The 56,735-nt window shown below is 39.6% G+C and overlaps 1 protein-coding gene across 1 annotated transcript; it reads left to right on the top strand.

Moving 5' to 3' along the window:
* Positions 1–13,736: 13,736 nt before the first annotated feature.
* LOC118119214 (rab11 family-interacting protein 2) lies at positions 13,737–32,768 on the top strand. Its single transcript, XM_035172961.2, has 6 exons — positions 13,737–13,912; positions 15,203–15,788; positions 19,642–20,048; positions 22,530–22,875; positions 24,890–24,965; positions 27,889–32,768. The coding sequence occupies exons 2-6, from the start codon at positions 15,436–15,438 to the stop codon at positions 28,111–28,113; spliced, it is 1,407 nt and encodes a 468-aa protein (XP_035028852.1). The 5' UTR covers positions 13,737–13,912; positions 15,203–15,435; the 3' UTR covers positions 28,114–32,768.
* The last annotated feature ends 23,967 nt before the right edge of the window (positions 32,769–56,735 follow it).

The following is a 56,735-nucleotide window of genomic DNA, read 5'->3' as shown; positions in this document are numbered from 1 at the left end:
AAACCTAGAATGACAACTGCACTAATATGACTGCAGCGCGTACTGTACACCGGTCGAATTTACCAAACTCTCAATGACACAAAAATAACGCTTCAGAAAGTTGTCATGAGTAGCACATTCAGGGCCCGCGGAGACTCGTATAAAAGTCCCACTTGTTCCGAGTCGATAGTGTGTGTGAGTGTGTGTGTGAGAGTGTGTGTGCAGTGCAGGTTTGCAGCCCTCGTCTCATTCAAAAACGGCGCACAGCTGCTGACGAGGAATGTGAGAGCAAAAAGAAGACATTGTGGGAGAGCGCTCTCCTGTCAATCAAAAGAAGTCTTATTAAATTTGTTTAAGCTGTGAAAGCATTTTGGAGAAAAGAAACAATGTTCCTCACGACCACCACTTTTCCTCCGACAAGGTTTCCAATCAGACAATTTTTCTTCATGCCTAAGATGGAAGGAGTATTAGATTTATATTTTCCAGTTAGAGAAAATAGTGCGTTACTGGGTGAACTCCTGAATCCACATGAATAGATTCTTTCTCTTTCCAACCTAAACTGATAAATAGATATCACCGTGCAGGGAAGCTTTGGACAACGTCATACCAGCCCTGTCGGTAATGCATCTCAGCAGCAAGTGTTTGTATGTGCGAGGAACAGGAAAACACCTAAAACATCTACTTTAAGATCAGCTCTCGGTGTCTTCAGGGGATGAATCTTGCTCGCTCGTTCTTCCCGTCCATAAACCACATTAAGCCTGTCCCTGTTTAGAAAATATGCAACTCTGTAATCTTCGGAAATCTGCTTTGAGAAAGGAGTGAAGTTCTTAAACATTTTTCAGTGACTAAAAGCAGAGAGAGCTCATCAGGCTCTGCTGATTTATGGGATTTCATATGTTTCACATCTGGATCCTATATATTAGAAAAACATATTTAAGACACCTCTTTGCTACGCTCTGCATACTTTATTGACAATTGGGCCGCATCGCCACAAATTTCCTCCTCTTTACGATTCAGGAGGCAGTGAGTGAGCGAGGCTGTTCACTCCGTCCATGTGGAGATTGCGTGTCCGGGCGCTACTGAGAGGCAACTATCACCAACATGAAGTAATAACTCCACTCTAATTCAGCCCAGACACTTTGGAAGCGGCTCTCAGGCTCTTCGGGGCAATTTCAGACGATCTATATAAGCAAATGAAAAATATTTATATTCAATATTAGAAAGACACTTTTATCCAGAAGCTATATAACCCTCCTCGCTCCAAATGATACTTCAAATAAACTTTTGCTGATTTCTTGTTATTCCTAAAGTTAGTTAAGACATTATTAATAAAAAGAAAATTTCAATTTTAATTGAGCAACAGCGCACTCGAGAGCCAGTTGATGTTAATTTCGTCTCCAGTTAAGGATGTTTGAGGAAATTAGCCTGTGTCAGCACAAGAGTTATCAACTGCAGTAACAGCAGGCTGGGAGATACTGCACATGTGGGTCCATGTTCCTCAGCTCCCAACTTCCACAGCTCAAGTTGGAAACATCACAAAAAGAAACACGTCATTACTGGAGTGAATTCACAGCATCGGCAAATGACGGAGTGTAAATTAATAATTAGTTCGTCTGAGTGAATTTTCTTTTTAAAGAACCATAAACTTAAAAATGTATCAAACAATTTACACTATGTCACTCTGGCCTAGTTCTCTTGCTGACTTTGTCAAACTTGAATTATTCTCGCCGCTTGACGAGCTTCTGCATTTTGTACCTGAGAGATACTGATGCAATGAACTGCAATGAACAAATTTGTACCTTTTAATAGACAAAATAGGGAAAGATAATGATATTAATTTGGAATAAGTGTAAAACATAGCGTTAGAAACTTTTTCCCACAAGATCTTTTTTTAACAGAAACAAGAAAGAAATAACAAGAGCATGTATAATCAGTAAATATGAACACACATTATATAAATGCAAGAAATATTTTGTGTCGTTAAAGGTGCTGTAGCTAAGAATAAAGCAATCTTTGATATTTGCATCATTATATTCTACTATTAAACTGGTTTTAACACATTTTCCAACAGTGTCAGAACCTTAGGTGAGAGCTTGTGATTTTTTGAAAAAAGTATTAGACATTGATCTTGCTCTAATTGAGGAGTTTACGTTGTAAGCAACCACTAATAAGAGCCCTTTGCTTCCAAAATAATCCCTCCTGAGCCACCATTTAATAACATTTCTCCAAGTCTTTCATTAACTAAACAAAGGACGGACTTCCGCAGTCTACATGATGATGCTGATATATTTCTGTGAGAACCACTCACTTTACTGCTGTGGACTGTATTTGCAGTTGGCTCTAAAAGGAGAATAAGCCCCACACATCTCAAATCCCCTCCGCCGGGTCTCGGTGGGCTTTTTGCTCCTTCAAGGAGCAGAAGTCTTTGATAGCGACTACATGGTTTAGACTGGTACCCCCCCCTCCCCTTCTCCTCCAGCTTCTAATAAATAGCTTCAAACGTAAAGGATGCTGATCAGCGCTTTGAGCAGAGGAAGCATTGCAAGAGCATGAGATCAACCCCTGGATTATTCTGCCCTGCGCTGAAAGGCAGCCCTCTCCAGCTCTTGGCCCTGGTATAATACCCATTGGTTGCCACAAGGAACACTATTCGGATTAAGTGGTGCCCCTTTCACATAAGCAACAAGTGACAAAGGAGGAGATTGGGCAACTAACCTGCTGTTTAGATAAATAAAGGTACTCTATCAGCTCTAATAATTGCTCGCCCCCTCTCCTCTCGCCCCATTGTCCACTGACAAGTGCTTCTTGGCCTCCGTCTAATTGCTGACAGATTTGATTTTTCAGCGACAGCAGGAGCTCTGTTTGTGGCCTTTGCACGGAGTAATTACTCTCTCCCTCTCTCCCCCGCTGCCACCTATTTTGTCCTCTGCTTTCCCTAAATCCTCCTCTCGCTTCAACTCTCTTTGAAGCTTTAGTTTCCCGCTCTCTCAAAGACCTTTAATAGTTAAATTTTCATCAATAGCAATATAACAAAAGTCCAATATAATGCGTATGCATTGTGTAAGCACAGTGAGGAAGTTTAACACATGATTGATCTATACCTCAGATTGGTAAAAGTGATTTGTCATTCTCTGCTCATAAATCTACAACTTTCACTATGTAGCAAAAACAAATATTTTTTTAAAGGAATAATAACGTAACATTAAATTTGATAAATGATGATAATAATAATATTAATAATAACAATAATAATAATAGCAATAATAATAATAATAATGATAATAATCTATATTGATGGGGGAAAAAGTTAATACAAATTTTATCTTGATATAATTTTTGGCTATATCGTCCAGTCCTAGTTTTCAGTTGTATTGACAGAAATTACCCTCAGAGTTCAAACTTAATGGAAGAGTACTTCAACTTGATCACAAGTAATGCCATATAGGTTGTTTGTGGTTTTGCAGTATTAATGAGTAAAAGGTCTGATAGACAATGAAGATGAAGAGTTTTCAATGAGGATTTACTACTTCTTGCGACTTGTTTTCTGCATTTTCTAAACCCCATTTTAAAATGAACATCCTCTCTTTCAAGACTTTAAAAGTGACCGTTGTTGAACAGCAGGTCCTCAATTCATGTATCCCTTTTCTTCAGAAGAAAAAAAGAAGTCAAATAAGCTGCTGAAAAGTACCTGAATAACAGTGTATAAAAAGGAGGAAAGACTTTGAATGGTTCTGTAATGTATCTTCAGCCAAAACAACACCCTTGACTGCAGCAGTAGGAGCTGTTATAGTGCACATGCCGGTCTCTTTAACAAGCCTCTCCTCTGGACCGCGGGCTGCACGTAACAGGCGCTGCTACCCCATGGGAGAGCTAGAGGGCTCACTCCATAAGCGACGGAGCCCAGGAGAGCCTTCACATTCACCCTGGCAACATTAAAAAGCTAATTATCCCAGGAACAAAAGTGCACTTTATTTTCACTTAACACAATTAGTCATAAACTGCGTTTCCGAGTTGGAAATCTGCACGAGCCTCCCATTCTTCTGCCAATTATTCATAGTTTCATGTTCGTATCACATTCAGAGTTTCAAAGCAAACATATTTTCAGTGCTGGTGTCTGTTTTAATCATCCCGCCCACACATTTCATGGATTAGTCGTTCACATTGCATGAAATATGAACTGGGGTGCTGCTCTGCCAACTATATACATATGTATTATGCAGGATATTTCTATTGGGGAGTTTGAAAGGGTTAGGTAGACACTATATATACACTGAGAGACAGGGAAAATCAATGATTCCTAATCCACTCAACGAACGGCTGAGATAATTATGCATTCCGTAAATGATTAGCAAAATACAGGAATATTTAATCCCTCTTTGCATTGATGTTCTTTAAACAGCTAGGTTCACCAGGGCACATGATGAGCATCAAATTGGCCTTTCTACTGGAAAATAGCATATTTGTGGCAAAAGCCATGTTTGAATGTGACTCTCTTCTCTTTTGCAGGCATTAGAATGAGAGCTTTTTAACATATTCATAATTGGAAATGGATAACTATTTACAAACGGATGGAAAGGCTTAGAGAGCACAGTTTTGTTTTCAGAATCAATTCAAATTGAAGGGATTAGCTGTCAGGTGCGACACCACCATGTGTGGATTCTCATGTTATTGATGGTCCCACTGGAGACAAACTGCAACTTTTGATGAAGACTCTGGCACTGTTCAATACATTGATTATCTATTTTGACAGGTTTGTGTGTGTGAGAAGAGCAGCAGGGATTTGTCATGAGGGATGTAGAGGCGGATCTTGGATTTTTCTAAATCGAGGGCCATAAAGGGGCCAGAATTTACACAGATGGGCCAATTATATGTCCAACATCTGCACAATTCCTGATTCAGTAAGGTGCATATTTATCCATTCATTTCCTGTCAGCTCTATAGCTTTGAGAAAAGCCACACGTTATTGAATATATTTGGAAAATTGTTCCTTCCCAAAAAAAGCTAATTGTCATATTCATTCTTAGTATTTTTAGTAGTTGTAGGTATATTATTAGAACAGGGGCACTTCAGGGTCCAATCACATTTGAGCTGGTGCCAGTGCCCTTCTGGATACACCCCTGGATCTGCCCCGGAGCTTTTGTGAATCACACACCCTCAGCTGACTTGAATAGAAATGCTGTCCACACCTTAACGATCTAATAATTCAAGAAATATCGGTCTGTGTGTGGCTTGCATTTCTGGAGAACCAGTCACCTTCCTGGCCCCACGCTTGGCTTGTGTGTTGTAAAGAGCCAAAGTAAGTGCAGCGTGCAGCATGCAATTTGTTCAATATTAATAAACTTTGAATAAAGAGGAGATGAGCAGCAGTGGCTGACACTCATAAACATAAGTGATGTCATGACAACGGCAACAACAACTGATTCTCCAGTTCAGGGTTGTGGATACTGAGTCGAACTTCATCGAACTTTGAATAACCAGGTGAGCAGCTCTTTGTGCAGCAGCGGTGGTGCAGCTCCAGGGTTCTGTGGACTGTGGCCGTCTTTACTCGAGTTTTACTGCAGTTTCAGAAAGAAAGCTGCAAACAGCATCACCACAGGCCAAACAAACAGCTCATTCCAAACAGACAGGTTTAGAACGAACACTGAACTAGTACTTAAAAAAGTCATAATAAACACTGAAAGCATTCATTGCAATATCACTGAATCGAAGTACAGTACGGGCTGTGTACATCACAAAAGGTCATGAGCCTCAAATTGCCAATCAGCAGTGTCAGCTCTGCTTAATGTCATCTGTGTAACCTTTTGTTACTAAAAGAAATTAGACAATACTTCAGCATTTCTCCATCATAGACCTTGACCTTTGTTGTCACAGCGACAACGTAAAAACGATTTCCTCTTTATCAATATGCCATCACCTCAGAGAAGTATGAGGGCCAATATCAATTATAATACGCTTTGCTTCTGACTGTTAAAGAAATATATGAACTTGGGCTTAAAAACAAACAGCAGATGAATTACGCAGGTGAATGCGCGGACATCTGGAGGACACGTTGACCCACGTGAGGATGTGTGAGTGGAGATTAGAAAGTGTCAGTGATGTGTCCTGGAGAAGAGGAAGAGGAAAAGAAGAGGGATGATGACAGAACAGCAGTGTGTCTGACCCGAGCAAGGAACCACTCCAGGGAGCGATGACCAGATACTTTCAGCAGACAGAGTTACCGTTTACTGGTGTCACGGTTCTGCTGCAAAAAAGAAAAGGGTTAAGAGAAATCTTGTGTCTGTTCCTGTAGGAAGACTGTGCACTTACTCGATGTGTTTTTTACTCTGCACCACCAATGCTTTGGGGTTACTGACATCCATGATGGCAGATCAGCTGTGATCAGCTATTATCTGACCTGACAAGTCATCCATAGAGTAATCTGTCAAACATTGTCATTCAGGGTTGTGGGAGCTCACACTTTCTTGGCCTTTAGCAGAGAGAATACAAAAGGTCATCTGTTTGGGCGTTTGTTACCCGCAGATGGAGCGACATTATCTTTTCACTCATGACCTTCCTGACATTATACTGCCAAGGAAAAAAAATTAAAGGCAACGCTGCAGCTTCTTGGTACTATTTGTTATTCTCGATCTCCATCTGACTGCGTACACGCCACACATACTGTAATGCAAGGTTTAATAAAACCGGCTCTGGTTGAAAAGATACACACCAAAATAATCTATTACCTCCGCCAAAGGAGGTTCTGTTTTCATCGGCGTTTGTTTGTTAACAGGATTACGCAAAAACTAATGACGTTACTAGACATGATTTATGATTGCATGGTGATGTCTTGCCAGAGGGTAACACATCGCTTCATTGCTGTTTGTTTATTGGCTGGATTTAATAAAGCATCAAGGCCTCATTTGCTGAAAATAGACATACTCTGCTAGGGTGCTGCTGTGTATGTTGCTGGTCAGGACACAGAGAAAGTTTACTATTATAGTTTTACAATGAAAGAAATGACTGTAGCCAGCTTCAACTCCACTACAGGAGATGCTACTAAGTAGGAGTAATGTAATCAATATATACGAGACAGATGTGGCACAGAAAGTAAACATTTACATTTGTAGCTGTACAATCTCAGTCTGTCCACATTTTATTAGTTTTGTATTGGATTTCATATAAATTACACAAGTTTTATACAGTTTAGTTGAGCTGTTAAGTCTTAATATTCACCCGCTCTGTGTTATCCACATCTGTAAAGGTGGTAGGTGGTTTTACATTGCAGCTTTTAATAAAAACATGTAACACACTTTCAGTCCTGTCACCTTCCAACAAATGTTGTCCAACATTTAAAACATTTATTTGTTACATAGAATTTTTGAATGAGCACCCCCGTATATTTATACGCTATGCTTTTTCATTTGTCATACTATAATATTCTCATTGTGCTTGTGTAATAAAGGATTATCTTGTTTTATCTTAATCAGTGCCAACATATTTTGCCGATTTAACATAAACTACTGCATCAAAATATGGTGAGTTAGTGACCATGAGCCTTTGTCCTTATAATGTTTAATATAATTGAACACCTCAAAACCTTGTAATTCCTGGAATTACAGCAAAAATCAACAAGATATTTGACGACTTTGAGGTACAAACACATTTTCCATGATTAAAATAACATACTTTCTCTAAATACACTTATTTATCAGTTTATTTATTTTTATCAGCTATTCACTCTAATCATAAATTATTTTCTACTATCACTTCAACCCAATTTCATTGATTCTGTATTTTTTTCCAGCTGCTCTGGCCCAGTGTCTTTACAGGAATCACTGAAGTTTCATCTCATCTCCACGCAGGCCTGACTTTGCAGCGTTGTGTTGAACGCGTTCGAGTGTGCAGGAGAAAATGTTAATTTGATAGGTAATATAGGCAAATTGCTATAAAACTGTGCAGACTGAGTAGCTGTGTGGGATGTTCATCCTTGTAGAAACTGGTAATAAGCTGATTCCATTCTGCTGCTCGCTTTGAAGACTGGTAAACATAATGATACAGCCCACTCATTTTCTCTGTAGGGCTAAGGTAATACTACTTCCGATTTTTGTGTTCCTAATGCGCGGTCTATCCAAATGCAATATTTGTTTTACATTTAAATGTTTCAATGTTTCACTGCTTGTTACAGTTAAGACTTGTATTCATACTGTATATCCTATTGGCAATGCAAATGCCTGTGCAGTATACATTCCACCTTCCCAGGAAAATGATAATCTGGAGAGACTCATTTAGAGCATGTTTTACATTCATTACTTTAAATGACTTAAATCCAGTTGCATTTTTGTTTTGGCTATGAAGAATTCTGTCTTCAGCAGCAGGGTTTTATAAAGTCGTCCATATGTTAAATTTTCAGTTGATGGAATAGCAATTGACAGGGGTTTTAAATGGGCAACATACTTTCTGCAGTGTTATATCCAACGGGCTGCAGTGTAGCAGAAGTGGACTGAGGAAATCCGCACACAAGCCAAGAGAGCAACAACATAATGCATGCACCATGTGCTACAAAACCACCAATTTCTTTTGGACATTTGCAAACCCTCTGCATGCGTTACACAAAAAAAAAAACAGTATAAGGAGTTTGAAATGGCCTAACCTCTGTTCTGCCGTTCCCAATTCATTCAGGGCTGACAGTTTTCCCTTTTCTCTGCATACATGCTCTTGTCATTAGCATGCCTCTGAACTTTGCCTCGCAATGTCTCTCCTGAACAGTTCAGATGAATTATTTCATCCTGTACAGGGCTGACTGCGGGGCATACACATGTGGGTGCTTCCTCTGGCCTGGGTAGAGTCTTTTCATACTGATACAGGACAAACACCTGTTCCCCTGCCCCTCCAAACATGACCTCGGAGTGTGCTGCTGACATTAAACTGTGCATGTAAGAATGCACTCATTTGAAGGCCTGCAGGGACACGGTGAGGCTGATATCTGTGTTTCTTTCTTTTCTTTGCATTTACAGAACATTCTCCACTAAACATTGATCTATGAAGTCATCTAACACTGCACCAACACAGTCTAAAAGGTTTGTTACTGCACTTTATTGCCACAAGCGTAACAAGTGCAATGATAGTAAATATAAAGGAAATACAATCTAATTTGTATGGAAACAAAGACAAAATAAAATAAATCAGGTGTGACAGGTTTATTAATAATTTAAAACCTGCATTTTAATCATAAAATGTATTTTCTATTTAAAAATGATGGTGTTAGGCGCTTGTGAGAGATGGACATACTGTTTGCAAGTGACAAAAGTGACATTAAAAGCTACTGCGGTTGTAAAATTATGTCAATTGGTTTATACGCAATGACATCAGCAACTCCACACATCATGTACCAAAATGTTCTCCGACTTTGTTCTTCTGTCTTGAGTCGGTGTTCATGTCAGTTTTTCTAGTTGAGAACAAATTTTTCTGATTATTCCGACACCACGTGAACGAACAATGTGAACAAAAATCAACTTAAACTTCTCAAGGTCTTATTTAAAAGCTCACTGTTAAAAAAAGATATAACTTGATGGGATACTCTATTTCACTTGGGGTATCAACTTTTTGCGAACGGGAAGCAAGTTTTCAGTTTAGTCCATAGTCTTATACCATTGCTCCAATCTTTTCAAACTGCAGATGCTGAAATTTTGCTGTAAAAGAACAAAAAAATCAACATCACCAGCAAAAGAAACCAAAATACAGCCTGGAGATCACCAAACTGGAGACTGTCCACTCTTCAGCTCACTCTGGCCAAGAAAATCACACAAACACAGAACTGGGGACAAGGTGTCATCTTTTCTGAAAATGCGAATTTGTTTTGATAATACACGGATTGGATGACTTGGAGTAGCGGCGGGCAGCCCAGGTTCTACTGAGTGGCTCAGTCAAATATATTAAACCAAGCAAAGGGGCATCTTGAGTGATTACTGGTTACAGAGTAGAGAGCTGTGCACATAACATGATTGACATGCAGGGAGAAACACCTCCTGGACAAACAAAGCTCTGCTAATTGGATGGTTGGACTCAGAATAATGATTTTTCAATGATATTTACTTATGCTATTATTCCTCATGTTACCAAAATGCTGGTTGAAGCCATAGGTTTAGATCTCCCTATTGATTTTCCAATTTTTACCTTTTTTATTAATTTTTTTACTTGAGTCAATGGACAACAAGCAGACATATACCTCTTTATACTAAAATTAGAGGTTAAATGCAGGATTTTTAAACATGGGTAAGCCCACAAAAAAAAAGGCCTTTCTGGGGTTTTTTCCCGATGCGTTTTTTGACAAATGCAGCAAAAACTGAGGCATTCTCTCACCTCGCTGTCTTGCCAAATCAGCAGGCTCCACCCGGGCGTCATGTTTCCATCAGTGCTGATCAGAGCCGGAGCCGATAAAAACCCATGTCAACTGCTGAGTCACTTGACCTGGGAGTGAATTCCAATGTATCCATTCGCATTGCAGACAAAAGCCTGATGTTAGTGGGTGTTAGTGAGTTGTTTCACAAGTGGAAAAGGGGCTACACAGTGGAGCTCACAGTGAGTTGTGGATGTTGTAGTTCTTCTGTTGTTACTTTCACTCACTCGTTTTGAGGTTACGAGGTAGAAATCACCGCCTTTAGGGAGTCACCGGCCTGACATGTTGCCCCAGCTTAGCAGCCCCTTTTAGCTGCGCTCGTCACGCTGCAGTCGCACATCTGCACCTATATATCAAAGCCGTGCACGGAAAACATTCCTGAGAGCAAAGCAGTGGTGATTTGTGTTCCTTTCTCCGTCTTTTTTTATTAAAATTCATCTGTGATCTAACTGTTCGCTCGGCTAAAAGCTATACCTTTTAAATCAGTCATCTGTCCTGAGGTTCGACCTGCACCACATTAAGAGCAGCACTGACATCACAACGGTTTCCCCCTCTCCCCGCCGAGCCTCTTTCATATATTTTCTCTTGTCCCCAACAGATGGACATTCTTGAAGAGATTTTTTAAAGTGTTTAATAAATGTAATACAACCTTTATAGTGTTGAAGAAAGGGGACTAAACCAGAACCATGTGCACGGAGTGGATGGCGGCCGTTAGGGGCCACAGCTAATATGGTCCAACATGTGGACCAGGGCCATGCAGGCAGGTTCACTTACATGTTGGACAGTTTATGACCTTCAGCATGGTTCCCTCAGAAAGCAGAGCGGGTGCTTACATTACTACTACTCTAATTTATAATGTGATGCTTTGTTTTTAAATCCTTCTAAGTAATAAAAGGATACAGCTGATATTGGAATGCGGCGTCTTTCATGTTTTATCTCACAAAGGAGTAGTTCAGTGGTATTATGTTCCGAGAGGGGCAAATTATGAACGTGTTTGACTTATTGTCAAATTAAGGAAGAGTGTCGTGACCCTGGCGGAGAAAATGCATGCCTCTGGTCATTATTTCATTCAGCTCAACCTGCCACTGCTAACCACAACAGATAATAAAATACTACTGAAGAGGAATGCAAGCGGTGATGGGACCGGATAAATCACATAAAACACTTTAAAGTCAAGCAGGAGCTGTGTAGTGTGGATTCTTGTATTTTATATACTAATATGCAGTTTGGGCATATTCCAATGTTTGGAAACCTTATCACATCTTGTCATTAACTGGAATCAAAACTCACCGGACTTTTACAGTGTTTGCCTATCTTCAAACTTTGTCCCTGTTAGTTACCGTACACTCAAGAGCACAAGATAATCAAAACATCAAGATGCCTGCTTGTAACTTTATTTTGACACTTTAGGGCTTGGCAATAATATAACATCAATAATTATCACAATATTATTTACATTTGGTAAAATGTTTTGCTGTTTGTGATTCTCTGCTCAGAAAGACGTTTAAAACCACAACATTCATTCAGGAGCAAAAATCTGTCTTTAAAGTTCACACAAATACTAACTTGACATTGATAGTGATAATTATCGATATTGACCAATATGAACATTTTTATCTTGGTAAAGCTTTTGGCCATGTCGTCCAGCCCTAGTCAGTCATCACAAACTCATCCTCACTAAACGTAACTTTAAATTCCCGTGAGAGTGGAAAATGTCACAGCAGATGTAATTTAATTTTACTTTATCATAGACTGAATTTATTGAAAAAGTAAAGGTGAAAAACTGTTTACAGATATAATTATGTCTGTTTTTGTTAAACCAGGTGATTTTAATATTTTGTTTAAATCCCGTTCAATTACTTGATCACATTGAAGTCATAACATGGTCATAAAACTGCCCTGCTCACTAATTCACAAAACTGCACACAGCGGATTTATGGCCTACACCCAGAGGGAAAGAGAAAGATAACATTATCTTTATGTTGTTGATTGTATGGTTGACAAATTGGTATCACATACACATATATCCTCATGTTGCAGAACTTTAAATTCTAGTGAAGATCCCAAACACTTATAAAATATATTGGGCTGAAATTTGCGTAAATGTGTGTAAAATAGAATATTTACAGTTAGTTATATGGATCAGCTGTAAAAACATAAAGTGTTGGATCTGACATAAATGCAAAATTTATGGATTTTATATAGTATCCTAAATATGTATTGATGCATTTTAATACATGAGCATTTGAGCCATTTTCAAACCCTAATTGTGAAGTATATAAGCTACACTTATACTTATTATGTGGCAGTATTATACTTATACTGCCACATCTACATCCTTTTTACAGTTTCGTGTGACATTACACCGTAATATTCGCCTTGTGTTTACACTCTACTGTAAATACAAAACATGAGGGTGAGATCCCCAAATGCATTAAATGCTATCTGACTCGCATTTTTGTACAGCCTAATATTTCACTAAGCCTTAGCATTTCATTCAGAGATGTGTTCTAGATAAGTGCAATAATCTCAGTTTGATGGATGGCCCAGCCGGAGCCTCGGGCCACTGGTGTGTACATACTGCAATGGTTGCTGCAGAACGATAAAAACCAGCATGGGCAGGTGTGTTTGGTTAAGATGCACTTGTCAAGTGGGGTGACAAGCATGTCTGTGTTCATTCAAGTGAACCCCTTATCTGCACCTCCATGTCCCACTCATGAGACAAAAGCACTTCCCATGTTTGTATGATTTACCTCTCAAGTAAAGTGCACCCCCGAGCACACAAGCACACAAGCACACCCACACACATACAAAAACACACGCACACATATATGACCGTCTCTCACAGAGGAGAATGTGTTGGCTAAAATCATTTATATCGCCTCTCATTACTGCTCGGTCCACAACTCCAAACCTTTCTTTATATTGTTCTAAACCAACAGCTGAATTTCTATTTTTTTCTAATGTTACTTCTTTTTGTTTAAACTTGACATTGCCATTTTGTGTTTTCAAGGTTTTGATACTTTCTCGGGACGTGGGGTTTGAATTCACCTTCAGCTTGTTATTTCTATTTTTTATTTACTAATCTTGCCGACACTTTGAATGATTTATAAGGTTTTCCTTCATTTGTGTTTTTACTCATATGTAACATTCTTATTGTTACATTTGTGCCCTCATGTTGCAATTGCTTTTCATTGTTTCCATTTTTCAGTTTGAACTTGTAAAGCACCATATAACTCCGTTTTGAAATGTATCATATCTATTATTATGACTTTATTAATGTTATTATTTTTACATACCTTTGCAGCCGCGCTGTCTGTGGCGGCGGAGCTCTTGAAACCACCTTTAGAGTTTTTCGCTGACGCTTGAACTTTCACCTGCGTGCGGAGGAAGTGACGTCGCACCAGGAAGTACAGCTCGCCGCTGGCCGACAGCAGTGAACACACAACAGCAACAGAAAGAACCTTAGCAACAGCACTGGCCGGCGTTTTGTGTGGACGCCACCGCATGGACGTGTGAGGAGCTGGATGTCCTACAGCCGCTGAACATGACACCGAGGTGAGCCGCTGTGTGAGAGAGTGTGTGTGTGTGTGTAGCTGTTAGCTCACCAGCTAGCCGCACAGGGCTAACGTCAACCTGATGTGTGAGCTACTGTAACAACAGCAGCGAAGCTAAATGTAAACCTCACGAATATAAGTCGCTTTACTGCATCAAAAAGACCGTGGCAGTCAGCTGACAGGAAATAACACGTGGAAGGACGCAGAGTTACAGGAGTACTACACATTTATATATAAGTCATGTAGCTGCATCACTTGTTAATATACAGTCTTCAGTTAAATTAGTGAATTGAATCCAGTTATCTTCAAGGTGAAAAGCAGAGATGGACTGAAAACATGGGGCATTTAGAGATAAAACCTGGAGCAGTGAAGACAGACACTGACAGCACTCATGATCATCTGAGTGCAACACCAGAATATAATCTTAATCTAAATCAGAATGATCAAAGGTAAGGTCAAATGTAGTTTGGTTTTAGTTAGAATATTTAGAATCTTAAACAAAAATCAAATCACCCCACTGAGTACGTCACTAATTCATTGGACCAACCCTGGCACTAAATGTGTCACTGGATGAGATCCACCCTCTCTGAGTTGATACTACAGCTCAGAGAGACAAAGACCTTTGTATTGAAACGGTCACCTAGCAATATCTTTGTTTGCTTTTTAATTAAACAATATTTTTATTATAATATTTACTTACTTTTAATCCACATGTTGTTGCAGCAGGGTTTCTGCAGGGTCTTAGAAAGTCTAACATTCAATAATCTGAATTTTAGGCATTACAAAGTCTAAAATATTAAGTCCTAGGTTTCAAATTAAATACCTAGGTAGATCGTAATCATGCCAATGGTTATTCTGCTTTATATTAAGTTTTTCTTAAATGTATTGGCAGCATGCATAATTTGCAATGTCTCTATGTGTTGTATTTCTTTCTAAACGATGCAGATATAAGCACGTTGTAATAAAAACTACATCGGCCAACTCGGAACTGATTACTAATACCTGACAAACACCCAGGTCAGAGTAATAGTTTGCAAGAAAACGTGGCATGTCACCTTATTAAGGGGAAGTTTGAGTAATTCTGGGACTCAAATATTCTTTTATACCTGTTGACTTAAGTTTCATTCATTATGGTCTTAAATTGCCTTAAATTGAACCTGTTGAAACCTGCAGAAACCCTGTTCAAGTGACTGCCATCTATTGTCTGATCTCATTAGCTGAGTCCATGAGTCATGTCATGGTTCTCAGAAAGATTCTGATGCGTTTCTGTTTCTCTCTCTCTCTTTTTTAGATGACTCACCGGTGGCTTGGACATCTGAGACTCCATAAAAGATGAGGCTTGCTCAATTTGTCAGATTTGTCATCGCTTGTAATGATTGTTACTGTAGAAACAAGCCACACTGACATGGACAACAAACTATAGCGAATCATGACACTCTTTGCATCACACTCACTAAATAACTGAACGGCATAAAATCATTTAGTTAGTTTTGAATGGCTCTCAGTTAATAACCAGTGCTGACAATGTCACTGGGTGAGCAGTCTCAGAAGTGGTTTCCAACCCATGTCCAAGCCACTGTTCTTCAAGCAAAAGGTTTACAGCCTAAGGGCAAACATGGCACCAACGATGGCTACACCATCATTCAGCTGGGCAAGGAAAAGTACTCGACGTCAGTGGCAGAGAAGACACTCAGTCCAGTCTGGAAAGAAGAAGCCTCCTTTGAGTTACCTGGTCTGCTTATGGAGGGCAACCCCGAAGTGTATGAACTCTGCTTCATAGTGATGCATCGCTCCCTGGTTGGGATGGACAAGTTTCTGGGTCAGAGGTCCATCAACCTTAATGAAATCTTTGATAACAAGGAGAGAAAGAAAACTGAGTAAGTATCATATACTGTAGCAGTTAAGTCCAAGATTTCATCTTGGCTTTCACATATGAAGAACGCAGCAAGATATTGTTCACGTCAGATTGTCACAGTGTTTTTGTTTCTCCATTATTTATCAAAAACTCAAATTGTGTCGTCTTTCAAAGTTGATATCTTCATCGACGTCTACTACATGTATGGCTCATCTTTTTCATCCTGTGATATTTGTATTCTTCCAGTTTTGCAGCTGTCACATGTTATACACATCGTCAACATAGCCACTCGCTCTCAGTGAATTTTCCTGCTGTGTTCTCACATGGGCTCACTGGGACATTCTGCGGACATTATACCAAGGATCTGACCGACACTTTTCTGGAGAATGTCTGAAACAACTGAACAAACATTTTCGTTCTCACATACAGCTCCTCCGTATAATTTCAGGAAAATGTCCGGAGTTCAGTTCGTGTCTGAACGCAGCATATAAGGCACATAATTGCACAACAAACCATACATCTGAACCATCAAAATTAGAAGATAAACAAATGTATTCTCACCATAAATGTTCTGTTACTGTGAGTAAACAAAAAGTGAATTACCATTAATGATCTGTTATCTCTACAGTCATTGTAATGCTATTATTCTTACTATATATCCACAGCTACTGATCTGAATAGTGGTTGTTTTTATCTTGAATTTTGATAGAGTACATATCATACTGGGCCCACAGTATTTAGTATTTTAGTTATTTTCTATGTTACTTTTACAGCCTAAATGTGAAGTTCCAGCTCATGCTTAAGTTTCAGTGGACTGTTGTCAAAGGAATAGACTTTTGAGAGGAAGTGGAAAATATTTGCAGAACTCTTCCAGTCATAAGTGGATCACAGCTTGGGATATATTAGTTGTTACACACTGTCACATTCACGCATGTTGCATGTGTTATAATCTATATTAGGCGACATATGAGCCCTAATGGCCGTGCGTGTTATATTCTGTACTCTTGTTGTCAATTAGGTTTGATGACCTAGCTTTTTTTATTACTGTGTGGTTTAAATGCCATTGCATTGTCCTTTATTCTCTTTTTATAATTGTTTTAGAAATATATTTAATTGGAGAGCCTAGTAGGTGAACTGGTCCAACATAAACTCCAGATTTCTTTCTTCTTTAACTTTAAACTGTTTAACAGAAATTTCCAACACGATGAAGTACATTCATACACATTTATTAACCACATACTGGTCGAGCATTATTTTTCTTCTATTGTTGGAGGCTGTGTAATGCATTTCCCTACATTGTTGGGAAATTCTTTTCAACTTAATCACTGACTTGGTCTGTACCAGTTGGCCTAATTGAAACTAGTGGAGCTGGCTAAACATGTCTTGTAAGTCACTCCTGTGCTGTTGGTGTCATGCTTTACTTTTGTCTGAATGCTCCGAGCTCCTTCCTGAGTCCATAAAGAACAAAAGTCAGATGAAGTGGAAACACTTTATGTTTCCCATTGGAGGGATTTTGGTGGCAAATTGTGGGTGTCTTTCTAACTGAGGCTTCATCCATACTGCTACGTTTTTGTCTGAAAATGCACCAACTCAGCTACTGATATGCCGGCATCCACACTACTACAGAGTTTTAGAGCCACTAAAAAAACGCTGCTCGTGCTTGCCCTGTTTTAGTTTGAAAACTCCAGGGCTTCATTTTAATCTCTTGACGGGCAGAAACTGAGATTTCTGGACACAATGACGTAAACACTCACAACAGCTTGCTGATTGGGTCTTTTCAGTTACGACGCAGCCTTCGCTGATTCTTCAGGGTCCTATCATATGACTCCTTCTGGAAGAAACTGGCATTAGTCTCGGCTACCAGTGTAGAAGGAAACTTGGATAACCAGTTGTAAGCATTGCTGACCCTATTGTTTATATGTGTAGGATTATTATTCAAGCAATCTGCCACAATTCTGCACCCAAATGCTTCCTTTCGACACCTGCACACATGCCTTTTCTGTTTTCATTAGAAAACGACATTTTCAAATGAAAACTAAGTAGAATGGATGTAGCCAGAGTCAGACTAACCCTAACCATAACCCATAAACAGGTGCCTTGTCTGTGCGGTCTACCTGCCTTATGTCCAGGGTTGTTGCAATAAGGTTTGCCCCCTTGTGAAATTACTGTATAAAATGAATAAATGTAGAGTAAATCAATACAACATACTGTACATACCATCACATCCTGAAGAGGCAGTATTATACTTGGCCAAAGGTGAGGGTGTTGACCCTTACAAGTCCAGCACACACATGTTTCTTAACCCTACATTAAGCAAACAGGAACAGAATAACCAAACTGGATCTGGTGCTAATTAGGTCTCTGCAAATTTCAACATGGAAAGACGTTACCACACTTCCTCTCTGCCCATCAGATGGGAGAATCACAATATTTTATAATCAGGGTGGATGGGTTTTATTTGTTTTAGGTGCCTGAGCCGATGCAGCTTGAGGCCGTGCACTTTTTCAGCAGAGGTTCTGTAATGGATACGCTCGCATTGCTTGTTGGCCTAATCCCACATGCAGGCATACTTGACAATGATGCCGGGACCCTCGATACTATATCCACACTCCACAGTGGGTCTGTGTTCACCGTGGACCCGTCCGCAGTGTTTTTGAACTGACATATTGGGGAGGAAAGCCTGTCTTGATATCTGAGTAGGCAGCCCATAATTATCGCACACCTGTGTTTGTTGATTGTGAGGAGTTTCCCAGCGGTCCGGGGCCGAGTGGGAGGATTGTGGTTCCAAGCACACTGAGGTTTATCTTGGCCTTGAGACACACGTGAGGTGCAGCCCCGGCCCCACGGCAGCGGCATGCTGTGGCCGCTGATCATACTGAGCGTGGCGCGCAGCCTGGGAATTAGACCCAGCAAGGCCTTTCATGACTGGCCTCCTGCGCCACGAGACAGTTTAGAATAGCCCTCAACAGCTGCGGTTTTTAAAAAGCCAATACCAACACTTTTTTTGGATCAGACCGATAACTGATATTTCATGCTGGAATTCAAGGGATACTGAAAATCTGCAGAATGTAATATTAGCAGTCGTATTAAAACAAATACAATTATGCAAATATGTTTTCAGTTCAAGGGTTGTCTATTATATTGAACATTTTATTATATTAATTAAACTGCACCACAATGGAGCCCACACACACACACACACACACACACATTCTTAGATTTACATTGACTGCTTTCCTATAGGACATTGTCACAAGCCCTAGAACATAGAGGCTGCATCTCATTAGCATGTGTGGACTCCTTGGTTGCCCTGCAACATGGCTTTGCAATTTCCCAATTGCTTGTTGTTGCATTTCTGAACAAAGGCCAGATTTGTGCAAATGCCACTTCATTTTGCTCAGAGTGAAGGCATAAATCCCATTACTTCCAGTTGAAGAAGCAGAGAGGTTAAACAAATAGAAGCTTCGCAGCAGCCTGAAATGCTCTATATTATTCAGCAGCAGCCCGTCTCTTGCGTTCAGTTTGCAGAGAATAATGTTTATCCTCTGAATGATAAATTGCATTCTCACTTGTGTCAGGAAAAAGTTCAAATGATTTAAGCCCCTGCATTTGTGTGTAGCCTTTGGATTAGTCTGCTCAAATTAGCCTTTTCACTGGTGTCCACAAAGAAGTAGGTAGAGCACATTAGAGAGGATGTGGGCAATTTTTTTCCATTTGTCGTATTGTTTGATAGTGTAAGGACTTTTACTGCTTCCTGACTTTGTACACCCATCTTCCTGAATTATGTGTAATCAATTCACAATTTTTCACACTTGTTATATAAATTGTCTCGTCGAATTTGGCTCAGCCTAAGCTCTCCTCCACTCTCACTACAGCTGGTATTCCCTGCAGTCCAAGCCGGGAAAGAAGAGGAAAGAACGAGGCCGCATCCAAGTCAGCATCCAGTTCATGAGGAACAACATGACGGCCAGCATGTTTGACCTCTCCATGAAGGAAAAGCCACGCTCGCCTTTCTCTAAGCTTAAAGACAAAATGAAAGGTCGTAAACATGACAGTGGCTTCGGTGACACGTCTTCAGCCATCGTGCCTCGCTCTGCCGCATGTGACTTGGAGCCCAGCCATCAGTCGTCTGGTCCAGACCCACAAACCAAGCCTGAAACAAAGGTCAAGAGACCACTACTCGCTGGGGGCCATAAACTCTCTGCGGCCCATTCCATGTCAGATCTCATTGGAGGACACTCCCGACCCAAACAGGACTCCATAAGCTCAATAGAAGAAAGTGGTGAGGACCAAAGCTTTAATATTTTTTATCTTGTTAAACCAGTTTGTTTCACTATAGCCATTTTCAGACATGACCTGCAGGTAAAATCCGAAGAATTGACTCCGGAGTTTACCCAGAGTTTTCCTTTCACACATGCACAACACAGCGGGAGGTTTTCTGCACAGACACATTCACAACAGCAACAAATCCTCCACATTATTCAGGAGAGAGGTGGAGCAGCCGGGTGCAGCAGGCAGAGGCAGCAAGTGACGTATTAAATCTGCTATGATTTTCACACAGACACCGTTGTTCAGGTCTTATCACCTCGAAGTCAATTGACATGTTCATCGGTGTCTTCTACCTGTTTGTGACCGCAAGATACATGTTTTTTTTTCTTTTCATTTTTGCGTCTGTCGCATGTTAAAAGCATCATCAACCCCCACTCGCTAGCGGTGAATCCAGCGGGGATCCCCTGCTGTGTTGACACATCCACTTCTCCTGGATTTCTACAGACATTATACTAGGACGCAAGGCGAATAAATTGCGGAACGTCTCACTCAGACATTTGCATTCACACATGCTCCTCCTCCGGAGAAAATACGGAGTAACTGCAGAGTTCAGTGCATGTCTGAAAGCAGCTTATATGTTACGTTTTCCAGACATACCTAATGGGTACACCTTCATCAATGCTTGGTGCATGCTTGCAGGGCTTTTGAAATAAAACGTGATTAGTGACGACAGTGATACGAGCAAATAAATTGTGTCTAAACATTTTTTGATATAAAAGTTAGGTATAAAAGTAAATATAAAACTCATTCTCAAGCACTAAAATGAAACAACGTTGTTATATTGGTAGTATGTTTTCATTGTGTTGTCTCAGAACACATTTTTTTAGTAATGTACCTTTTCTAAATGAAGTATCTTTAGTCTTCTTAACTTGTGACTGCATCCTCTTAACGTAGGATATCGTGCAGTTTTTATTGGCCATCAGTAGGGGTCGTGGAGCTATAGATACGTTGATTAACAGTAAGGGATATAAACATATTTATAAATATGTAGTAATGTGGGTCATTAATAGATACCTCTGCCAAGGAGGTCATGTTTTCACCCCTGTCCATTTGTTTGTTGGTTTGTATGTTTGTTTGTAAGCAAGATTACGCACAAAACTTGGAAGGATGCACTATGAGTTAGGGAAAATGAGGTAGGGTTAAAACTTGGCACTGATCTGTAACACGGGCTGGATTCACCTTTTATCACTTTCTTTAACTTTGTGAGAATAGGGTTGGTTGTTTTTACATTTTCACTGATTTCCCAGGGAATCATTTGTTGATCGTGATGAAAAAAAAAATCAGGCATGTTAAGGGGAGTGATATCTACGAGTGTGTGAAATTTGGTGCAGCTTAATTGAATTCAAGGGAACTGTTTGGCCTCGGCGGATGTATGCACTCTACTGCTCTATGTTGCTAAACATTAGAAAACTGAACTTTCAAACTCCACCAGCTCCCATGTGCAACCACTGTCTCTGTGTCAGTGTCCCTGACACTAATGCGAACAATCATCAAGATTTTCACAATTAAAACACTACAGAGATCCAACAGATTTGGCCAGTTAAAAAATAACACATCATGCAAAACACAATGACAATAATGCAAAATGCTATTCTGCTCTAATTTAGAAGCTTAATCTTTTTGCTACCGTCCTGCATTGAAAATCAAATTAAAAATCACAAAAAATCTTTAGCTGGTGATATCTGGTGGTCAGTGTTGTTGTCAAGCGTTTTTTTGCAATCCTGCCAGACCCTACAGGTACGTTGTGGTCATTTTAAAGTATTACAAATTCAATTTATAGTTTCACCAATAAATGTCATAAGAAATCAGGCAACAATCAGAATTGTCTGATATTCATTGCCATCAACCCAATTTTTGCTCACTAAATGTGCACATAATCACAAAGGCAAAAGGATAAGCCTGACTCAGCTCACTGTGCTCTCTGTCATGTCTCCCTTCACATCTCCACCCCTCAGACATACAGTACATCTGAGGCAGTTACAGTAGTACGTAGTATATATGGTGATATTGAATTTATCTTACCAGCTACTAGGGGAACATTCAGATCGCCGTGCAGGAGAGGGGAAACTATGAAAAGTTCTGAAGTAGGAGACACACATTGCAGATTTGGAGGCTTTAAATAATACAACAAGCCACGCTAAATTAAATTAGTGCTTGTTGTATTTGTGTTATCCCATTCGTTTGAAGTCACAAGGCCAACTTGGAAAAACTGCAAAAAAGAATAGATTGACATTATATCAGTGATTGTTTTTGCCTTACACAAGAACGATCAGATCTTCAGGTTCTGTCACAAAGATCCCATGAATTAAACAGAATAGTTGAATTTTTTGCATTTTAAGAGTGTGATCAGTTCTCTCCATAGAAATGTTTTTTTTTTATCACAACTTCATCCTAAGTTGATGTCATGCTTTTGATTTCTAATCACGGAGTACAGGTGGACCTCACAGGCGTTCCCAGAGCGAGGTGCCAGGCTATCAGGACGATGAGGCACACAGTGACCCTTTTACTGATATCAGTGACACCCTGCCACAGAAGTATGCCACGCTCCCACGCAACCGCAACCCATTTGAGGGGGAGCAAGGGCAGCTGTGGGACCGTGGAGAGCGGAAGGAGAAAAAAGAGAAGGTCAGCTTACTGGAACGCGTGACGGGAAAGAAGGAAGGCCGCAAGACCAGCAACGAGGGCCGATCAGGCAGCTCTGGAGACCTGCGTTCCCCCAACCCCTTTAGCGGTGACCCACAAGCAGAAACTAACCCCTTCACCTCCAACTACAAAGCCCGGTAGTTACCTTTTTTTTGTTTACTCTGTTCCAATACTGATACCAAGAAAATACTCAGATATTAACGAAAATGCTAGGTCGGGGATCGACGGGTATGTTTATCAATGTACCGATCTGATACCACAAAAAAGTATATTAGTTTCACCCAGATAAAACTGCAATTTTCCTTCCCCAGCAGTTGCGTTGTACTTTTTTTAGACCTGCGAAGAAGAAGGGATTTCCAGTAGTGTAGCGTTAGCCCGAGGTAGTACAAATGTCAGCAGTTAGTTAATATTTCACACTGGATAGTCTCACAAATAAAACTAGAACTTGTACAGTGTGCAAGACGTAAGTTTCAGGTTTCCCTTCAACAAAGGGTTAGCACCATACAGCTGTTAAAATACATTAAATATGTTGTTATTTAAAAAAATGCAGTGTTATCGGAATTGTATCGGGAAGGGGAAATTGTTTTGGAGCATCTTTGATAGATACTCCCACAAAACAACCGATATTACAGCAACCTTTTCAGAATACACTATAATTTAAACAATACAACTTTAACCCATCAATGTGATAAAACATTGAATATCTGTTTGTAAACACAAGTTGTGCTCTTTCAAACTCAATTTTCAAAACACAGCATAACCAAATATGTCTGCTCAATGAGAAAAATTATAACCCCGAGACACAAAAATGTCCAGTTCCTCATATGGAGCATACTTCCCCTTGAAGGAGTGACTGAAATGTTCCTCTGTCTGGTCAAAAGGAATGTACAGAAAATGCTCATGTGTATTTAAAGTTTCCTTTTTCTACATCTTCCATTCATTAACATTTACAAACCCTTGAAACTTGTAGATGACTAAGAAACTAACTTCCTTTTATGTTCCACTGAAATATCCTATTTTTCCATGTCTTTATTTTTGGCCTCTATCTGCATGGTTAACATCTGTACAGCAGTGGATCTTATACATTTGCAGCCTCTCACTACTGTTTGTTCTTTATCCTTTTCCATATATATCTCAAACTCCAAAAAAGGGATCCTGCTGCCACATGAGACAACCACTGCACTGCAGGATATTGGTTACTGCATTCTTGTAAAGTTTGAGATACCTTGTTGATTGAAATCTATCTGGTACACTCCCCCTTCCCCCTCCTTATTCTGTTTTCAAGTATTGTTGTTTAAACATCTCCACAGAGCCGGCTCCATCTATTTCCTATGTTACATAAAGAGTTGGCGAGCGCTGTGGCTAAGTTCTGGTTTATCAGAGTGGAAGGTGTCATTAGTGGCTCTTTAGAGAGCCTGGGCTTGATAACAGAGCCCTCTGAGCTATAGTAATGAGATCCTCTGCAGAGATAGACCACCCAATTAACCACTTATCTCTGGAGGCACTAGTCCATCATCTTTACTGCTGCCTTTGTCATGCAGTAGCTCAGTGGTCATTTATAATGTGGTGCAGGAACATAAAAAGGTGGTTCAAAGCACAGTTTTTATTGATGAGCTTATTCACAGCTGCAGCGAAAATAAACCATAATACAGATTAGGGGTGACATTGATTGTGCAATACCTTCATCACTGTAATTAATCAACAGCCTAATTATATTAAAAAGTGAAACATAATTACAATATCAACCAATCCCGACCTAAATATTAGGCTTTTCCCCTTTTTTTTCCGAACCTGACTCGAGCCCAGTGCAGTTAATATAGAGTTTGCGTCTCTCTGTCCCTGACACGCGTGGCTATTGCTTGTTTTCACTGATTAAAGACATGTGCAGTGTAAAAGTAGGTAGCACGATGTGACAGAACCCCAAAATATGAAGAGGCAATCCGCACCCAATACCAGTGTGCGCCAACCAGCACCAGTGGAGCACATTCCAAAACTACACGGGTTGTCACTCCAAGCATTGTTTACTGCTTCACCATATTCTCTTAAATATCCATATTTCCCTCAGAGCCGCTGTATTAGTATAGTATTTATCAATCCCCAAATATAAACTGTATCTTTTCAATACTGATTTTCTGTTTGATTGCTTTGCAGTTATGGAAAGTCCACAGGAAAGGAAGACTTCACCTTTGGCCAGAAGAAGAAGAAGGACATGCACGGCAAGAAAAAAGTAAGTTAGGCATCACAACCTTTTCTGAGTTTGTCAGGTGATGTTGTCACACGTTGTCAGAGACAGCGACTGAGATGGAGGAGAAAAAAAACAGGATAAATGACCTCAACAGTTGCAACTCTGTCATTACTCCTCGTGCGGTGTCGAGCATATTTTTAGTTTGAGAACACAAAGTTTAATTTAATTTGTCAAAGCAGCTGGTGACACTGATCTCTGCGACCTCTGAAAATTCAGATGTGCCACTCAACTAATTAGCAGCTGCACACATCGGTCATCATGTCTGATCCGATCATAATTTGAAGTGGTGTGAAATTTCAGTCTGTAAGGTCAGGCACAGTTGTGTGCTGCACCGGTTCTGTAATTGGAGCATTTTTTGTTGTTGTGGAGAAGAGTTAAAGAAGTGTAGTTTGTTTTTAATGATTATTACATCATTTGTTCATGACATTTTACCACTAGTTGTATTTTCTTTAAATTCTTTTTGCATTTCCAATTTACAAAGAACTAAAAACTTTGCAGACTATTACGCGGCACAATCGGTATATTACGAGGGAGCAGTGGGAGCAGTAGCCTAAGTGACGCCTAAATGAGAAAGAGAATGCTGATAATGGCTTTCCTCACCTTTCACTGTGGGTGTTGAGGGCTGTCGGTACCACACGTGCCCCTGTGCATGCCGCGGTGCCTTGCCGAAATGGCAGCTCCCGTTTCCTCCGCTTCAAGGCCCTAATTAACCACATGCAGCGGAGGGGGAGGGAGGGCAGTGAGAGATTTCAAAGCACCGAGCATTTAGATTCTCAAAGCTGAGCTCATTAGAAACTGTAATGACACAACTGGAGAATGCCAAGTGGGCGCCTTATCTTCTCCTCAGTACTGATGGTGGAAAAATGGTCATCATTACTTTGCCAGTTCATGGTCATTTCCAGGCCTTTGTCACCAGCCACTAAAGCTCCTGATTATTATGCTGTATGTGAGAGAGGGAGAAAGAGAGCGAGCGTGTGCCCGTACACATGCTTGTACGTGAGACCAACATTCACTTCCGTGTGGCCGTCAGCTCTCTTACTCCCGCTATGATTTAAGTGCAGTATCTTTGAGTGCGATGCCTTTTTGTGTGTGTGAGGAATAGTTTACCAAGCCCTCGTCTTGAAACCCTCCTTACATTGGACATTTAATCTCTATAGCAAATATTCCATTTTGGTTTGTGTCGCCCCACAGTAGCCTCTGTGCTGTTAGGAGCGATAAGATTCCTGGTAAGCAGTCCCGCTCCAGGTCTCTCCCTGCATTGTCTTTAGCCAGCAGTAGAAGCTTGAATGGTGCATGGGAGTGGAGCCTGATAAGTGTGGTATTTTAAACAGGGTGAAGGCTTTGCTGCTCTAGCCGTTCGGGGGAGGATGACCAGCACTGAAGCGATAAAGTGGTCCCTCATTAAAAACGATTACAGCTCCTCTCGTACCCGCGCAATATGATCTGCACATACTGTACCACGCTGCTCCGTCCAAATGGATTGTCCTCAAAGAGCGAAACTGGGCTTGGGTTGCATCCTTGTTTTGGTATTTATTAGCCTGACCTTTAATTTGCAAAAATATGCCGTCTGGTATTTCCCCCCTCAAAACAAAGATTACATTTTTTGGGAACACCTTTTATGTTAACTACCACCAGGGTTGTAGTATTTTTTTCCTAAACACCCTCGGCTTGGAAAGGTCATGGTTTGTGATACATAAAACTAAAGCTGAGTTCACACTTCAGCTGATCCCTTCGCAGTTCACACTACACAACTTTCAAAGTCAGCTGATCCCTTAGCTGTTCACACTACACAACTTCCTGACGTGTGATCTTGCAGTCATTGTGAGTTCATACTACATGACTGACTGGTGACGGAGGGTCGCACGCAACATGATCTTTCACCAGTAGAAACACCCAACCGGTCTTCAAACTACATTAAATCACGAAAACAAACACATGAAAAGACAGTGAATCAGGCAATCTTCCTGCTGTCCAGTGACATCCTGCTCAGAATGACACATCAAGCTGAAGCAGTTGAAACACTTCAGTGGGCATCACAGCTGTAGAGAATAGCGAGGTGCTCGGGACAGATTTTTTGTCCAAACTAATCCGAGCCCGACCCAAACCCAACAAGCATTCTGTTTTTGTACTGTCCCAACCGACACGTGTCCACTGCAGTTAATATAAGCCACAATGAGTTTGTGCTCCTGTCCCTGACACATTTTGTTATTGCTTGATTTCTTTTTTTACAGACATGTTTAAAATCAGGTGGCACCTTGCTACATGTACCTTCACCTCTCTCACCCCGTCCTGCGCTCTGTCACCCACTCCGACTAAATTTCCAGCAGCCTGGAAATCAGATGGGAGTCTGTGACATGCCGGCAAGCCTCTCTGATCGCTTCTTTGAAGAGTTCACACATAAATATAGGTGCAGTCGTGTGAACTAGGCTTTAAGAAACAACCTTCTCAAGATGTTAGCTGCTCGCTGTAGAGTCAAAGTCAAGTCCCATTAGAGAAACTAAAGTGCTGATTTGTTACAAACACTGTTCGACAGTTTTAGATCATAACATCTGCCACATAAATCAGTGAGATGACAGTGTGATCTCCCTGGAGAACAGTCTCATCGTAACAACTCTCGTTTAGCCTTTATTAGCAACAGAGTACAAGAGATAAACACATGACAGTTTGTCACATTAGGTTTTCACGGCTAATTAGTTTATTTTCTCCGTCGCATTGTGAGTGCACTCAAACTGTAGCTTTACTTCTGCCTCTGTTATCAGATGCTGACATTTCAGAGAAGATCCTGCAACTATTTTAATCTACTTTTACAAAACATTTCTACACATAATATGGTGATTATGGAGTTCGTAACCTCAAAATCTGGGGGGTTAAACTGAGCCTTTACTTTTTTCCTTTTTTTTTTCAGGAGCTGACAAAGGAAAGCATGGCGGCCTATAGCAACTTGTCCTTTGAGGAAGTTGTGCAAGATCTAATCAAGCAGAAAGAAGTGGTGAAAAAGAAAGACGCCCACATCAGGGAGCTGGAAGACTACATCGACAACCTCCTAGTACGCGTCATGGAGGAGACGCCAAGCATACTGCGGACACCCTATGAGCCAAAAAAGAAGGCTGGTAAACTTAATAAAAAGTAGTAAGAAGCAAAGGAACATGAGGATAAAAAGCTACAAATGAAGTTGAAGTGGTAGCTCATGTATCAGTATCATATGATAAAATAAGTGGGAATAAATGGTATTGATCAAGGCCAAAATTTATGATTGAGCTATGTTGTAACATTTTTACTGGTTGGAGGTGGTTCTTAAAGACTTTTTCAAAAGGTTCTGGTTATTTTAGTTCTTTTAGTTCCCCCCCTCTTTGTTGGACATTCCTATACATCAATGTTTAAAATAACTCTGGATCCTTGCAGTTTATTTTTAGGTACTTAAACAGGATATCTGGTATTCATCATCTAATTCAAATCAACTCAAACCCATATTTTGTGACAAAGATGAAGTTTAGCTGTATTGAATGCACTTGTGAACCTACAGAGGTCTGTTGCACACACAGCTGCCATCATCTGTCCAGAGGCTCTTAAGGTGCAGCCAAATTCCTGTTTACCAGATGTAGTTGTGTGCTGTTTGCTGACAGACGGTCGAGTGGTTAAGATGAAGCTTGGGGTGCTGTGTTTACACTCGAGCACAAGTCTTAAACACGATGCCTAAATTGCTACGCACATTTAGCAGAGGCAGTGTTGATTTTGTTGCGAGTCTCTTATTCTGAGGCCGTTCGCAGCAGATGTGCATGAACTCTGCTCTCCTGAGTGATTTATAGGGATTCTTAGAAAGAGAGTTATGATAAGAAGTTTCTGGACAGTATCTGGTTTCTCTCTAGCTTTCTGACGCTTTTTTCTTTAATGAACAAACGTACATCCCTTTTATTGTTTTCTGATTTTACATTCTTTATTTTATCTGTGACGACTATCAAATAACTTTCTTGGACAGAGGATCTCGTATTCACTCGTTGAGCGTAATCGTTTTACTTAAGCTTTAAGTGCAATAATCATGACCTAAGCATTTTGTGTTATATATTCTGCTGGTAATGCTCTTGTTTACATTTTAATCACATCTCTTAATATTGATTTGATTCTTTAGAAATGCTTGGGATTTCTTTGTTACTGCCTACATTGATTTACATGCCTTTATTTCTTCCAAATACAGTTTTAGCTGAAAATTGTACTTAAGGCACTGAGATGCACATGTGCATATTTTCTGAACAAGCTTTATTTATATAAGTAGCTCATAGCACATTTACATATGAATCTTTTTTTAATGTATTTGTAATGTACGCTACAGTATCCCAATCCCACCTGTCTCACAACCTGTTCTACTGTAACAACACTTTATAGTTAGTATAAATCTAAAAAGAAACACTTTCATATGTTATGGACTTACAGATACACTTTTTTATGTGTAATTCACATTAGCATTAATATGTTTAGCATTAATGAAAATCTTATAACAGCTTCATAGTGTTCTGCTATTTGTTTTTCCATTACCAAAACAGTCCAAATTCATATACAATAAAACGGTCTTTAAGTTTACAGAGTAATTCATTTATAATCGTTTTTTAAGGTAAACAGCCAATCACCCAAGGCACTGACAGTCTATATTATGTTGCCTGTCCTCATTTCACAGTTTGGTGTCATCTCATACATCGCCTCAGTCTATGATACTAATGCCATAACAACACATGTTGTTTCCATGTTAAACAGCGCTCTGTCATTTTGTTGATTTCTCAGTTCCTACTGAACTAATGTTATGCTGACCTATGGAGCAGCTGTGGAATCACACTACTGGTACTAAAATGAACTGCACGACTACCTTTTTAGGTTTCAGTCTCACAAAGAGACCGTTCCTTGTCGATGTTCAACAATAGAATAGTCATTTAATGATGTTTGGGTTTACATTTTTAATTTGTTTATTTTTCCTTCCTGGAAAGCAGCTTCATGAACAGTGTTAAATATGCTTTGTATTATCGCAGTTACTGGACTTTACTGAAAGTTGCACACCATTTGTAATGATTTATTTACAATCTCTATTAGATGATGATCTTCCTTGTCCTGTTGCTGGTATTAATTCTGCTTTTTTATATCTGTTTAGTAATTACTTTCCAATCTAAAGTCTTCTGACCTTTACACTGTACGATACCAAATCACAGGTGAGACAAAGTGCTACACTTTCTCTACGGAATGTCAGAAACAACTCGGTTTTTAATTTTTTATGAATGTTGCACCAATGAGAAACACATATTGTCTTGTGCTGATTATTATAATTTCCTGCTGCTTTGATAGAAGTTATTTCCTCTGAAGGTACGTCATCTCTTTTCTGGACTTGAAGCCTAAATCTCGTCACTGAATGTATTCTGGTAGGGTTTGAAACGCATCATCCTGAAATGTGTAATGTACAGAACAATAATCAGGCCAATTGAACCTTGCTTGCCTTTGAAGTATTTGGTGTATCCAAAGAGATCATTTCATGGGTGATTTTCTTTTTCTTTCTTAGTTCTTCATTTAAGCGGACAAAACTTTATTCTGGACATGAAGTTACTGTACATACATTTCGTGTGATGATGTGTCATAAATGTTGGGGAAATTCCTTTGTACTGGAAAAAGGTAATTAGATCTACACTTATTTTTTGTAAAGCCTAAAAAGTTTGAATCAGTTTGTAAAACCCTGAGTATTATGATACTAATTAAGAAGATATGTGGACAAGAATCTGTTTCCCATTGTGGAAAGACTTCTCACTGAATGCCTTCCTCCATGTGTTGAAGTGTAAACTGTCTACTCATGTTACAGGCTTTAACAACCGCTTTAACTAGTCTGTTTTTTTATTGTTAACCAGTTGTTCATGGACCTTGCTGAGCTCTTCATACTTTTGAGCGTAGTTACCTCACCTACCTTGACTTCTTGCACACTGTTAAACGTTTGAAAATGTGCTTCCTGGGGATATTCTGATTATTCAAATGTCATTTAATTGAAATTTCAAAAGTTGGAATTAAAGTATTTGCTTGGTTAAATTGACATTTACAAACTTTGATTTAATTGCCGTACTCAGGCTTTTTTAGTAGATTTTATTTCTTTTGTCACTATGGGTAATTTCACTTGCTAAAAGAACATATATTTCTGGAAGTGCCATTTTAGTTGTGGTGATATTGTGCATCATAAGAGAAAACGGAGCAGGTGATTTACACCCATGTCTCCAATGTTCTCCCTTCGCTTTGCTTGAATGATGAAATTACAAAAGATAAGGCCTGAGAACATTTGACGTTGAATACATTTGGACCCTGAGGTTATTTAGTTCAAATGAAAAATGAGGGGTGAGTACTTCGAATTAATTAATTTTCCCTGCCATTTTTATTCTTTTAGCTTGATTGCTACATTTGCTTTATGCTTTAATATAATTTGGTTCTTTAGTAGATGTCAGTCTGACACACAAATCTAAATGAAAAGCATTTTCAAATCATTTTGAGCACAACAGTGCAATGTAAAGCGGTACACAAAAAGCCTGCATCATTATTATAGTTCTTCCTTGCCTCTTTGCATAACATTTGTCATACAATTAATGGCGGTGTCTAAATATGCAAAGCACTGAACATGCTTGGAGGCAAAATTTCCTAAAAGATTGGGCTCATATAATAATTTAAGTTATAGAGACTGTTGCACACGCATTAACTAAGTGTTGTAGGTGAGTGTCCGCCCCATCCCAAAAAATAAAAAACAGTACATACCTATGGTGAAATGTATTTTCCCCCATGTTGACGAAGCATGCATTGAACCTTTTGATGAAGATGACATAAAGCTGAAGTCGGATCTCACAATCCTCCTCTGGCAGTCTTTTTAAGTCCTCTGCTGATAATATGATGCTGCTTGCCATAGGCCACATACAGCTGCCAGACACTAAGACTTAAGTCCCAGCTAAATCCCCTGACGGTGCTTGTAATGTGGCACACAGTTTTGAAGGAAATGATGACTGTGTTTATAAAAGATCTTGCCAGTTAGCAAAGCTTCATTGAGTTTACAGAATTGTATGGAGGCTGGCGCTCGGAGGCCAACACAATTGAACATGTGTGCTGAGTTTAGTGCCGCAACATGGCGAAGACCTAAAATTAAACATGTTGGTCTACCAGTGAAGGCAGTGGAGTCGCAGTGGTACCGATTCTTGCAGCTCATTCAGGTTCATGCCTTGTAATGTAACAACTTAAAGTAAATCTGTGTATTTGGAATATTCTTATCTCTGCATGTCGATCAATGGTTTTTGTTATGCAACACTTTGTATAATTGCAAAATGATGTGACATTCTCCTGATCTAGAAAACATCAATTCCACTAAATTGGGTTTGTTTTAAACCAGCCCCCATCACACAACCTTGTATGTATTTAACTCTGAACTGTTCTTTGTGTACAGATGTACCTTTTTCAAATAAGGAATTAATGAAGAGTTTATTTTAATTTAATCTTTTTCATATTTTCCCATGATAGCGAATATGCAAGACTTTCATACCTGGATGTTTGGGGACAAGAATGTATGGCTTTTATATTATGTAGTTCTGGAAACACAATGGGGTCTAAATGCTGTATTATGACAACAGTGTAATGCTGTTAATGGCGATTGTATGTAAAGTGCCAACAAACGCACTAATTCATAAGAAATTGGTGATTCACTCACTCTCAATGTGCTAAATTTTGAAACATTTACTTTTACATATTGTCATCACTATGATTATGATTATTAAATTCCAATGTTTCACTGAATGTAGTCTGAAAGGTGTGTATTCTCCTTTTCCACACACTCACTGTAAATGCACACTTGTAAATGTTACTTCCTCTGCCATGGTTATATTTCCATTTTCACTTTGTTTGTTTATTTACAGGATTATGCAAAAACTACTCAACTGAATTCCATGAAATTTTGTGGAGGGGTGGGGCGTGACCCAGATAGGAACACATTCAATTATAGGGAAGATACAGGAATGTTTTTACACTTTCTTTCATATAGATATAGCATTTTTCAACATTTTCCTTGAGTCAGAGAATAATTCATGGATCTTGATGGAAAAAATCTGGCATGTATAGGGGACTGATATTTATGAGTATGTGCAGTTTGGTGCAGATCCAAATAAAAATCTGGACCTAGTGAATTTAAATGCAGTCTCACAAAGAGGCTGTTGGGCCTTGGCAGAAGTTTGCAAATACTGAGAGCCCTTCTGGTTGTTATTCTGTCTTTTTCTTTTGAAGCAGAATGATAAATAAAATTTTAAACAAACATGAAATGAACGAGTTTCATAACAGGCCCTTACATTTTGCAGCAGATCTGGTTGATCGAAAACTTTGTGTAAATATTATGCCAAGTAGATTTTTAAGGATAAATTACAAGCAAATGAGATCATTACCTCTGATGTCATTTATAGAATGATTAGTGTATTTTTTCATCGTGCTGATTCATGTCCCGCTTTTGTTTCCTTCCTGCTCCAGGCAGCTCCTCCTTTTGTCCTGAAGAAATTCCCATGCCTTACTGGCAAAAGGGAGAAGTGGCATCGTTTGACAACTGAGTAGCAAGATTGCTTGTTAAAACTCCACTCTAATTTCCCTTTGTGTGCAACAAGACTGTGTGAAATCTTTTGGGACGATAAACACTTGTCTTGTTTACCAGCTGATGCTTCTGTGGCTTGGCTTGCTTCTCTGTCACGCTGCCACACAGCAGGTTAAAACATGACCTCCCTCCTGTCACCTCGAATGAGTAGTCCCTGAAGACGTGCGCCTCCACAGCGGAGCAGCTGCCACTGCTCGCCACGTCAGATCTCCTGATAGAAGAAGCATAGCTGTGGTTACCATGGATACTGGGAATATACAAAATTACTCACATCATCGTTCCTTTTATGAAACACACTTTGAAAGGTAAACGTGACTGAGACAGAGCAAAACCACGTGTGCTGAATTGCCTGAATTACTGGATTGAAATGTTCCATGAGGCTAATCTAAGTGTACTGTAAGTAGTACTCAAAGTTAAATTAAAGATATTTCTACCTAGTAACAGAATTGGCTACATCCATCATGATTAATTTTTGATCTTAGTGTGTTAACTTAAATGTCTTGGGAGACACTAACCACAATTAAGTCTGTAATTGGGCTTTATGTACGTGTCACCTGTTGTATTCATAAACTAATTGGCATACTCCTTACACATTCATCAGCGTATTGAATTTCACAGGTCCCAGCTTTTGTATGGCAGTGGCACGTGCCATTTGAGTGCCTCCTAGCTGAAAGCCCATTAGTTCCTGGTGCATTATATCATATTGCGGTAATTTGAGGAAATATCCAACAAACGTCTTATGTAAGATTCTGTGGGTGCAGAAGGGCCCACGCGTGCCATAGAGGGCCACCCACAGGTCACCTGTACTCCCCTTTAAATATGGATGGGCGTCGCAGCAGGGATCAATGTCACCCCGCACGCGTCTGTGAATGGAAGCGCCTCAGGCAATCATGGAGAAACTTATATGAAGAGAAGTTCAGCAGATGGATGAGGTGTTTTTCGGGGAAAAACCAGACCTATCTGGGCAGCTGGGCTGAACTTGTAGAATGATCGGGGGCCAGATGTCAAGGTTAACCCCTCGAATTCCCCAGAGTACGAGACCCCACCCATTCATCCGACGCAGGACTCTTTGTTGGATAGTTGACTAATCTGAATAGGTGCTTGGGATAAATCAGGTGTCGAACGTGCTGCAGATCCTGGCGTCATGCATTGTATTGATGGCATTGTCTTCCTCTGATAGCCGCCACGCGTCTGGTATCAGGTGAACAAAGCCAGATGACAACCAGAGGAAAGTGGGAATCTGTCAACACTGAGCAGCCAACCAGGGCGAAGGATACAGACTTCACATTTAACATAGATGTACAGTCACAGTTCATACTGCACTGAAAAATAACATCAAAGCATAGATGTATTTAAATCCTCTTGTTACTAACATTGAAATTAAAACTTTTTTATTTGCTTAAACACACTATACAAGGCCAATACAAGGACACGTTTCAGGCCAGGGAATCCTTAACACAATAAGCAGTGTGGTGTTGGTAAATCAAATTGATTTAACTGGGTAAATAAACTACAAAGGAGTGTTAGGAAAAGGCATCGGAAACAATTTCTTCAACCCTTCATTTTTCATTTTGAGAATTATCTTAAATTTTAAGGAAAAACATGAAATTTCAAGTCAAAGTTTTAAGAATATATCAAACTACAGCACACTAAAAAATACACGGTACAGATGAATTAATGGAATTGTACTCCAGAAGTGATTTTAGTAACAAGGAAATTCTTTCTCTTTTATGACATTAACAAGATGTGATCATCACCATTAGGACTTAAAAGGGATTGTGCTGGAAGTCTGTTCAGAAGGCGACAGCACAAAAGTGTGTTGCATTGCTGCAAACTGAAATCGCTTGTGATGTCAATTCAAGTCTTTACAGTAGATGGTTAAACCATACGACTCCCAGGATGTAACCCTGGCAGCTCACACAGCTGTCAGTCTCTGCTCCGACTGGATTTATGGACCAGAGGAGTGGACTCTGTTCTTGGCATCTCCACTTCATTCAAGTGTTTTGAGTTTATTATCAACATTTCAACTTTATTGTCTAAATTTAAAAAAGTCTCCCTGTTTAAAAAAAAACAAAGGAAAATTAAGGAAAATTATTAAGTTAATTAAGTTTGTTTCCTGAAAGGCAAAGGAAAACCATATTATGCCTGTCTGCATGCCTAATCTACACCTCCATAGAATACACTGTTTTTACATAAGGCTTTATAAAGTGCATGTTTAAGTCCATATATGTTTTCGCAAATAATTCATTAAGTAGCCTTTTCCCTGACATTCTTTTATTGCTATTTCTTTTGCTATTTCTTCAGCAGCTCAGCAGTGCAAAGAAAGTAGAAGGTGGCCTCACCACAGTCTGTGGGCCACAGGGTGTGACACTTTAGACTGATCTGTGTCTGCTCATGATTTATAACATTTACATGTTATAGAGAAGATTGTGGAAGAAAGGCTATCACCTATTGTATTCGTAAGTATCCTTTTCGGTGATGTAGCTAGCTTAGAGCTAGTTTAGCATCTTTTAGTGTTAGCCACCAGCTGTAAGTAAAGAGCTAAATACCAGTTAGCTCTGTTCCTGTATTTTCAATATAAATACTTACCTTAATGTTCCTCCGTTGCGTGGCCAGGAACAGACGCACATTCTTTAAACTTTAAATATCTACCGCTAGTACTAAGGTAATGTTGCTGTAGCTAATTATTTAGCTGTTAGCTAACCTTGCTGCTGTTTGGGCTATGTGTTTGGGTTAGCAAACATCGTTGTTGCGAGCTAGACTGTAGCTTGTTAGCATATTTAGCTATCAAGCTGAATGGCATAAAACAAACTAGAATTAATAAAGTGTAGTTAGTGTTTTCAATTCTATTTTAAAATATAGTAAAGCCTATATTAAACATTGTTTTCATAACAGCTACGTTGCAAAAAATGTATGTGAGTAACATTGTGAAACGTAAATTGTTCTTTACATGTTATATAATATAAATTAAGATAAAATAAGATAAGATAAGGTAACTTAAAATAAAATAAGATAAAGTAAGATTTGATAAGCTAAGATAAGATAAGATAAAGTAAAATAAGATAAGATTAGATATGATAAGATAAATTAAAGTAAAATAAGATAAGATATGATTAGATAATCCTTTATTAGTCCCGCAATGGGGAGATTTGTTGTGTTGCAGTAGCAAAGATAACAAACGCAACAGACATCACATGCAATAAACACAAGGAATTATACAAATAAAATTAAAATAATATATACAGTGTGAATATGTACAATTCATCACATTACATTAACCTATGAATTGAACAGACCAAGGTGGTAGGATAACATAAAAAGACGAGATTATCAAACGAATAAAACTTAAATGTGAAGTTTTAGTTCAGTGGATAATTTATACAAACAGTAATTATTTAAACACAAATGACAAAGAAATGTTTTAACTTATCTTTGTTTTTTTAAATTCTTTACACACAGTGTTGGTCCATCTTTCATACGTGCATACTTTGCGTTCTCTACAGGCCCCGGCTGTTTTTGGGATCAGGTGGAGTTCGTGTCCGACCTGTCGTGTTTCTCGAGCAAGCTGGTGAGCGACTCATCTCATTGTCATTACCTGAAACAGCACGTGCCTCAGACTTATCACCTCAAAGCGTGGAAACATGAGCTGTCAGCAGACTATAGGTTTGCATTTAGACATGTTTAGTGTGTAATTGGCACCACAAAGAGCCTGTCAAAGGATCATGGTTGTGTGAGAGCAGTGAGAAACTCTAACTGATGATATTATCTAACTGTTGGGTATTATCAAGAGTGAAGAATTACATATAATCATGATCCAGCAGAGGATTGCCATTACACAGTGAAATACTTGTTATTTTCAGACATTATGATCATGGCTCAGACTTCATATGTACTCTTGGTATGTTCTTTCTGTGTGACAGGAGGTTAACATTCCCCTTATCTCTAAAAAAAATCTCTGTCAGTCTTGTTATTGCTGTGGGTTATTTTGCTAAGTTCACTATTTAACTATGATTTGTGATCTTCAACCAAGCAGCAGACAGGCTGCTCACTGCTTTCGTCGAAGCACAGTTGTAGTTTGCAGTGGATAGATCACATTAGAACTTTACTGCAATAGCTCAGTAAAGCCATGCTAAAACTAGAGTAATACAATCAATCAATCAGTCATCTCCTGACTTCTTAGCACAGGAGAGCTCTGCTGGAATGCTGCTAAGCTGCAGATGTACCAGCCAAATTATTCCAGAGGGGAATTACCAGGCCATAAATCCAGACGTCAGGAGGATGCCTGTAGCCTATTTCACGGTGAAAAACCCATGCAACTTGTTTCTATTACCTTCATAAAGAATGTCTCGCTGTGCACTGCTCAAACTTATCGCTGCCGACAGATCTGAACATGTTTGCATCCAAACACGGCCTCAGATCACTGGGGCTTTAAACAAAACATCATGAGAATCTGCTGCAGTCATTCACCATGTCCTGACAGGTCCTTTAAAATGAATGACCTGTGACTTGACAAACTGTGAGAGCAACAAATAATCATCTCCTGCTCATTCATAATATTCTGGAAATCTGAAGCATGTTGCAGCCTGCAGGTTTCCACCTTCTCTAGATATAACCTTAGTTATCATTAAGTGGTGTAACATGACCTACATTTAAACATCTATCAGCATTACATGTTTGATATTAGATCTAGTGAAGCACAGGATACTTATACCTGTTTTATTTATGCAATTCTCATGTAAGTACCAGGCAAACAACAGATGTACACTCTAGTCAACACAGTAACCACTGGCATCAGATAATTGGCAGGTACCGCCTTTCATTATTGCTAATTAAGGTGTATAAATATGCTGTCTGGCACTTGACATGTCGTTTGCAGTGGGACATTTTTTCCATCAAACTCAAAAAGTGCCAAGGTAGACAAGGTGAGGGCACGAGTGCTGGTAGTGATGATGCAATGTGTACTCTGTGGGCACACTTCAGCTCAGCTGGCATACATCTGACTAATGCCTCTGGGTGCCAGCAGCCAAACAAGCCCAGGTTTGAGGGGCGAGTGGTGTATATTTGGGCTGAGCTCAGCATAGTCTGCCAATGTCTTTGAGTGTCTGGCTTCATGGTGTCTCATACAGAGCTCCTTGTTGAGCTGCACTCGCTGGTCATCTTTCACATTGATAGCAGTCTACGGTTTAGAGTAGCAGGCACGGCCAGGAGGATATGACATCACTGCACGCTGCACTAATAGAAAGTATTGACCTGATACTTATGGCTACTTGGTGTTTTTGTGCTAAGTTAAACATTTCAGAGAATTACCATTAGTTCTGCCTGCCACCATCTTCACTTTAGTTGTATGTCACTGCTAACATGTCATCTCAATGCAAACAACTAATTTAAAATGATAACATTGGAAATGGAAACCAAAATACACAGATAAAAAGGGCTTTGTTTGATAGTGCAGTGCTAGGCCAACAATGTGGGCCAAATACAATAACTGAGAGGTAGCAGCACCAGTACCCACAGATGAAGTAAATCTTACTTGAAATCTTACTGAAGTCCATACATCTGAACAATTCTATGAAATGAAAATGGCAAATATTTGGCAAATATATCGATTTTAGCAGTAAATGTGCTTTTTACTTTAGATTTTCAGGTTGTCATTTTGTGTGATAAGAAATATCTGTTTTCATTTTTTGAATACATTCCAGTTCAAGGCAAATGAACAGGAGATTGTGGCATTGCTGTCCTCTAGCACGTTGCTTTAATTGCCCAAAATACTGTATTTTTTATTTCATTAGCTTTTTCAGGGTGGGTTGTAGAGCCTTCTTTTTTTCAACAAGATATCCTGTTGACATACAGCTTGCAGGGGCAACTATAGATTTAAGGTTGTTTTTGGATTCTAATAAAACAGCATTCATTTAGATGGGCCAGGGATTGAAACCAGTGGTCAAGGAGCATTTTTTCAAACCTTTTTCCAGGCTTATTTTATGTGGGAAATGTCTGATGCCATTGAAAAACCTCCTCCTATGGCAAAATACTCCATGATAGCTCTTTTGGAAGCATCAGAGTTTGTGTCAAGACAACTGCTGACCACTTGAAGTCTGTGAGGAGAGGAACTGCCTCAGATTTGATTTGCTTGTATTGAAGGGATTCTTCCGGTATGAATGATGCCAGGAACCACCAGTGCAGACTAACAGACCAGAGAGGGAATTTAACGTGTCCTTTGTTTATTTTGATTATCACAGACAATGTCGGAGGAAGCAATGTCAGGCTGTGAATATCTGATTCTGCCAATGAGGTTATGGCTCTAGTCATTTTGTCTGTCTATTGCTTAGTACAGGTGTTCAGTATGTAATTTAGCAGCACTCTTAACTAAACAGTGTTCTCTCTGGCTTTGCTTTTCCAAGTAGTTTACCAAACACTGGCACACTGAGTGGGCTCTCTGGTTTCTACCCTTTATTTAGCAGTGTGAGTGTAAACATGTGCATGTTTTCCTCATCCTGCAGAAACCAATGTAAGTGTTTCTCTGCAAATAAAAAGTGCTCTTAGATAAAAAGAAAAAAGTCCTGTCAGATATGCATAGGTTTGATGTAATTTCTAAGCTGTAGTGTTCAGTTTGCATTAGCAAAAGGGTTAGTTCATTTTTGTTCCGCACCTGAGGCAAGATTTTTATTGTTATTTAGTCTTGAATTCCCCAAAATACAAAATATAAAATTCTGTAAGATAATTTTCTGTAGATTTTGGTTTGCATGCGTGGGAATCCTTTAATACAACTTGTGTGATGAGCACATTACTGTAAATGAGGGTCATTGAACAAAGCCTGTTATTCCTCTGCGGTGACTAATTAAAAAAAGAATAATTAGCCAATTGACCAATTAGTAACAATCCTCTAATCTACAAAAAGTGATCGGCAGGAGAGATGTACTAGTGTTTCACTGCTGTGAAAAGAAAAGCTCCATGGGCGTTCTGTACCATACGAGAATTAAAAGGTCTTTAACCGAATTAATCTGAGATAAATAATGTTTTATGCTATTGCAAATTTGCTCACAGAGAGGATTACAATACCTCAAAATACAAAGTAATACGTTTTAATGAAAGAAATTGAAATATTTGTCTTCTACCTTATTCCCCCTAGCTTTTTGTCTTTCTCTATTTTTATGATAAGCAGTATAACCATTTGCTATGTGAACTTAACATTTTTCACTGTATGTATTAGAAATTTCATTTACATGATTCTCAATTAATATCAGCCTGTAGTCACATATAAGGTGACTGAATGGCAAGATGATACTCTATATCCATTATATACTCTAAAGCCGTTTTAACCATTTTTAAATTGTCAGGGTCAGACACATTCACAACAAGAAATTATCCAAAAGATTCTGGCAAGGTGTGGCGCCTGGAAAGAGCATTGTGGAGGCAGGACACAAATTATAAAGAAATAGATGAATAAAGTATGAATTCATCTGCGTAAAGTGCTCATAGACACCAGCATCTTGGCCTTATCGACTCTCGGATCTCATTGTCTTACCAAAATGGACATCTTCAAAGTCAAAATGTTTGACCCCTCTTTTTCATCCTGAAATGTTTGTAGTCTTTTTTGGCTTCTGTCTTGTGTTAGAAACATCATCAATCATCATCATGCCCACTCGCTCGCTGTGAATTTGAAGTATTCTCACGTGGGCTCACTCTGACATTTTCCACACTTTTTACCTGGGGACTGGCAGAAAAAGTTCAGCAAAATGTCAAGAGAAACATTTATGTTCTCACATACAGTCCCTCCGGAACATATCAGGAAAATGTCCGGACTTAGTGCATGTCTTAAAGCAGCTTAAGATGTAAAGCAAAAGTAATTGCTATACATATCATTGAAAAATATTCCAAGATATATCAGTAATCTATAAACTGGTTTATCTGTACTCCAAATATCCTTCTGAATGCAACTTTTTCAGCTGGTTCCTCAGGCTGTGCATGCATGCGACTGTCACAAGCGTGCATATCTTTAGTTAAAAAAGTCCAATATAAACTATAAGTTATAGAAAAATGCCTTCAAATGCACCGGTCACAGTTTGTTTTTCAATTATAAGTTCTCTGCAAATAATTGTGAAACAATTCTCCAAACGGCTCAGAGTGTGTGACAAATACTGAGCTCAGCCATATGGGCGATCATCATCAGGACTTTGCATGTTCTTTTTCCAGCCTCCAGTGTTATGGCATGCCTCCACAGTGGAGCCTCCACTGTTTTCAAAGTGTCATGTGGCTGCATGAAGGCCTATCAAGCCTTGGCTGGTGAGAAGCTCGCTAGTCTCTACGGACTTCTATGTGGGGGTAACATGCTTTCAATTTGCAAGTGAGATGAGATGTCAAGGTTTTGGAGACGTGCAGGTGGCTCAATTTGTCTTCCCTATGACACAGCTGAGGCACAGAGTTCTGGCAAAGAGTTGGTAAAGCTCTAAATGTCTTTGTGAGTTCAGCGAGTGCTGCAATTAATTATGTCGCCCAAGAGAGATGAAGTTGATGTCTTTATCCCTTGAATGTAATTGCTGGCTGTCTGTTACCCTTCACACCAACAGAGAGGAAGAGGGTGAGACACATTTGATAAAACTTGGATCAGGCATTTAGTCAACAGTGAGGCGAGTTTATTTGTGTAGCACATTTCAACAGGAAGGCAGCTCTAAGTGCTTTACAGAAAATATAAAAAGTGTAAAAGCAATAGAAAACAATATAGACACTTTGATTGAAATTGAAAATAGAAAAGAGGAGATGTAAGAGGAAAAGTTACAGTTGCTGTGTGTAACAAATAATTAATTTAATAAAAGGCAAACTGAAAATATATTTGGATCATAAAACCTGAACGCTGCTTCTGCATGTTTGGTTGTGACCCTGGGGACAGAAAGCAGACGTGTCCAGGATCTTTCATAACATAGCATCAGCAATGTATTTTGGCCCTAAATCATTCAGCGCTGTGTAAACCAACATCTGTGTTTTGAAATAAATTATTTGACGGACAGGAGGCCAGAGTAAATATATGATCCACTTTCTTGGTGTTAGGGATGACTTGAGCAGCAACGTTCTGAATCAGCTGCAACTGTCTTGTCAATTTTTCTTTTTGAGAAACCTGTAAACACAACATTACATTATTTAAGTCAAGGGAAGATAAACACATAATATTTTTTCAAACCCTTCTAATTCTCTTAATTTGCATGCAAAACTACACGAACGATTTCTGGCTTGGCGTTGTGGTTTTAATATTACAGATTGAAGCTGACTACTTCTAATAATTAAAAACACAAGGGGAGTGATTTCTGCTGCTAAAAGTGATACATCCACTTGAGTCTGTGGGAAGATGAGGAAATTAGACACTGGAGCAATAATCCATGACAGTTTTGTATAAATAAATGTCTTGTGTTGTAGCTCTCGGACAGAACTACTAAAAGAAAATCATGAATCCGCCTTGAGCCACAGATTGGGACTCTGCAGGGCACAGAGGGAGAGATGTATTTTTACTTTAGAGAAGAATTTGCACCAGCAGTTAGTTGAGAATAAACAGAAATAACTGGACTATAATGAATTAGTGCTGACACAATTACTCAGCTAATTACCAGGCATGACAGCAGTATTGTTTTCACCTTGTGAGTCTGTGTGTATCATCTTTGGTGTTCAGAGAGACGCTTTCTGTAGTGGCAGATTTTTAGGCAGGTGTTTATGTGTCTCTCAATTTGATTTTGCCACAGCGATAAAGTCACAGTTTCGAAACTTAACAGGTGGGTTGAGATCAGAACAAAGGCCAAGTTCAAGCAGAGATGTGGTCCAAGAATGGACACTGGAAGAGGGAGGGTCCGAAGTAGGGTAGGTGCTATTTCAAGTCACGGATGACTGTATCCCAGTTTAATTCCTCCTGTCTGCATTAAACATGAGGTTAAACTACAGACCTTGTTGCAGTGAGATCACACCAACCACTACTACAGTATGTTGACGGGTTCACAGCTTGTGTGATCCCATCGCAAGGTGGTCTCTCGTTGAGTCATCGATCCACGGAAGAATCATCAGCTACTACTCTGATAATTGAATAATCAGCATTCAAAGTAATGTTTGAACTAGAAATATTCCATGGTTACAGCTTTATTTTAGGGTTTTTGTAAATATCTTTGGATTCTAACTTTTGTTTGGACAACAAATTATTATTTTATTATGATAAAAATATTTTCCACAATTTTCTCACATGACATGTAATCAACTAAAATAATTAGGGCTAATTAATGTGTAATGAAACTAATCATTAGTCTCACCTTAGCATGACCCACATGTACAATGTCAGATGCCGCAGCAGATATCTGAGATTTATTTTTTCAGTGAAAACGGCCATGGTTGTTTAAAAGATGCTTTGTTTGCAATATTTTAACAACTTGTATCCTGAAAATTTCTTCTTTTGTTTGGACTGTATTTGACACCAGTGGTCTGAGGACGCGGAGATGGGTGTTTTAAGGAGACAGCCAGTCACAGAGAAGTTGTTAGGCTAGGTGCTGGTTCGTCTGGGGGTACGAGTTTGGAACATGCAGCCCCCTCTCCTCGGGCGGTGAACCAGAACCAAGTGGAGTGAGGCTGGCGGGCCACAAGAGCGCCATTGTTCTTCACATTAATCAAACTGAGGAAGGGCAGGTAGCATTTCCCTGGCCCACCCCACACGCACACCCTGCCAACCTCCATGAATGGACTGCTTTTTTAGCTGGCAGCGATTGGCCATCGGAGCTCTGAGAGGATGTGTGTCTGTTTAATTAGTGTGATGAGCTCAGCGGAGTTTATGTGCAGTGTCGGACACCAGGTATTAACCCCTCGAGTTTGACCCTGCGAGGGGGGTGGCCGACCTCAATCTTGACATCTCTTTCTTTCCACTGTTCTCGCTTTCCTTCTTTTCATTAGAAAAAGACAGATTAGACAGGGGAAAGCCGACTGGAAGAGGGGGAGACTGATCTCAGCCTCAGCCTTGGTTTTTCACCAGTCCCCTCTTTGTAGGGTTGTCCTCAGATGAGAGAATAATTACTGCTATGATACCTCTAATGATTCTGTCATTAGGATGCTGAGTTATGGTCTGCCGCAATTCTTCTAGCCTTCCAGACTTTTAAAAGCTTTTCACTTTAATGCTTTTAAATGCATAGAAACAGACACATGTTTGGCTGATTTCTTTGATGGGTGGAAGTAAGCAGCATAAACTTTTGACAGTGTGACTTAAATCATCTCAGAGATACCAAAATGAACCCTCAAGACAAAAGGAGTTATCTAGACACATTGAAGACCATAATTAGAGCTGTGGTCTCCTTCACTTTGTACCATAAACAGCCATATAAATGACACATAGATCATTCACCGGCAGCTGCCTTCCATACGCGCTGGATGAAAGTGTGCAATGTGTTAACATCACCCAGGGGCACTGTTTTCTAATTCATTTAACCACAGCAGTGTTTTCCTAACAGCTTCAGCTGGCAATTAAAAACCATGAAAAGATACAAAAACATTCTTACCATGCCAGACGCACTTTCCACAAAGGTAAAACAACCACTTCAGGCACAATCAAAGCTTAGGATATCCTTTATCGGATTATGCACTTTAGTAGTTCAGTGGAACAAACACTAGCACTTGAGGGGCATCTACTTTAGGATTATAATGCCTCCCTTGCTCACAGATGTTTAGTTTATGCAAGGACAATTAATTAAGTTTTGTGTCTTTCTAATATTCTGGTTAATGGTCCAGAGAAAGTGTCATGGTTCACGCAGGAGAACACATCCCAAAGTTAAAGGGCACTCGGAGGGCACTTCCACTGATGAGTTATGGTAATGATTCAGGAAACTAGTTTGGATTAATTCCATAAATGGCTTTTTCGTTAACTTTGTTAAACCATCTGGCAATCATTTAAAAGTTTTGAGCTCGTGTGGCCCAGTCCAGCCAGGGGTTTTTATAGGATTACAGCATAAGGACATCCTGCAGAGCACATTGTGCAAGCAAGTGCAATACATACCAGAGAGAGAGAAGTGAGGGACGATTGGAAGAAAATTCTTTACATTTTGAGTGAAATTCAGTTAAACTTAAAATGATTTAAATGTTTTCTGTTGATAAACACTGACAAGAACAAGAACAAGAAAAAACGGAATCCCAGTTTTCTATCAAAGAGTGATTCAGGCTCGGGGTTGTGTTTATTAATATCACTCTTGCTACGATGGGAGTGAGGAACAAAGAAGTGGAGTCACAGCATGTCAGCTCTCTAAAAGGCAGTGTTTGCTGCACCCCCTCTGAAAACACTATTAATTGGATTTAGATATTTGCAAAATGATCTATTTAATGGGATTACCACTCGTATAATGATCTTATTTATGAGGGAAGCAATCCAAGCTTTGGGGCGGGCTGATAATGCATTTCCAGCTCTTTGGCAGTTAATGTTGTGTTACAAGGAAAGATAAAGTTGGAGTCCCGTTGTAAATGAATAGGTAAGTTAGCCCGCTGAAATGGAGCTGGTTATGGTGGCAGGTCAGACGGGCTTGAGTGGACGCGCTTGCATTCCAGAGGCCTGTCTGGACGGTCGGCTCAGACCCGCTGAACTCCTCACAAGTTCAAGGCAGACGTAAAGAGGGAAGGAGAAGGGAATGTAGAGAGAGAGATAGAGTCCCCCCACCACCACCACCTCGGCAGCATAATGGTCCTTTCTTACATCTTTATCCACCTCAATATCTCGCTGAAGCTTTTACAGACCCTGTTTCCACTTAAATGCCTGGAGGTAATGTCCTCTCCTCTTCTCTCCTCTCCTCAATCTCGTCAACAACACTATTGATATCAGAAAACTAAAAGAAATGCTGTATTTACATACATTTCTGGTAGAATGACACAAAGAGAATATTTATTGGAGCTCTTTAAATTGCTGTTTCGTGTTTGCCAAGACATTTAAGCTGTTTGGATGTTTTCCCTCATGGAGGTTTTAGCTTCTTTTTGTATCTTTAGTGTGTTGAGCCACTAATGCAAAAAAAAAAGTATATATGTAAATGCTCTTCTTTCGTGCCGAGCGTGCAGACTTTAAAACATTACCATTTCAATAAAACATTTGATTTATATGTGTTTTAAAAAATAGGTTATAATCTCTTACTTTAAAAGGATGTATTCTCAAATGAGATTATGCTAATAGACTGTAATTTGCATAAAACGGGTGGAAATATTAAACCAGATTAAAAATTCTGAAAATTTAAGAGTTTTATTCATGCTGTTAGTCAACAAATATATTCATTCTCCCGGAGAATATTAGAGCCTAAATGTGACATTGTGGAGAGAGAAAAAAGCACAAAATGTGTTGCAGTGTGATCATTGACTTACTTGTTTATGACTAAATAAACAGTATATACAGTATACTGCACTATATGTTAACATCCCCTGTGAAGTATCTGTATATTTGTCCTGTGTGTGCTGCTCAGCCCTCTGTGGTTTTGGGCTCTTTTAAGAATTAGTCTCAGGTGAGGGCACAATGAGGCACAATGTGAAGCCTGTGACAAAGAGTGCCCTCACAAGCCTCTATTCAGGACATTAATCTGCAAACAAGTGTTTTTTTGTGTCTCTGGGTCTAATTTTCATCGCCATCGTTTTAGTACATAGATTGAAAGCGATTCAGGTTGTGCTCTCAAGTTCCACACACGCATGGCCCCCAGCTTCTACCCCGTGCTCTCCTCAACCTGACGCTCCTTCAGGGGCTCAGCTGACTGTGGGTGTAGATGAAAACATAACCCAACATCCTCTGCTCTAACACTGTAAATACATAAATTACCAAACAATGCATGAGCCATATTGTACAATATAGTCAAGTGCAAAATATATGCTTTAATAAAATTATTGACAAAATATATATTACTCTATTAAAATTAAATCATCAAGCTAGTAAAGGAAATACTGAACTCAATAGAGTGCATACGCCTCCTCCAAGGCCAAACAGTTCCCTTAGGAAACCAGATTTAAATTCATTAGATCCAGATTTTTATTTGGATCTGCACCAAATTACACACACTCTAAATATCAGTCCCCTAAAGATGTCTGATTTTTTCATCAACATCATTAATTCTCTGAGAAATCAAAGAAAATTTTAAACGCACTATTTTCCAATCTCAAAGAAAGTGAAAAACTGCACCAAAATGTACTGACCCATACTGTCCCTCCGTATGAGTGATGAGTAATGAAGTTGTATTTTACGTTCTTGTCTTACCAAAATAGAAAAACAATTTAAGTTTGTTTTCATTCAGTACATTTTTTAAGATACAAACCAATTTGTCTCTCAAATATGCTTAAAAAATACAAACTAATCCTCTAATTTCTTTAAAATAATTTGTCTGTAATCAAATAATTTTTTTTCTTTAAGTAGGCTAATTAGTACACACAGTGCCATTGTCAGTACTGTACCTGTGAAAACTGATTTCCTTCCCTTTGAAACAATCCAATCTGGGAATTTAAAAAGGAGAGCGAGACGGTCCGTTAATTCACATAGAATCCTTCAACTAAGAAGCTATTAATTGGTCATATGAAATATTCAGCATTCCTCTGAGCCCATTTTAATGGCATATTGAAAATAAATAGTTTGCCATCGTGGAATGAAAGGACTATAGCTTGGGTTTCTTATTAATATTAGTACAGTGTATTGTGATAGGAGCATTATATTAACATTGCAGGAGAGATCAACAGCAACATAAGATTTTTTAGAATTTTTACACAGAAACCATGGACCATTAATTATCACAAGAAGAATCAAATATATTTACATGTAACAGTGGTTAATGATACATTCACATTTTAAGTTGAGCTGTTTCATTGTTCCCCTCCTTCCTGTGTGTTCTGTGTGCGTTTGTGGAAAAATGGAGCCATAAACACTTGATAACCTGAACTGACTCCTGTGAGCCCACCCCTGCAGTGAATCCAACATGGAGCAGCACTGCAGCCCTTATTTGTCATGTACCACACACTGCCCCTTGTGGTGTGCTACAGACTGAGATTGAGATTGTGACTTGGCAGCAAGATCCTCTCTTTGCCCTGAGGCTTACACATTTGTACACTCATTTATTTATTGGTTTATTTGAATAGCTTTGCTATTGTGAACTTTGGAAAGGTTTTTATTTTCATTTTGTCTCGCTACAGTTCCGTCCAGAGTGATATTTCTTACATCTGGCAACGGCACTTTCTGTGACAGCTCTCCTGCTTCATGGTTTAGAGTTTAAATTATCGTCATGTTATGCAAAAGTATCCTTCTCATAATAGCTGGGTCAGAAGACCATGTATTAAATTAGTGTGAAAACCTGACATCCCTCTTATACCTCATTGTAAAATTGTGAGGCTTTAATTGACTGCAGATGTCTGTGTGTCCTTTCTTCTTTATGAAGGAGTTATTACTTTGTAAATAATTGCTCAACGGGTTACTATTAATGTATATGTGAACCTTGCCCATTTGACCTGTACCCAATTTCTTTAATTGAAGCAAATATATTAGACATATTTGCTATATTATGTGCGTTTTGAAGTTCCAATTTTGTTGATATAGATTTATGAAGTGTTGGCAACTGAGGTCACTGGCCTATTAGAGATTTATGAAATGCCCATGAGGCACCATTTTTTAAGCTCAATAACTCATCCCAGCCACTTTATTATGGTAAAAAGTGCCATAAGCCTGATTAAATACATGTTGTGGTTCCGAGTCAGAGTTGATATGCAGTTTTTCTATTTAAGATTATTCCAGGTCATCTGCTCGGAGGCTATCACTACATTTGTTGGAGCAGAATCATCATGGAATTCATTTTTAGTTTGACTCATCTAATCACACAGCTTTAGCGTTATGCAAAAATCTTTTGTGTTCACTCTACTGGTAGCCGTCTGAGAAGTCCCTAATGATACAGTTGCTATAAACCTCATAGCCCCTAAAGTCTTTTTTATTTCAAATGTGGCTGCATACGAACTGAATCATTGTAAAGTGGAGCTTTGTCCAAACATTCCGTTGGCAGTTTTCCTGAAGCCCTCTGATTGGTGACATCAAAATGCAGAGAAACTGCAAAGTGGCGTTGTTTAAGTGTAAATTTGAGTAAAGCACGAGTCTCAACAAGGCTGAGGTTATAATCTCAGGGTGACGGGGGTTGTAGATGTAAGGTGTAAAGGATGTGGATCAGTTTTTATCACTCACACAGGCTTATAATGTAGGTTTCTTTCAAATGGGAGGGGTGGGCGTAAGTGCTGTGTTCTGGCGGGCAGAGACAGTTAATGTCCCAGATCTACAGTATGAATAAAGTCATATTGTGAAGTGTGTGGGCTGATATGCTTGGCAGTCAACCCTGACAAGTAGATTAGCTCTTACTGGGCCACCTCTGAATGGCGTGCACACGACTCAAGCGTTTCCAGTCACAACGCTACATATCAAACATCTAACGCCCAGCAACACAGATGAAAGCACATCAAAACATGAAAAAAACCCTCCTGTATGTTACGTGGCTTCTCCACAGCTGCAATGGTTAACAGGAGTCAAAAATTGGCATGTCTAAAAAGTGGGATAATGATTATAAATGTGACAGGCTGAAAACTAATTACAATTGTCTCACTGTGTTTTCCAATAATGCCTCTAACATTTCTATAAAACTCATTTAAATCTTCCACAAGTCCAAAATTCAGTCTTGCTCTAAAGCCATTTGGCACATTTTTCTTCAGTTTACATTTAGAGAGGATTAGTTGAAGAGCTGAAAATAATCATGCCAGATGTCTGCTACAGCGAGAAAAACCGCCTCCCCGGTGGGCATTTGATTTTATTGAGTTTTTTTTATCAATCTTAAGTGAATACACTCCAGGATCTTCATAATACAAGACCTCACGTTGCGAAGTCGTGTACACAAACTGAATATCATGTCACATTTTACAATAACAGTCGAAAACAAACACACCCTTTGCTCCCGTGGATGTATGAGGAGGAGTTCAAACAGTCACAATAGTCTGTTTATAGCCAAGTTAAACAGAACACATAGCTTAACTGGGCAGACTGGTGGAACAAACAGTGTTATAAATATGCCAAATTCAATGACAGGTTCAAACACTAAACCACATCTGAACACTTTATAAAAGCCATCGAGAATGTCACTGTCTTTAAAACGTGTCTGAAAATCAGCTGTCAGTCACATTGACTCGTTTAAGTGTCTGAGATGATGAGCAAATAGTTTTCCACCATTTTGGTGTCATGTGGAATTAATAATAGAAATGATCAAATTATTAATAAAGAGTAAATAAATAGATGCAACTGTAGTCATGATTTGCCGCGGCCTGTCCCACATATTCCATGGTCTTCCTGCGAGAATGGGCCAGTGTTTGTTGGATTTGTCTCTTAGCTTTAATGAGCTCCGCTGGAATGCAGTGTCTCCCACATGTCTTGCAGAGGACTGGGCCATCTTATTGCTGCCACATGTTGGGCTCCTAGTGACTCTTCCAGGCCTGTGTGGTCAGCCAGTTCAAAGAGCCCAGGCTCATTTGTTATACAACTTTATGTAACAGCGAGCCGATGCTGCAGCGTGTCTGAAGAGGCAAACAAAGGAATGCCGCCATTCTTTCTTTGTCCTAACTGGCTCTGCCCGGAGAGACTTTCCGATCATCTGTTTCTCTAATTAGCATGTTTGCTGGACAATATGGGTTATTGTGTTTCATCATGGCGCAGAAATCCTTTATTTGAGTCCGTTCAGCGTTTGAACTCTTGACAGTAATATTTGTTGGATGGTTATGGTGAGCGGCAGTAGTTGATCACTGTCATTGGCAGAGTGGTGCGCCGTGCCACATATGGCAACAATCTGACATGGTAATCCAGTCCTGAGGTTATGAGTGACTAGGTGTGGTTTCCCTGAATCAGGCCGACTCCGTCAATCCCTCTGTTGGTCGTCTCTCTGCAGGAGTCAGCCCCTGCTGGTGGTTGACAGGACATATCAGCACCAGCACAAAGTCAGGCCTCACTAAACTCCCCTCATGGAGGTTTTATATACCTGAAAGTAACATTTTCACTCATGATGAGGAAGAGAAGAAAGATGGAGGAAGGCTCAGCAGCATGTCAATTCAGCTTCCTGCTGTTCTACTGCTCCAAACTGGCTCCCCACTACTTTGTTTTAAACTGCCTGTACTTACACCATAATCAAACTCATGTTCATTTGTTAAAGTGGACCAAATTACAAAGGGTCTTGACCAGCCTTTACCACACACTAACTGCAAATAACCTGTTTTTCCTTTTTCACACATCAATTCCCCCAGGATGTTTTCAGCTTCACTAGACTGACAAGTCTTCAGGGACCAGGTCCACTGCATGTGCTGGCTAGTAGGCCATTTGCAATAATCTCCTTTTTACCGTTTAGAGGCTAATTATGTAACATTACACCTGCCTCCCTGAGCCTTGGCTCTGGCATAGTGCAGAATGAGTTGCTTTCCCCCCACTACTCATAGGGGTGGTTAGAGTTTCTTAATGAGATTAGCCCAAAGCTCAAATCTGCTTTGTGTCCCTTTGCTATATGGCGAGATACTGGATCAGCGGAATCAAAGCTAAGAGGGGGAGTCATTGGAAGATGCAGGCAGCCGACCTCGTTTCTGTTTCCCCACCAACCCCCCTGCGTGTGACTTGGACAGGATTCGTCGCTATCACACATGACATTGTGTGTGAGCTTTGCATAAGAAATATCTTTGTCTCACTGCGATGTTTGCTTGCTTCACTGTTTTCGTGCTTTCCCTTTATCTTGCTGTCCACTTTATATTTGCTGTTGGATCAAACTTCTCAATAGTCATTTTCAGAATTTTGGACAGATGGGTTAAATATTGAAAAAAATAAAAAAAGAGCTTTACCACCAGTCTGGCATATAAACTTGTCTAGCTGTGGTTGCTGTACTACTGTCTTTTCTTCTTAATTAACTCAAAATATCTTGTATTTTACCACAACTTCTAAGGCCAGGCCTAAACTGTTATATGTCAGTAACACCATAATGTGCAAGACAGAGCTATATAAAGACACAACTACACCACCCACTACAGCTCATCTACAATGGGAGCCTTTCTTCCTCTAATTTATTGGGACCCTAATGTACTTGTGACTTTCAACCCAGACAAAAGATGAAAAGCCAACAAAGGAATCCTGACAGAATAGCACGCGCGCACACTCACTGTATACACACACACTTTTACAGTGATGTAAACAACTTCAGCTGAGAATTCCCAGAGTGAAAGCAAATTCTCAGTGAACGCCGCGAGATAAAACATGTAAATATTTTGCCCACTTGCTCAGAATATGATGTTGATTAAGAGAGTAAAGGTTAAGGTTAGGGAAGGGGCAGGGATTAGTAGTATGGACAGCGTCTAGGGTTACCATAACAGCCTGGCTGCTGGGACTAGTAATAACAACAGAAGTAATAATAATCACAGACTAATTGATTGAACCCTGAGGCTTCTTTTCCAGAGTCATATTTGAAAAGCTTAATGCCTCCACCATAGCAGCTGCAGTAATGCATCAGTTGCTAGTATATACTATTTTACAATAATTCTTGACTTTGTAAAATGTCCCTTCTTTACCCTTTTTATTTACTTATCTATCATTTTGATACAGAGCATTGTGGCCCCTCTGTATGAGATCCTATCATTGCATTGTAGTTTGTTGAATTTACAAAGAAGCCTAGAAGCCCTGAAGCTATATACTGCTACGGAGAGCTATTTGCTCTGCGTCAGCGGAGTATCCTGTCATGGAGAGAAAATCCCGTTTGAAGTATGGCCCCCGTCTTTCACACTGACGATAATGCTCCTGGCTTTATCATGTCCTCCGTGCAAAGCCCATGTCTTCTCTTTTGTCCGGCTCCCTCTCCCCCACTCCTGCACACCCCCTGGCTTTCCTCTTTTGTGTCACTCTCTGTCACATTGCTACCCGTTTACTGTGAGGAGAAGCGGTCCAAACCTTATCCCCCCGAGGCATGCTGGGAAGTGTAGTCAGAGTTGGGGGCATTTGATTCCATTTATAAGGACTTTGCTGAAATCAGACTTGAAACTGATCGGTGGTCCAACGCAGTTTATATCTCAACTGCAAGTGACAAACAGTGAAAGACTTCTATTATTTTTCATGAAAAATAAATGCTCCGTTATTGGCTGTAAACACACTATTACAGATGGTGAATAAAAATGCGTCTTTTGAATTTATTTGTGAGGTTTTAAGGTTGAATATATTCTAAAGTAAATACTTAGCATTTTAAATTAGATACATTATTAGTATTCATTCTGCTCTTGCTGTTCCTAAATCCACAGCTCAAATGCAAATGCACTGCAGTCTTTTCCATCCATGGCTTTGTTGGCCTCTCAGAAACCTTAAGCCGCTATCTTAAATAGGGGCCTCTCATGGCATATGCATGTGCAGTATCTTATCTGGTGATAACAATCATTCCCTAGGACATCAAATATTTAAACAGGCCATACAAACAGGAGACAGGAGAGGGGCCATAGAAACAAGCCTTTTTGTGGGCGCTGTGCGAAAAACAATAAATGTGTTACCAGCCCTAAATATTTTCATATTCAATGACTCTATGATCCATATGATCCCAACATAAAGAGGGTCTGTGAACCCTCTCTCTTAAACTGTAGCAGGCATATATTACCAGGCTTAGAGCTTGGCAAGCTCCGTATCCCAAAATAGATTTCAACAATACTCTATGAGGATGCATTAAATAAATCTCTGCTCGGCTAATCCGTGGAACAGTTCACATTTTCGAGAGAGACACTCCGGTAGGACAAAAGCGCTGCTCTGCTCGCCGCGCCTTCATCTGGGGACAGACACGCATAAAGAGAGATATTTAGACAGAGGGGAGGGGACTGGGGGGGGAACGGGGATCCTCCACTAATGTGACAGAGAACACCCCCCCCCCCCAAAAAAAAATCATCATTGTGCTCTTGCACTGCGAAGCAGATTCTGTATCACTCTGTATTTTTTTCACTTTTTTCTTGAGCAAGTGCAATAACTTAATCTTAAAGGCAAAATGTGGACACGAGGGCCATTTTGAAACATGTTCTAGATAAATGTTAATCACATTAGCATTTCCCAGACTTCCGTAAATCTCCATAAATAGCATGCTGAGGTTGATCCCTCTTTTTTGCCCATTGAGGCAAAATTACAGTTGATGAATTGCTTTTGCCATGCATGTAGGCTAATGAAAGCTTTGCTCCTGGGCCTTCCTTAACAAAGGCTCATAATTTTTCCACTTTCCACTAAAATAAGAACCTGTTCCACTTTTAATTAATAGTTTTACCCTCTCCTATTCAGGAGTGTATGCATAGTTTCAAATTAATTCTTTTTTAGGTGAGGCCTGATTATTAATGCTGAAGTAACAAGCCCCTTTGTGTTAAAGTAACAGGGAGGTAGTTAGCCTGCAGGTTTATATGTTTAAGAATTTCTTCCCATGTCACCTAACTACTTAACACAACTCATGACACTGCTCCTCTGAGAATGAAACATTTCATGACAGGTGGCTATTTCATTCACTGGAGATCATCACTTGCAGATTTGTTCAGAGCTGCAGTGAAACTGAATATACAGCTACGTGTTTGCATAAGCACTTGGGATTAACCTGTGCTGATTTTGTTTTCATATAAACTAGAGCCACAGGCAACATTTAAATCATATTTATAAGTATGGCACATTAATGAAATGCTGATTGACTGTGGAGAGATTTTTATTAGTGCAACCTTGCTTTAATTGTTTTCAACAGTTGTTCCATATTGTTTTTATGTTGCTTCAAAATAAACTGTGTTAATGGAAGTATAGGCAGCAATTAGCATGCATTAGGGTGCATGCCACACATAATGAGGTATGAATACTCACACAGCTTGATGTTTGAGAGAGCAAATAGCCTCATCCAGCCCTGAGTGGTTATGGGATATCACTATCCCATGACAGATCTAAGTGAGGTGTTTCAGACATTAAACTCTGACAGTATCCTCTCACAGCGATAGTTACATACTGTCATAATCACTCGTCTCTTACTGAAAGGTAAAATATTTCTTTGTGTTACTGTATTACATATCTGGAAATATTATGACATTCTGTCACCCCTTCACTTCATAACTGCACGTACAAGTGGCCAAACAGCAATCCTGCCATTGTGTTTAAATCATTTTATGTCATAATGTTTAGAATGGCTTCTGTATTCCTTACTGCCGATAAGAACGCATAGAGCAATAAAGATTTCTGGTGACAATCCATTTCCTCTCTGTACCTGTGACTTAAGCTCAAAGGTGGGAGATTTCTATAGTAATCTTGTATTTCTGTTTCCAGGCTGTCAGAAAGAATCGGCCCTGACATAGAGCAGATGCAGCAAACCGAAGCGGTAGCCACACTTAAGCACTGTGGGTGATTTCATACCAATTAGTGCAAATCATGGAGTACTTAAGATTATTGCCAAGTGAGTTTAACAACACTTTGACACCTCCTCTGAAACTGACCCCTCTTGAGTTTATTTTTCCCCATAGATTTCTGACTTCTGTGTGGGTCGTAAAAGTAATTTATCCAGGCTGGGACTTTTCATTTCAACAGCTCCAGGTTTAGTTTTTTTCTTTTTTAAATATGGCCTCCAGTGACAAATCTGGCTTCCATCTAAGGTCGGACCGGTCCCCCCCATTTGTTGTAAGGGAAGGGGTGGCTGGGCTGGGGACAAACCAACAGCCCCTTCCTGCTGCCCCCTCATCTCGGAGCTTTAGCAGAACTGCTCTGGCATGAAGTAGAAGCTGCCGTCTCCATGGTGACAAGTCACTTCAGCTCCACCAGCTTTACCCAGCACGATCAGCCTGAGAATTGACTGGCTTTAAAAAAAATCACAAATCATTGTGAGAAAATATACCATTTCATTCGTCTTTCCATTATGTCGGCTGGTGAAAAACAACCCTAATATGGTGCATTGGCTGCTAACACGAATAATGGCTGGAGAATATGGAGTGAATGGCTGTTCTGATGGTGAAAAGCTAATGGAGGGAGTCTTGGCAGTGTGCATCTCATTGAGTAGAGACAGAGAGAGAGGCTGTCCCAGAGGTATGGATGGGGCTGCTGTGATAGTTGTGAACTATCCCTGTGTTTATGTGTCAGCCAACAGCCTCCGGAA

The sequence above is a fragment of the Hippoglossus stenolepis genome, chromosome 12 (assembly GCF_022539355.2).
Source record: "Hippoglossus stenolepis isolate QCI-W04-F060 chromosome 12, HSTE1.2, whole genome shotgun sequence".
NCBI classification, from domain to species: domain Eukaryota; kingdom Metazoa; phylum Chordata; class Actinopteri; order Pleuronectiformes; family Pleuronectidae; genus Hippoglossus; species Hippoglossus stenolepis.
Note: the sequence above shows the minus strand (reverse complement) of the source record. Positions and strands in the feature narration are given on the sequence as shown.

Bases quoted from the DNA above. Each gene is read 5' to 3' on its own strand.
- LOC118119214 (XM_035172961.2), top strand. From the start codon at position 15,436: ATGTCACTGGGTGAGCAGTCTCAGAAGTGGTTTCCAACCCATGTCCAA. The intron at 15,789-19,641 runs GTAAGTATCATA...CTCTCACTACAG, and splicing joins AAGGAGAGAAAGAAAACTGA to CTGGTATTCCCTGCAGTCCA. The intron at 24,966-27,888 runs GTAAGTTAGGCA...TTTTTTTTTCAG, and splicing joins ACATGCACGGCAAGAAAAAA to GAGCTGACAAAGGAAAGCAT.